The sequence below is a fragment of the Megalobrama amblycephala genome, linkage group LG24 (genome assembly GCF_018812025.1).
Source record: "Megalobrama amblycephala isolate DHTTF-2021 linkage group LG24, ASM1881202v1, whole genome shotgun sequence".
In the NCBI taxonomy this organism is placed as follows: Eukaryota; Metazoa; Chordata; class Actinopteri; order Cypriniformes; family Xenocyprididae; genus Megalobrama; species Megalobrama amblycephala.
Window position 1 is genome coordinate 26681722 of NC_063067.1, and position 72089 is coordinate 26753810.

The window sequence follows — 72089 nt, forward strand, 5'->3', positions numbered from 1 at the left end:
AATTTAGTAAATAGAGGGAACGAATTAGTAAATCGTGCGCACGATTTAGTAAATCGAGGGAATGAAATAGTAAAAAAAAACGATTTAATTTTTTTTTCTTGCGTGTCATATGCGGGGCTCTGTATTTTCTATTGCCGTTTGACATTCCTACCATATGCAGAAACTACTGAAACTACTGTTTATACATCGCACGGTGTTTCCGTGACTTCCCAAAGCGCATGAATATACGGCACACCATTGGTTGTCGGTTTCCAAGCGTCTAGTTGTAACATTCTAACACAGCATCGTTTCACACTGTACAAGTTTGGCGTACAAAAGCAGTGCTAACCCCGGTTAAAAAGCGGTGCTAAAATTACAAGTGTGAAATGTTCCTTTACCCCGGGTTAAAAGCGATGTTTAGAACGACGATGACTCAGGGTTAAGCACAGTGTGAAAAGCCCTTGAGAGACGCGTAGGTCACGTGCGCACAGAAACATTCAGGAGCACAGGAACGTATCAACGCTGCCGCGCGACTTTTATTAATAAAATAGTTCGCTACTGAATCACTACATTATATTTCTCAGCAATGACAGGGGTAACATTGCTGGTTTTGAAGTAATTGAACTCACAGCTTCGTTGTTAATAGAGAGAGCTGAACAGACACAACACAGATTCAGACACGCATCTCTCTCTCTCTCTCTCTCTCTCTCTCGATAATGAATTAAAATAAATGCTATAATTCATTTTATTATAAATGTAATCTTACGCACTACTTTATCTCTGTGTCTAATTCCGCTTCATGTCGGGCGGTTCTTTGCCTCCACGTGCATTAGAATTGTTTTAATGCACATATTATCCCTTACATGTTACCACCACATGACGCACATTTTTAAGTTAACTGACAAAATATTTTGATTATACAGTGAAAAAAAAAAAAAAAAAAAAAAATTAAGAAAGATTCATATATTTTCTGTTATTCGTGTTATTCATATCTTATTCATATTCTTTAGTGTTATCATTTCATTAGGCCTTTATAAAAATATAATTTATTCTATATAGAGTTCCTAAACATTTGCTGCATGACAAAGATTTAATTAAAATAATTATTACCATAGAACAGGGGAGAGATGGTTTTATATATATATATATATATATATATATATATATATATATAATTTCTAAGCTATGAATGACTGATATCTGATATAAACACATTCATGAAAATATCCCCATACATACATATATATTACATATATGTATATATATGTATGTATGGGGATATTTTCATGAATGTGTTTATATCAGATATCAGTCATTCATAGCTTAGAAATTACCATCTATTATAGATCTTGATATTCACATTAAATTACCATATTCACAAATTACCATAACATATAAAGGGAGATTATAAACTGGTATTTATGTGAAATTTGCTGAAATTATTTCCAGTATCAAATTGTTAAGATACAATTATTCATAAATGCAGTCAAGTCATGTTGGTACATGAATGGGGTCACCTGAAACAAAATGCAAGATGTTTTTCTAATTAGCAATTCCACCGAACACTTGTTGTTACATCAGGAGATGTTGGAGCGGGGCCGTGCGTGGCCATCCTCGCTGGTGTCACGTTGATTTGTGGAGGATCAACCTGAAGACCCTCCCTCCCTGCACAGCCAGATAAGAGGCACACGCAACATTTGGGATTAGTGTGAGTCTAAAAGCAAGCGAGGAACTCTGATTTAATCAAAATTTGGGTGAAAGGAGGACTTTTTTTTTACCCTTATTATATGAAGGATTCTCAACAGCATTGATCAGAACATTAGCCAGAGTAACATTTTGTGCTGGTTCTGGAGTTTGGACAGGTGCTGGATGAAGATGAGGATGTTGTTTTTTTGCACTCTGCTTTTCCTGATGGGAGGAGATGTTCTCCTGGCCTGCTCTCTGAAGAACTACACGCTGTTCGTGGAGAGACACGAGTGCGGTCACTGCATGGCCATCAACACCACCATGTGCAGCGGAATGTGCTTCACGCAGGTAAGAGCCTTAAAGTTTACCACGCAAATTCATGGAGATAAAAGAAAGAAAACCGACCAAATCAATCCCAGAGGTTTCATGACGAATGATGTTTTCTGTTTCATTTTGTGTGAGGCATTTATGACAATGAAGAGCTCTTAAGTGAAGTCTCAAAATATTAAGAAATCATTATTATATTGAATTTAATATTGAATATATTAAAAGTATTGACTCATGAACAACTATTATCTTATTCAAAGAATATATTATAAGAGCATAGTTCTGTCTAGTATATGCTTTTTGTGTATGCTGTGTGTGTGTTTCTGTGTAAGAGAGATAAAACAGAGTAAGTGAAACAAGAAATAAGAGAATATTATTCATAAATGACTTGTTTTGCTGTCATAACACACAGGGCATATGGCCTACATTATGTGAAATGCCAATAATAAGAACAATTGTCTCTCATTAGTCTGTTATATTTTTAAATGTTGCTTGTGAATCAAACCAGGCCTCCCCAATTTCATTTTGACCCTGAGAAATATAAAAGCATACCATATAAAATATATGGGCCGGAATCAAACTCTCAGCAGACTACAAATAACATGTGAATCAAGGTAATAATAATGGGTCACACTTTAGATTACTAACTATTAACTACGACTTTTGCCTCAAATTACTGCTTATTAATAGTTAGTAAGGTTGTTAAGTTTAGGTTTTGGGTAGGATTATGGGATGTAGAATATGGTCATGCAGAATAAGACATTAATATGTGCTAATAAACAGCCAATATCCTAGTAATATACATGCTAAAAAGATTTTAAATAAAGTATTACCTAATACTGTCATGCGTATTCTTTATTGTGTATGTGACAGGACACGAATGTGAGAGGATTTGTGGGCAAGCGTTTCCTGATTCAGAGAGGATGCATGCATCGTTCTGTGGTCTATCTTTCTGCCAGGATGCCTGGCTGTCCCGTCCACATTGACCCACTATTCTTTTACCCGGTGGCACACCGGTGCCGCTGCATGAAATGCAACACTGTCAAGAACGAGTGTGTCTACAAGCCAAGTCACATTCCCAGCAAATGCTCCGATCACCTGCATGCAGTCTGAGAATAAAGAACGAGGACCTTCCCTCCTCACTATAAGATTTTTTTCTGATAACCTTTATTTTCTAATGTTCTGAGTATTCTGTTAGAAAGTGTTTTTGAATTCAGGTATAAACAAAACGGTTGGTTTTAAAACAATGCTATATATATAAATTTTATATAGTGTCTAGATGAATAAATGAATATTGCAGGTGACAGAAAGTCTTTGTTCTGGTTCTTCTGCCTGTATCTTTTTCACTATACATTTCTGCATTAACCTCTCAAGTCTCATTTACTGTAAATCATAATATCATTCACTACTTTTTTTTTTTTTCTTTTTTTTTTAACAACCAAAGGCTTCCTTTTTACTTGGCATAGAAAAACACCATCAGAGCAGCAAAATACATATTTAACAAAAATTATTAAAATTCTCCACAATAGTGATAAAACATTGATCCATGAGAACAATTTAAAAATTGCTTGATTACTTTTTACGTTATATCAGAAGGGCTCGTGGAATATATTAACTTATTAATTGCACAGCTTATCAACTACATTATGTTTACATGTGTGTCAGAAAAAAATCTGCAAAAATGTATTTTAAAACTGTTACGGATTGCTAACAATGAAATCAACGAATATAAATAAGGGTTGCGAAAACTGAAAAATAAACAAATGATAAAATTTGGTTGAAAATTGCAAGCAAATTTTTGATTTGTGTGATTTTTGTTTTTAATATAACTATCCGTATCACTTTTGACAGTCAACATTCATTCAATAGGCTATAACTATAAAATAGAAAAGATGATATAAAAAAAAAATCAAATTAAATGTATGGTCATAACATAGTATGAAACATATCAATTGAAGTTTATTTTCAGTTGAGAGTTTTTCCAGTGACAACAAAAATAAAATTATATTCATTAACTGATTATACTATCCCTTTTTTGTTGTTGTCATTTTTGCACATATTTATTTATATTTATATTCATCTAGAGTTGGTAAACATCCTCTTTCTTTTTTTGCCACATTAAAAATTCTTTGGTGAATTCATTGAAAAATCCTCACCTGAATGTGAAGCGAAAAAAGCAACTGATAACCAGAGGACCATGCAAGCAAAACTTTCTATTGTCGTTTTTTGAATAGCGGTCAACAAAATATATAATACAATTAAACTAATATTATAATTTGGTTAAAGTTAATATGATACTTCAGTCAACATTTATGAAAGTAAAAAAAACAAGTTTAAATTGTATTGTATTGTAAAATTGTATTGTATATATTGTCTCATTTTACCCACAATTAGACATTTCACATTTTAGCCAAACCTAAAAATGGCACAAGCACAAAACAAATGTGTATCTCCACTGTACATTAAAAGATATTGTACCGTGGAGGGCAATGATATATAATTTACATTCATTATTTTGTTGACGCTTTCACCTACAGCGACTCAAGGAATGTTTATTACAGGTGCAGCTATAATTAGGTTAAGTGAGGTTAAGGGTCTTGAAATTGGTTGATAAAGGACACAATGATATTTGATTCTTGGAAAGAACCTTTACAGATTTCAATCTACAGTCTTTCAATGGTCAACTAGTCAGTAACCTTCTACTGAGATCAGTACTATTTATATTTATATATACTATTATAATTATATTCTATTTATGCACCATTTATAAAGTTACCTTTTGCTGGTTCAAGTATTTTATATTTACCGTTCCTTTAACAACTTAACTGAAACAAAAATGTTACCATTGTGAAAAAGAAGTGCACTTTAGCATACTTTTATAAAGTGTACTTATTACGCAAATAATATAACATAATTAAATGTAATGTTTTCAAAAACAAATGCAAATGTATTATAGTTTAAATTTATATTAAGTGCAATTAGTTGAACTTATAAGTGAATTTTTAATACATTAACCAATGTTTCCAAATTATTGTAAAAGTGTTACCAAACTTTGTGATTTATTAGCTCTCAAAACTTTACCAGCACAAACATTAAACAGGACCAAAAGGGAGTTCAACAAACAAAACATTTTAGCACAAACTCTTCTTACAAACATGAGATAAGTGCATGTTTACCATGTCAAACTGAAGAACTCCAAAGGAGCAAAAAAAAAGAAAACCAGAATTGCTTGTCATTGAAGACAATTGTTATAAAACAGAGAAATCCAGTCCATTATTAGAATTGACTAAAATGAATGAAAAGCAATAGATATGCAGTTGCGGTCCAAGTTTATATACATCTGAAAAACGTTAACAATTTTAGCAATAAGAGGGATCGTAAAAAATTGCATGTTGTTTTTTATTTAGCACTGCCCTGATTAAGCAATTTCACATAACCGATGTTTGCATATACTCCACAAGACAAAATTATAGCTGAATTAAAAAAATTCAAAATCCATTCAAAAATGTGCCTACACTTGGTTCTTAATACTGTGTGTCGGTACCCGGATGATTTTTTATTTTGTGGACTCATTTACAGCTATTAAACAAAAGTGAAAGCATTCACTGCTCAGGGTGGCAATGCAATGCATCAGGAGTGCGGAGGTGTAAACTTTATAATAGTGGTGTAAGAGTCCATCAGTTTAACCCAGTGTGAAAAGATGCATCTCAAAATCATACAGTCACTGTGAAAAGTATGCAGAAGATGCTGGAAAAGCAAAGACTGTGAAGGATCTGGAGGATTTATCTGAAGAACAGAGGACAGTTAAACTGCTCAGGATGAACAAAGGACTTATCACAAAACAAGTATCCAGGTAATGACACACAATATTAAGAATCAAATGTATGTAAACTTCTGAACTGGGACACCTTTTACATTTTTTTTTTTTATTATTCAGATTTTATTAAAAAAAAAAAAAAAAGAACTGGCAATTTTAATGTTCTCTCTTATTTTGTTAAAATTATCAACATTTTGCAGATTCTGCAAGGTGTACGTAAACTTTTGAACACCAACTGTGTCACCTAAGTGATGAATTACCTCAATCATCAGGGCAAAATCGAAGTAGAAAGCTGGGAGAAGATCCTTCACATTTTCCACAAATACCAGGATTTCCCTCTATCAAATCGTCTTCACTGACACTTTACTATGTTTCAGTAAAACTTAATTAGACAATAAGGGTCCAATTCTTACTATTAACTAGTTACTTATTATCATGCATATTACTCGGTTATTGGCTGTTTGTTAGTACTTATAAAGTACATATTAATGCCTTATTCTGCATGACCATATTCTACATCCCTTAATCCTACCCTAATACCTAACATTTAACAACCTTACTAACTATTAACAAGCACTAATTAGGAGTTTATTGAGGCAAAAGTTGTACTTAACTACCTATACCCTAAACTAAAGTGAGACTAATTAAACATTATTACAAAGTACATTTTTTAAAAAGTGTACTTAAGTGTGTTAGGAAATATAGTCATGAAAGTGTACTCTCTTTAAGTACACTTAAGTGGGCCTTTATTTTTAAATATACTATATTGTCTGCAAGTACACTTTTTAAAAAAGTATACTTTTAAGACTTTTAAGAAGTACTAAAAGTACACAGTCAATACAATTAAGCACACTTATTTTTCACAAGGGTATCTTTCAATGCTTTAAGATGAGGCAACAACACTGGAAAAAAACGATGTATAAACAAATTTCACTCAGAAACTGTCACAGTCACCAGCTCAGTCACCCTCAACACTACACTTCCCAGAATCCCTCCTGCTCACCACCTGCACGCTCTCCTCAATCACCTGCACCTGCAATCCGCCACCCTCCTTATCACTCATCAGCACTCCCTATATCAGCAGTCACCATCCTCACCACAGTGGTCTGGTCTTGTTTATACTAATGGACACTTACCTGAACACCTACCTGATTTACTTACCTGCTACCGCCATCGTCCTGTTTCTTCTGTCACCAGTCTTCAGTCATCTGTCTCCATCTACCAGCTCATCAAAGATTTGTTCTGCAACACAAGATCTCTGTTATCATCCATCTAAGTCATCCTCAAACATTCTGACTGCAGTTATACTCACCATTAACTCAGTCCTGCTATTGATTCCGGTTTCTGCAAATAAATACGAATGATTCACTACTTATCTGTGTTGTCTCCTTCTGTGTTATGACAGAAACTGCACATTGAATTAAATGTGAAATTCAAGAAAAGAAAAAAAAATCACAATCTGAACTATTAAAAATGAATTTGATGTTAATCAATTTTACATAAATTGAAGTGAAAATACAAAAATAAATCCTGCCATATATTAACATTTTTACATTTCAGCACAATAAAAGTTGAAGTATATAAAATATTGTATCAATACGATTATTCTTCATGTAACTAGCACTTCTTATAAATTGTTTAATAGTTTAATAGTATAAATACTGAGTACTATTAAATAACTACATGTACTTACTATAGAGACATGATTGTGGTTTGGTTTAGGGTAAGTTACTTGTAATTCTGCATAATTTACTGTTATTACTAGTAAGTACATGTAGTAACGTGTAACTATGGCACTGTAAAATAAAGTGTTACCAATAAAATTAAAAACAAAGAATTTGTACTATGAAAGTTTTCTGATAGTGAAGGAAATATTCCAAAAAAAAACAAACAAAAAAAAAACAATTTGGAGTCATTCAGGTATAGACATGTTAGAGCATGTTTTGGATGAAATCCCAAACATTCTTATTTTTTTTTTAAACCATTACGCCCCCCCCCCCCATTGCAGATTTACTCTAAAACCTCCGAATGCACTCTAATGTACTCACCTAAAATCCTTAAATATGTATGCAAGTGTGTGTGCAGTAGTATAAGTGTCTGTTTGCATGCTTACTGTAAGAAGATCCTGCTTCTCTGATTGGCCGTGCAGTCAGTCCTAGTGGAGACACACAGTGAGGGAGTGAACACCAGTGTTGCCTGAAGCTCCTGGGAGGGGTTGCTGTATATAACCCCTCTCTGCTGCTTTGCACAGTGACTGCTCCTCTGTCTACCTCAGTCCTCAGATCACAAACCTCTCACCATGTCTCAACAACCAATCAGGTATGGAAACAGAACCACTGTATGTTGTGTACTGTATTCAGTAAAAAGACTTTTGGTGCTGCAGTGTTAATGTAATTAGTCTGAACCTGTTGATTTGAACTCTTATATACAAGTGTCAACCTGTCATTGCCTCTTTTGTCATTTATCTTTACCTTCGAAGCAGTGCCTTGATTTTGTACAAATGTGAAATGGAAGAATGGGTTAGGACCAACTGAAAGGGTTAGGAATACAATGACTATATTGTTGGTGGGTACTGATTCATTTATTTGCTCTTTTCTATTCCTCACAAGCCTCCCTGCCAAGCTCATCAATGGTGGAGTTGCTGGACTGGTGGGTGTTACCTGTGTGTTTCCCATAGATCTTGCCAAGACAAGACTCCAGAACCAAAGAGGAAGCCAACGGGTCTACAAAAATATGTATGTTTGCATTCCACATTTGTAATATTTAGTTTATTTTAATTAATTTAGGATCTTTGTTTTGTCTATTCTAATCCACTTTCAAAACTTGACACCGAACACTTATTGCAAGTTTACTAAAGCCTAAACAAAGAAAGCAGTTTCTTTGAAAGAGAGTTCCTGGGAGAAAGTGAGATAATTACCTGTTATGGAGGCCCGAAAACTAGTTTTTCCTTTCTCAGAACACTATGTATGAGTGAAAAAGGTGTGGCTTATTCAGGCTTCATTGTATTGATTTAGAATGCTGATATAGCTCAGTAGACAACAATAACATATTCTTATTATTGTGCTTAGGATGGACTGTCTGATAAAGACTGTTCGATCTGAGGGATACTTTGGAATGTACAGAGGTAAGTAGTTTTAAATTGATACAATTTTTAAAAGAAAAAAATCACTCGACCTTCATCTTTTCCTAAAATCTAAAGCCCCTAAGGACATCTTCATAAAGCAATATAATTTGCATGTCAGCACTTTATACCATTTACATGAACTGGAGTGAGGCACTGATCCAAAATGATTGGACTGAAATGGGTGTTGGTCTGGGAAGCTGTGTTTATATACCTTTAACTGTGACTTACTTTTAGATATTTGATATAGTTTGCAAAGTTCTACATTCGCAAACAAAATATTTTATAAGAGGATCCAAAGCAAGAATTTCCCCCACAAAACTTGAAAACAACAAAATTAAAGTATTCTTTGTAGTGGTAAATATTTGTCATAGATGGACTGATAAGTTTTCTTCCTACAGGTGCAGCAGTCAACCTGACACTGGTGACTCCTGAAAAGGCCATCAAACTGGCCGCCAATGATTTCTTCCGTCAGCGACTCAGTAGGGGAGAGTATGTTCCCTCTGCTTCTATCAAAAAATTGTGCTGTGCTCAAGAATAGTCAAGAATAGTACATGAAAAGAGGGTGAATGATACACACCTGTGTTTCAGACTCAAGCTGAGCGTGTTTCAGGAAATGCTGGCTGGTTGCGGGGCAGGGATGTGTCAGGTTATTGTAACAACCCCCATGGAAATGCTCAAGATCCAACTTCAGGATGCAGGACGACTTGGTGAGTCATAAATTACTGACCCAAGTTCACCTTCTATCATGATGAATCTACAGTTTTCAATGCCCTTAACGTTTATGATGTAAACAATCATCACATCTGAGGATATGTCTTTCTTGTAACCAACACGCTTTTCTTGTTTCCCCAACACACTTTGTATGAATTAGTAGACTTGTAAGGTTTTCTTTGGGAAGAAAGATATTTGACAGGCTGTACCATTTTTCACATCCAGTGGCTCAGCAGAGGCACATGCTCCACACTGTGAAACTTGGAACGGCCAGTCCAGTCCTGAACTGCTCGTACAGTGTGGGTCCTGTGTCTTCAACCAGGAAAGTGTCAGCCATTCAGATTACCCAGGAACTGCTTCGCACAAAGGGCATCCAGGGACTTTACAAAGGACTAGGTGCAACCCTCATGAGGTAAGACTACATCCTGTAATGTAAATGATGAGGCAATGCATCCTATTGCTTAAACTGTGGTTGGGGCAAACAGAATATGAACAAATCTAATACCACAGGCCTAAATAAGAGGTAACACTAGCCTAAATATCACAATCAAATATTGGTGTAAAGTTGGGGTGTCCAATCCTACTCCTAGAGGGCCCCTTTCCTACCAAGTTTAGCTCCAACACATCTACCTGGAAGTTTCTAGTGATCCTGAAGTCCTTGATTAGCCAGTTGAGGTGTGTTTAATTAGGGCTGGAGCTAAACTCTGCTGAAAGGTGGCCCTCCAAAATCAGGATTGGACACCCATGGTTAAGTTGGACTTGCCCCTGGAGCAACATACTTGTTTATCCTAGAACATTGCCATCAAACAACTGTATTATAGAGTCAGGTTATGGCAGAGTGAGGACACATTCAGACTGTCAGCAAAAAGATTTTTTGCATATCCAGATTTTATCCAGATGGGTTTTTGGAAGTCTGGACAGCAAAAAACAAAAACAAAAACACACACATGAAATCAGATTTTTTCACATCTGATTCAAACCATGTATGGAGGTGGTTTGAAATGCGATTCCAATCAGATTTTTACAGATGCATCTCAGTCTAGGCGCTCTGGCTGCTCAAATTGGTTTCAAATTGTCTTTTGCATCACTCTTAACACGACACACAACAATAACGTCAAAACATGAAAATGTCAGAAGTATTTAAAAGGTTTTTAAATGGATATGTCCAAAGAGGAGTTCTGCACTGCGACTCGACAGGGCACTAATTTGGAGAGCGAGATGATGCACATCCATTTTGAAAGCCTTATCACAAATATGGGTACGCCTACGTCGTTACCAAAGCAACCCATGTAGGTTATGTCTGGACACACAAATCTTATTTGATCACTAGCAATTAATAGTGCAGACAGTCTGCCTGAAAAGATCTGATTTGCCTGCAGTCTGAACATAGCCTTAGAGCCTTCAACAACTTTCTTAGTAGCCTGTCATTGCACTCAAATTTTAGGGGTTGGTTGGGGTTAGGGCTGTAATTGTTTGGTAGGTATGTCGGACAAAAGACGCTGATCCACGAACGTCCAACAAGTTATCTCTCTAAAACAGACCTTGGGTCTTCTTCTTACAGGGATATCCCCTTCTCTGTGATTTACTTTCCACTGTTTGCCCACATCAACCAGCTGGGCAAGACATCTGAGGAAGACGACGTGCCTTTTTACTGGTCTTTTATTTCGGGCTGTGTGGCTGGATGTACAGCGGCTGTGGCAGTCAGTCCTTGTGATGGTGAGTGTTCAAGATTGGCTGAACAACATGTATTTGAATAGATGTTAGTGTATGTGCAAAGAATAAGGCTGTTCCATCTCTATCCAGTGGTGAAAACCCGGCTGCAGTCACTCAATAAAAGTGCCAATGAAGACACCTATAATGGCGTGTTAGACTGCATCAGGTATAGTATCCAGTAACTTGGATAACGGACATTCTGGGAAAGAGAAATAGTAACCACTTTTGGTTCCTCTTCCTGTTGTATTAATGATAATGCTGCTCTTTCTTCCTACAGAAAGATAATGCGTAAAGAAGGGCCAACTGCTTTTCTGAAGGGTGCCGGCTGCAGGGCGCTAGTCATTGCTCCACTCTTTGGAATTGCTCAAGTAGTTTACTTTATCGGTGTTGGAGAGTTCCTCTTAGGACAAACCCCATTCAACCTTTACTCTGTCTAAACATCTTCACACTATGAAACCACCTGAATTAAACTTTAAAGACCAACGCAGCTACGATGCGACTAAATATTTGAGAACAAACCAACCTGGTCGAATTTGTGATAATTTATATGAGATGGTAAAATTGTTCAAATCTGGGTCATACAAAAACATACAACCAAAACCTACTTCACCATGACTGTAACCTGGAAGGTTATATATGATCCAAGTTATAGGACATCCCACGATTTCGCCATCTTGTGCAAATTATTATGTCTTTCCATGAGTGTGTGTTGAAACAAATGTTTTTTGGAGAAGACTGATAGTGTCTTTACATGCTACCTTTAGCATATTCAAATGGCTTACTGAAGAAGCTATATCATTGAACATGATTAGGTTTCTTTTTCTTTTGGAAATGTATGGTCAGAGACAGTCAGATTTATCCTCAGTGAGGGTTGATTTGAAAGCATACAGTCATGATTCATGCACTCAATGAGCCAGACAATCTTGTAATGTCTGTTTTTTCTATACACATGTCCTTCTTTATCAGTTCCTTCCTACCTGTCTTGTGATGTTTGTATATGCACAATATTATGCAGGCGCTGCTGATTAATGTGGACATTAGTATGGAGACATATCTATGAAGACATTGTTATACAATATACATGACTCTAAAGAGACACACAGAGACAGGATGTTTGATTCCTGCTGAAGTGAGGAAAAGGTTTTACATTAACAGAATTAAAAGATATTCTGTTCAACCTAACCTTATTAAATTGTCATACTTAGAGCTTTAAACATGTCTGTACACGTCCTGAACCTTTCTAAGTAGTTCAAATGTTCAGAAATCGGTGATTGGAGTGGGATTCACATATTGAAATGTACCAAATAGAAGAAATATGGAACTGAACAGTGGATTGACATTAGGACCATGACAAACTAAACTCAATGTTAATTTCACAATGTTCCTGATTTTGCAGTTAGTATGTGCAAATACATTTTTATACAAAAAGTTTCTTGATTATTTTCAGCTGTTTTTAAATGTGAAATGCCACAAAATTGTTTGGCATGTTTGGCTAATCTATTTGCTACTAACACTGGTAATTAATTTAGAAACTGTTGAACACAATAACACAATACATCAACCAACCATTTTTAAGATGTAGTGAAGTATTTGAAATTTCAATTTTGAAATACTTCCAACTATATTTTTTTATCAATATTTTTCAAAATGATTGATCTGCTTTATAAGATGGTGTTAAGAGATGGTGAAAGACACTAAAAAACTAAATCTAACAAAACTAACTCAGAACAGGTGATAATTTGTAAAAACAACAAGAAAAAAAAAACCATGCAATTAATTAGTAGTGAAATAGTAGTAATCAAGCCTTTAAAAAACTGTATCCTTAAATCTTAGCAGTATTGAAATATAACACTTATTTATTTTTAGCCCAAAACGGAATAAAGGTTTTGCACAGTAGCCTATGCATTAGATATGTGTTCTTCAGTGAAAATGACAAGTTAAAGATTCAAATAGCACGTGTCGCAGTAGTGTAAAGAAAAATCACAAATATACAAACATCTAAAGTGCTTGGCGAGTGTTAACTAAGAACACATCTATGTTGGTGAAAAGTGCACACTGTGCACTGCAGCTGAAACTTTAGCCTGTGTGATTCTGTCCAAGAGCTTACTGCATAGTATTCACTTGCAGCTGACGTGCAGTTCATGTCAGAAAGACAAGACAAAGTCTTGACTGTGTGTACGTGATCAACTGTAGTTAGCAGTGTAATTTACTATAAATTTGGTTTTATTTTCTAACTTCTGTATTTAAAGGCACAATTTTTTTATTTTTTATTATTTAAAATAAATCTAAGTTAATCTTAATAATTAACCAGCATTTGTGTTTGACTCCGGAGCTCATGTGGCAAGAAATATAAATAGTAACACAAAATCATTAAAAAAATTATACATTTCTGAGCTTTCCCTAGTAAGTTTAGGCACTTTTAAATCATTTTAAAATGTTAATTTTTCTGTTTATATATTTCTATATTTTATATTTTGTACATAAACAGTTTCATATCCAAAGCATTTGTATTTTTTTATGCCAATATTTTGTCAGAAATTACAATTCAATGAGACATTGGCAAACTACTTGGTGGGACTAAATAATGTGTAAAACTATTATATATATTGAAGCATTACTTTTCACCTTATGACTGCAAGCCAGTGCCAAATTCACACTGCAGGGGTGTACACACACACACACACACACACACACACACACACACACACACACACACACACACACACACACACACACTATATAAGACTCAAGCCCATGATATCATGTGATACAACATGGATTCAAGATTGTGCTACTAATATATCACACACATCCAGTGCCTTCGATTGCAATCAGTAGGCTACTAAGGTCCTGTGGTACATCCTACTCAGTTTACTTGGGAAAGCAGGGCCCATGCACCCATAAAAATCTGAATTTAACAGATGGTTCTGATAAGATTGTATGTCTTATCGGCAACATGTCGCTGGTGATATGAAAATCTGAAAAAAAAAAAAACAAGACTCAGAAACTTCAAACAAGTTTATTTGTTCTCGTGCTGCAATGTTCCTGAGAAACCCGAATGCTATTTTGAATTGATTTTTTGAACTCCAGAAAATAAATTAAACACACAAATTATGAACACTAACATCAAAAAAATTTCAGTGTTGTGTTTACAGTACAAAAAAAAATAAAAACAAAAAAAAATTCTCTACATCGTTTACACAAATTGTATGAATGACACACCAAAAATAGTTTACAACAGAGCCTCTACTTGAAGCTACACGCTCCATACTAGTTGTTTTACAGTCTGAACAACCACAAATGTGTTGGATAACAGATCTACATCAACATTGAATGTGAACGGAACACTTGTTTCATGTGTTACTCTCTGTTAGCATCGACTACGACGTATCCTAATCGCTACTCTAATGCCACTTCAACTTGAGGAACTTCAGCAGTGATGCACCAGCAGAAATATATCTGACCAACCAATGGCTGTCCCATTATAAATAACAAAAAAGAGAGATTTTGTCCCTTTTCCAATCTTTTCATGAAAAAAGTGTTAATATTAAGTTGTCTTTTCAGATAAATTAAAAAAAGGCACCTTAATATTCAAATGCTACAAAATCATGAAGCAAAAGTTACTGTACACTGGCTAAAGCTGCCTTCTATACACATCAACCACACAACACAGATCTTCATGATTGCTACAACTACAATAAGAACCTATGAAACTCTCACAGATATGTACACAGAAATGTAAGTCTGTTTAAGTTCAGTTAAGTGGAAATTGCGGTTCGTTACAATTTGTAGATACTTCAGTGTTCATTCCAAAATTTTGAATTTGATCATTTAAAGTTGAAGGGTAGTTGACAATATATATATTGTTCAACATCTAAATTTTAGGGTAAAAATGTATGGGTTCAAAAGTGTGAGACGTTATTGGAAATCCAGGAAACAAAATCTAATTAAAACCTCAAAATACGACATATGGTGCAGATGTACCTTGAGTGACCTGAGTTCGTGCCTTGGCTCGAGGTCCTTTCCTGATCCTGTTTCCCTCTCTCATTACTTCCTGTCTCAACTTCACGGTCCTATTTGATAACTGGCAAAATCACAAAAACAAAAAACAAAAAAAAAACTGACTAATTATATAATGAATGTGTGATATTGTAGAAAGGAATCTACATTGTCAATCTCATATTAATATGAGATCACCGAATACATGTCTGATTTATTCATGCATTTTATATAAATGCATGGTGAAAAAAAAATGTTTAAAATAGTTTTAGATGTAGCATGTCACAATTAAGGACACTGCTTAGACTACAGATGGTGAATGAATCAAACAAATGATTCAAATGCTTTTCATGTCTGATCCGCTTCGTTTTCACAGAACAGATGTTTGGATGCAACCACAGACAGACGGTAGAAGGCACAAGATAGTATCAGCCTTGAGTCTTTACTTATAGCTACATGCACAAAATAACCAGGCAACTCCACAACATAAGATCCACATAAATGAGTAGATTTGGCTCCATCGAGCCAGAGAACACCATGCTGTACCGTCATCAGTGGGGGCTGCAGCTGTTGCATAACAGAAACCCAATCATCTCGACAGTGTTAGCATGAGTTCAAAAGCAAGAAAGCAGAGTAGGAAATGTGTGTTAGTGTGTTTTTGCTGAAGTTGAAAGAACATGGAGAAATTCCGAAGCAAGACTTAAGAAGGCTTACTGAACGATATGGTCTTCAATAATACAAGGATACCTCTAAAGATCTACATCATGTGAGTTTAGAGTTCTGTGTGGATCCTTCATAAATTTGCGTTTGCAATCTCTTGATGACAAAGAAGACTACTTTCTTTGTGTACTAACATAAAGTGAAAGGCATCTGTGGGTCTTATCGCCGTTCCCACCCGGCCGTGGGATTGCCACAGAACCCCTGGCATCACATTACACAATATTTTTATCTGACATGTGAAGCCACACAGCAACAGCCAAGAATAGCATAAAAACACAAATCAGTGTGCACTAAAACTGAAGTCAATATCTAAATTATATTAACACAATTTAAAGAAATAATGGAAAGGCATCTTGTTTTTGTCGCATTTGGAAAATCCAGCTCAGCACCTAACCAGTAGGCATTAAATAATGACAACCCAGCAATCTGAAACAGTTAAAACAACCAGGCTGGAATAAGCTTCGGGAGGTGTACACAGTTATGAACATGGAGTTTGTTTTCAGCTCCTGAGATTACAGGGTGGCAGAAGAACACCTTGAACTTGGTTGGAATGTTATTGTTGTATATGCAAGTCCAGTGAAGGTTAAGTGTCAAAGGAGAAAGGTCATTTCAGGGCGAGGAAGACTGTGTTAGATCATCTCCCTGCTGTTCCGGATTGCACAGCATAGGACCATACTGAAGATCATGCCAATAATCTGTAAAAAGAGAAGATGTTACACATATACAAAGATGACATGAAATTTAAATTGACACTGTTTGCTTTCTTAATAATTAGCCCTAATATTACTGTATACAGTAGGTGCACATTATTCTAAATGAATCACACAAATTTGGCTGAGAAATTAACCCCAAAAGATAAAGTCATTATTGTGCTAAATGAGAAAAGCATCAAACAGACATTACAAAAAATAGCTTCAAGAAAGAAATATTTAATTTGATTCAACATAGAATGTATTACATGTTTAGGCTACAACTGTCATGGATCCCTTGTCCCCGGAACTCCATTTCCCATGATCCTCGTGTTTCTTCACCTGCACTCACTTCCCTCGTCAGCTCCTCATCATCACTCATCACCTGCACCTGGACTCTATCATCATCACTCCCTATATATTGGACTCACTCCCTTCACTCCTTGTCCGTTCTAAATGTTATATCGTATGTGTTGGTTGTGTTATGCTCCTTCTATCATTAAATGCCTGTTGATTGTGGATGTCCGTATCCGTCTCGTCTCTTGCAACCAGCACCCGTAACAGAAGAACGGACCAAAACCGTTGGACCTCCACATCACAAAATGGGTATCTTCCTGGTCCCTGTACCCACAACGGCTCATATCGGGGCTACCACTCCTTCACCACCTCTCTCTGCGGCGGAACGGCTCATTGGACTTTTCCAGGTTGGTCGTTCACTGGAGAGGTATGTGGAGGAGTTCGTAGAGCTCGCTTATTTGACAGATTGGTCAGATGCTCATTTGATCACCCTGTTTTTGGATGGACTGGACGAGGACACCATCCGCTTTTATGAACCTAACGATTACGTTTCCTTAGCTGATGCTATAAATTTAGTTTTGTATTTAAATTGCTCCAAATTCTTTGTCCAAGAGGTTCAGGATGTTAAGTGTTCCTCTCGTCCAGTCCTTCCAAAAACACGGGCAGCCTGGCCAGTCTGCCAAGCTCCGTCTTCCTCCTCATACCCCTCCAGTGAACTTCCTTCCTGTGTCACACCGGACCCTCACTCCTCCACTGGGTCCAGGAAGAGGAAGAAACCTGCTCCAGCCGCCGCCGCCGAGCAATCCGCTCCAGCCGCCGCCGCCGAGCAACCCGCTCCAGCCTTTCACGGGCCGCCAGAGGATGCTGGCTGGTTGATAGACTTTGTCACAGAGCCCATCGCTCCAGCCCTCAACGAGCCCTCAGCTCCAATAGCGGCCAACGAGTCCTCATCTCCGGTCTCCGCCGCCGAGCCTGCATCTCCGGTCTCCGCCGCCGAGCAATCCGCTCGAGCCGCCGCCGCCGAGCAATCCGCTCCAGCCTTTCACGGGCCGCCAGAGGATGCTGGCTGGTTGATAGACTTTGTCACAGAGCCCATCGCTCCAGCCCTCAACGAGCCCTCAGCTCCAATAGCGGCCAACGAGTCCTCATCTCCGGTCTCCGCCGCCGAGCCTGCATCTCCGGTCTCCGCCGCCGAGCCTGCATCTCCGGTCTCCGCCGCCGAGCCTGCATCTCCGGTCTCCGCCGCCGAGCCTGCATCTCCGGTCTCCGCCGCCGAGCCAGCCGCTTCGGTCTCCGCCGCCGAGCCAGCCGCTTCGGTCTCCGCCGCCGAGCCAGCCGCTCCAGCCTTTCACGGGCCGCCAGAGGATGCTGGCTGGTTGATAGACTTTGTCACAGAGCCCATCGCTCCAGCCCTCAACGAGTCCTCATCTCCGGTCTCCGCCGCCGAGCCTGCATCTCCGGTCTCCGCCGCCGAGCCAGCCGCTCCAGCCTCTCACGAGCCAGCTCCTATTACAAACTTTGTTATGGAATTCTCCAGCCCAAAGACTGTTTTCCCTCCCTGCCTCCCTCTCCCACCTTCCTCCCATTTGTGTCTGCACTGCACCTCCGCCTCAAGCCTCCTCACCCAGATCTCCACCTCGGCCCTCTGGTCGATTACCGTCACCCTGGCTCCTACCTCCCTCATCTCCACCATGGCCCATCAGTCCACCAGTCTCACCAGTCTCCACCCTGCCTCCGGTCACACATTGGTCCCTCGTCAGCCTGCCCTCACCTCGGGACTGCACTCCTCCGCCTTCGCTCCGTCCCTCCGTCCCTCAGTCTCTGTTGGCCTCCTCACTCCCTCTTGTGTTCCCTTTGTTGTGTGTCTACTGCGGCCTTCTGGAGCCCTGCCTTCGCTTCGGTCGGCGGAGCCGCTGGTTCCGCCATCTCCCGCCGGTCCTTCAGCGCCGCCTGGGCTCGACGGCTTTAGGGCTTCGCTAAAGGCACCTGACCCTCCATGGCTGCCCGCTGCACCTGACCCGCCATGGCTGCCCGCTGCACCTGACCCGCCATGGCTGCCCACTACACCTGACCCGCCATGGCAGCCCACTGCACCTGACCCGCCATGGCTCATGGACCCGCCCTGGAGACCTCCACTCCTACCCATGCCTCTCCCTGCACCGGCATGAGGTCTCCAGGGCGCCCCCCCCCCTCCCCGGGAGGTACTGTCACGGATCCCTTGTCCCCGGAACTCCATTTCCCATGATCCTCATGTTTCTTCACCTGCACTCACTTCCCTCGTCAGCTCCTCATCATCATTCATCACCTGCACCTGGACTCTATCATCATCACTCCCTATATATTGGACTCACTCCCTTCACTCCTTGTCCGTTCTAAATGTTATATCGTATGTGTTGTTATGCTCCTTCTATCATTAAATGCCTGTTGATTGTGGATGTCCGTATCCGTCTCGTCTCTTGCAACCAGCAGCCGTAACAACAACAGCAATGTTTTTTTTTTTTTTTTTTTTTTATAAGCTGCATCTGAATTAGTATTTAGATATATTTACAGACCAAAAGAGTTTGGTTACCAACATTCTTCATAATTATCTTATTTTACGCTCTGCAAAAAGAAAGTCATACAGGTTTGAAACAAGAGGATGAGTAAATGTAAATAAACAGAATTTTCATTTTTGGGCAAACTATCCCCAAAATGTGAAATTATTAATATTATTATTATTATTTTTTTTTTTAATGAAGTGATACTCTAAATAAGAAAATAAAACTGCCAGTAGGTGGTAGTAAATGTCTGAGTAAGTCATTGAGTCATTCAATTATAAATTCGTTCAAACGGCTGATTCATTCAGAATTAAGTAAATGGCTCTCTTTATGAATGGGCCATTGAATCATTAGTTCACTGAATCATTGAATCAATCACTTGAAACGTGGATTCAATCAGATACTAAACACTGCTGTGTGTTTCTTGGAGATGCACAAAAGTTCTGCTGTGGCTTTCTAAGTAATATTTTTGTTGGCAAAATTAAAACAATAATAAAACATAACATCTTATTTGTTGAACTGTTGTGTTTCTGTCACAAAGATGAAGAAGATGAAGATAAGGGTACACAGGATGAAATGTCTTTAATGACAAAATAAACTCAAAATAATAATAATAATAATAATAATTTAATTTGCCCTGCCGGGCCGTTATGCCACTGTGAAGGGCTAAACGGCGTCCACCAGGCACGGTATCAAAGTGATTAACTGTTTTATCCAAATCCACATGCATGGACCGTTCAATGTTCAGTTGCCTACTGCAATGTCCGAGAGTGTCTCCTGTCTCATGGTGTTTTTCATGTTTGTTTTCAGTTGACACAAGCAAGAAAAAAATTTCTTTCATATGATGCAATGTTCATCGGAACAGTCAACAACAACTTAAAGAGGTTGCCAGTGTTTACTAAACCGTGGACTAGCTTTGACTCTCTGAACAGTGAGCTTTTCTTGCTTGTGGCCTGAACAAACCATTCATGTGGACTTCACTCAGGACACGCGCTGTCTGTGGAGGCCTCAGTATACTCAAGCCCAAAGTATACAGTAATTCAGCCATCTGCATTCTGCGACTGTTCGTGCACTGTCCGTGTCACATAATTTTCCAAATCAAGAGGGTCTGTGGACATCTGCACACCCTGTCCATGTGCAGACAAATTTTTGTGACTGCACGGACGGTGCGCGTACAACAGCGCATGTGCGAGTGACTTGAAAAGTCCTCTAGATAGTGTGCATGCGCCGAACGCGTTTTTTCATTTCAAAGTATGAGTATACTTTGAAAGGCTTGCACGCTCAACTGTGTGTGAGATGGAGCAGAACGTGGAAAATGTAGTATACCCAGGCCTTAACCGCTACAAATTCTAGCGGAGCTCACATCGGGAAACTCCATGACTACAATAAATATGAGGGACTAATGTTGCCCATGTGTGTGAAAGAACGCCCCCTCCCGGAAGGCGTGACCTTGTGGCATGGAGAGGAGAAGGCTTAGGAGGAGGGCATGGAGATGTTGCAGGGATGGTGAAAGGAGATGGTGAAGGCATGGTGATAGTGGGCAGAAACAGAGGAATGGTAACATCCGGACGACGCCGAGACCCTTGCGGCGATGATGACGGAAAGCCGATGGCACAGACCCAGAGCACAGTGACAACAGCCCATGGCGAAGTTGGGGAGGGGGGAGCCAAGGTGGTGTAGAGGCTGACAACAACTCGGCGGACGTCCAACTGATGCGGAGCCGATGGATCCCAGGGCACAGACGGAGAACCGATGGAGCTGAGCGACATTGCTTTCACAGGAGGCCTAGGCAATGCCACAGGGAAGGAGGAGCTCGCTGCAGCTGTAGGGGTAGAGGAACAGAGCGCAGCGGACTGCCCACAAGTCTGTGGTGGTAGTAGAGTGACGACTGACCAATGGGGAGCTGGTGGGACGAGGGAACCCGGTGGAGCGTCAAGGCCGAAGATGGAAAGAGCCAAGGCGGAGACTAGAGTTTGACGGGCTGAGACAGAGCGAAGTGATCAGAGGCTGAAGGCGGAGCCACAGGTTCCACTCGCTCAGGCACTGATGGTGGTTACTCGACCTGAGGCTCGACATCATAGCAGGGCATCCCCAGAGACGGCGAAGGGCTGCAAACCTTCAGCAGAGGCTGGGCTGGAGGACTGGATGAGCTCTGCAGTGACGGAGGAAGATGGAGACTTGATAAGATCAAAGGTAATAATTTATATACCATGCAGGTCTTAGTGGTGTCCTGAAACAACGATGAAGATTCAGAGCAAACTGACACATCAAGTCCAAACAGTTCTTAGTGCTATCTAGAAACAGCATTGAGGAACACAAAACAGGGTGGGATAGGGTGGGAGTCAAAACCTCCGCACTGAAGTCCATTAGCCAGTCCTCAGTCACTATTTCCACCAGTATACCCTCAGCCACAGGTGTCGTGGGCTCACACCCCTGGTCAGACTCACTGTGTGGCTCCTCTTCCGGGTCAAGGGTCAGCGCTGTCCTCTTCTCCTTGGGCTCTGGCTGACATGTTGTGGTGAGCAGTAGCTTTCCATCTGCAGGGGGTTCACATGATTTCTCTGTGGTCGAAGGTAGTGAAACAGGCTCTGGGTCCGGCTGTGTTCTGGACCGGAGGTAGACACTCTCCAGACACCGGATGATGGTGTCACTCTAGTTTAGTCAAGAGGTGTCTGGGAGGTCTACAGGGTGGTAATAATTAGCCCCGATCCAGAACAATGACTTTAGGGTCTCGTTGTTCAAGGGTATGGTGATGGCAAGACGACAAAACCACTCAGTGTAGCTTAAAAAGTCTACACTCCCTCGAGCAATAACTGCAAATTTTGCAGCGTAATCATACTTGGGTCAGTCGTTCTGTCACAAAGATGAAGATGAGGGTACACAGGATCCAATACGAAATGTCTTTAATGACAAAATAAACTGACAGACAGAAGTTGTAACAGTGTGTGCGTTAGGGCTGGACGATTAATCGAAAAGTAATTGAAACCGAAATTCAGAACCTCTAACCGACGTAATTTTCCCATGTCGGTTATTTCGGTTTTTTAATCCTGTTAATACTTCCCCCTTAAAAACATAACTGCGTGTGTAGCCACGTGACTCCGCCCCGTCCAGTCAGTGGCATAAAAGCAAAACACGGAGGTGAACGCCGGTTCAATACATAGTGATGACGCGCGAGCGGTGAGCTTTGCGTCTTGCGTCTTCACTAAACTTGGTCAGTTGTATTTGTTTTATGGTTTGGACATTCAAGAGATTAGACGATCGGATGTGTATTATTATATCGAGCTACCGCGCTCGCATAGATATATACATATATCTATGCCGTGCTCACGCAGCTGCATGTGGCACGAACACTCATACAAACAGCTGCGCAAAACGTGAAGATCGCGCGCACACAGAGGAACGCAGAAACTTGTCAGCGCTGTCCTGTGATTTATCACTAAAATAGCTAAGAAACTTAAAAGTTATAGCATCTATGTTTTCTATTTTTGAAGGAACTATTTACAACCCACAGCTTCACAATTAATAGAGAGACGGTATGACTAATTCACACACGCAATCACTACCGGTAACGTTACTGTGCTAATTTATCTTTATCTGATTTACAACAAGCAGAAACCTGTAAGAAATGTTACAAACCATAGATATAATAACTGCTAATAGTGAGCTATGATGTCAGATCACTCTTTCAACAGGAAAAAAAATATCCCACCTTAATAGTCAATCATAGGCTATTTACAGTACAAACCTTGTCAGTGAACTATGAGGGCAAAAAAAAAAAAAAAATCAGACATAAAATAATCGTTCATTAATCGTAATCGAGGTAAAATGTTCAATTAATCGAGGTTTTGATTTTAGGCCATAATCGTCCAGCCCTAGTGTGCGTGCAACAAAGCTAACATGAACACACACACAAACAACGACCAACAGCTAAGAGTGAACAGGAAGGAACTTAAATACTTGGTGGTGACGAACTAAATGATGAGCAACTGAGATGAATGGTTAGTGTCCATGGAAACAGATGAGTGGTGGTAAACAAAGACAAAGAACACATGTGACAGATGAATACAAACTAAAAGTCCATGACAATGAAACTAAGAACAAACAAAACTTAACACGTGTGACAGTATCACATTTGCACTCGTGTTATTCGGGACAAAAACAGCACTTGTGTGATATTTCTTAACTATGTCATATGATATAAATATGAGACAAAAACTCATACAGGGATATTGTTGCCCTGATATCTTGAATTTTAGGGGCATTCTAACTGCATTCTATAGGCTACATCACGCAGTGAGTTGTTGCCCTGCATCATGTTCGTCACCAATCAACTGTATGAAATGTAAGATGACCTACGTTGCGTTAAATCATTTTATGTGTTATTTTTACATAAATAATTAATTAAATTAATGCATTAAATTGACACCCCTAATATATATACTGTACATATATACTGAAGACAGAGATGGAAATAAAAATTTACTAAATTGACTACATTTATTGACATATGGGAATTTACCATGACTCCTGCGATTCCAATTCCCACATAACCCACGATGAAGAGCTTACTGTTGAAAAACTCTTCAATGGCCACATGACATGTCTGCAGACAGTGAAACAGATTTATAATATTTATCTTAATACCATATCCTTCTACACCAGTGGTTTCCAAACTTTTTCTGCCAGGCCCCCCTTTTTGTGAATATATTATTTTCAAGTGCCAGAGTGCTGGAGTACGTCAGAAATACAACAGGGCATCAGTTTATTGTCAGGGATTTTGTCTTGTCATGCCACATCCAGTGTAGACAGCATCACTGAATGTAATGGGTTCTATTTGCTGTGTTCTATTTGACGCATAGCTTGTGTCATGTGTAGACACGTTGTTTTGGTAGTTGTGATGTTTGAAGTAGATTTATTGTCTGCTTTACGTTTACCTAGCACTAGCAGTCCTTTCGCAAACTTGTCCATGCTAAGTGCAGAACCATTTATCATTCATTTATATTTTTGCAAGGAGGGAGCCATGATTAATATGTTGTGTTCAATTATTTACTATGTGGCAAGTAGCTGCATAATAAGCTGGATAATTTCGCAGTGGGGTCTTGTATCATCCTGAAGAGGTTTCTTTTGTATAACAATCTGCTGACTGTCAGGGACAGATTAATGCCCAGAGCACTAGACCAGAGAGGCTGCCCACCCCCCAGCACCCCTGCTCAACAAGAAATCAGTGTGGTGTGATGCATCGCTAAACCCATACACAACGTCATAGCACGTCCCTGCGGACTGTACACTATCCCTTAGCCTTGCCGAGCCCCCCTTTACATTACTCCATGCCCCCCAGTTTGGGAACCACTGTTCTACACGAATCAGTTTCAATGCATGTTGAACAGGCATCACACTAACTGAAGTGTTTACAATTTTAAATTCTAAACATACTGGTATTTACCAAACAAATTTTTCTACTTATTGCATAAATAACAATTAATTTAGGACCAGATATCCTTACCTTGTTTGAACTGATGTCTTGACACAAAGTGGACTTCGTAGAAGGTGAGCCACAGCAGTTCAACTGTAGATGTGAAGAGTTACAAAATTTTCTTAGACAAATATACAACCATTATATTATATTTAGTATATCAGTGGTGTTAGTGTGTACTAAAACTGAAACTATTTAGAACCGATAATTTAAATGAAACTGAAAAAATGCAGTAAAATAAATATTAGATGAAATACGAATTCAAAATATTAATAAATACTGTATATAATAATAATAATATTATTATTATAATAATTATAATAATAACAATAATAATAATAATACAAAAATAGCAGTGATTTATATTTCAACTTATGACTCTAATAAAAGCATATGACATTACTAAATAAGTGTTGTATTCAGTAAATATTGGTTCCCTTTTGAGGGAACTCGACACTGATGTTATGGGAATGCCTTTGGTGTGCACCGGTGTCTCAAGCACATGTAAAAATATGTCAATCATTGGCCAGCATGACTATAAATACACGTCATCAGCTTTTTTGACTTCAGGAAGTGTTCTGTTTCTTGTGATTCTTATTTATTGTTGTCTTTCTATCAACGATTATAAGATGGAAGCAAGATTATAAGATGGAAGCCTATACATTTAGGAAGTGTTAGGAAGAGAAAACCATGCACACAATCTATGTGTGTTTTGTTTAGGAGCACATGTGGTAAGCTCTTGAGGGAGCTGGGTGTGTTCACTGTGATCATTTCCCAGTAAAGAAGATCCTCTCCTGTCTGGCTCTTTTTAAGGGGCAGTGAGAAGACTCAGATTGTGTGGATCACAGATGAATTTTGCGGAGGTATTTGAGATAGGTTCTTCCCTTTCTCAGATTTCCTCAGCTAACTCTGAGGCTCTCAAATTTGATCCGTAAGCCCACACTGCAGCCTCTTCCGATCCAGTTGAGAGCATGATGTTGCCCAGATCTAATGTTGCATCTACCACCTCCTCCCATAGCCCCAGGTTTGAGGAGTTGTTGGAAATTATGACCCATGCCACGGCTATACTCTGTCTAGACTGGTCGGTGGAGAAGCAGGAGGTTGTTCAGGGCAGACTAGATGAAAAATTCCTGCTGGGTCATCAACATTCACCCCCATGCAAGCCTTCCGTTTCTCCCTGATGTCCACAATGAGTTGTTGAGATCATGAGTGAAACAGTATTTGTCTTGTGTAGTCACTAGTTCACCATTGAATTATTCAAATGTGTAAGAGCTATGCGAGCACGGATATGTGAGGATGACCCAGGTAGATCTTCATTGAATGCTCCGTTTTGCCATCCAAGCTGCGTCAAACCATGTTGCAGCTGGTGGGCAAGGCATATGAGGCCCATGTAGGTCTATGCAGCCCTGCACACCATGGTGGTGTTGCATTTGTACTAGGCCTACCTTCTGAAGGACCTGGATCAGGGTGAGGGACTGAGACCTGAGACAATCCTGGAACTCCACAGGGCCACAGACCTGGCCCTTCATGCAACAAAGCAGACAGCCTGTGCCATCGACCGATCTATAGCTGCTAACATTGCCACGGAGCAACATCTATGGCTGCACTTTGTTGAGGATTAAGGAGAAAACTTTTCTCCTTGGTGCCCCTGATGCCAGTCTCTTTGGTAATAGTGGTCGAGTTGTGAAAGTTCAGTCTGCGGTGTTCCAGAGATTCATCCCTTGCTGCATCCATGGTTGATCATCCCCCGTAGCTCCCTCAGACCGTGAGGGTCAGAAGGTGAGTGTGGCAGTCTGTGCTCCCCCTCCAAGGAGTCGGGGATCAAGGCAGTGCACATTTTGACTATCAGGTCTCTTCAAAGTCAGGGTGTTGGAGCACAAAAGGTTTTTGGAGTGGATTTTTCTTGAGCCTCCAGTAGAGGAAAAAAATGATAATAGAAGAGAGCAAAATAGCTCACTCAATGCGAGCTCAAGCTGGTGTGGACCTTCCATGAGATCAATCTTGAGCAGACATTTTACTAGTAGGAGTCAAGTGGCAGATTAACAGACAGTTTGGTGCCATATTAAATGTGATCTGTAGTTTATCGCCCTCTTCAGCTTAGAAAGTGTGGAGACAAGAAATAGTCATGGACTATGACTGTTCACTCCTCTTGGCGAATGCTGCTTATTAAAGACATTCTACTGAGACAGGGGCTTAAGCCTGGGGAATGGGTATTTCTTAAGAAGTAAGGCCCACTCCATTATTCATTTGGAGGTGATGTGAACATTCTTCTCTGATTCAAGGAAGCGACGTCAGCAGTATTTTTAGAGCAGAATATGGAGTGTATCAAAATTGACATCTCACACTCTCATATGTCGCCCTCTCCAGTACATTATCAATGGAGGTTTAAGTACATCAATCCACTTTCCTAAAAAGGTCTGCTAGGTAGGAGACAGCGTTCATAGTGAACTGTATCACTATTGTGTCCTACTTTTCATCAGTTTCCCCTCCAGCATTTTCTCAAGAGTCCGGTAAGGGATCAAGCAAGCTCTCCTGAGGATATAAGAGCTCAGGGATATTTCACAGACCAGTGGCAAGTAGCAACAATCAGACTAAGATTAAGAGCTTTACAGAGGGGAAGGTGGACAAGGTCATTTTATGTGACCCACTCTCTCTGTGGCTCCTTCTGATTTACGCAATCAAAGGTAGAAGCGAGCAATGCGCTTCCCTTTCAATCAGTGGTACAAGGACAACTCTTCCAAGAAAAAAAAAAGAAGACTAGAGAAAGACTGTCACCTCAGTCCCAGGTTGGAGGCTTTTGGGAATAACCTCTTCTACTAGTACAGAGGCCAGGCACAGCTCATTCGCGGCGGCAGGAGTATGGGTGAGGCTCCAATCCATCCCCTCGTACTCCACGAGGACACCCACTGAAATGGACGATGTTGCCGGCTCACGCACCTGGTCAGACTTTCCATCAGGCTTGGCAGATTGGCTCAGGCGTTGGCTCTGGTGCTAACATCGCAGAAGCTCTGTGTCTGTGGTGGGCTCAGGCATCCTATCCTTGGGGGGCTTGGCTGGGCTCCAGATCCGGAGTGGGGCTGGCATTAGGGCTGTCGCGATAATCGCAATTTCGTAATATCGCGCTTTTGACGAGCCAACCGCAGAACACTGCAAAAACCGCAGCGACCGCGATATTTGCATGTTTTCTATTTTTTTGAAAGGCTATGTCCTTCTCGTTTTACACTTCATACACGTGTACTAAATATTAAATAAGGTAATAATGATAGCATAATGAGTACCATGGTGGTACACATTTGTACAGAGGCTCCGTAGATTTGCACTAAACAAGCCTAAACAGACAGTGAATGTGAGAGAGATCGACTGAGCGCGTGCGATTACCTGCGTCTGTCCTTCAGGCCGAGACCGAGACATATATTCGTGAAAAAAAGTTGCCGTGTCCAAGGATAGCGAAATCTCTGCATTAGCATCGAAGCATTACTGGTCAGCTGAGCCTTATAAAGTGGCGCTCAACGTTAAAATGATTTCAATAGCTTGTTTCATTTCATCTCTCTGAATGAATCTCGTTTATGAAGGCGCAGTTGAATGAACGGTTTAAAGACTCAAAGACAGTCCCTTGCCGCCACCTTGTGTCACAACAATGTAACTGCACTGAGTGACAGCCCGTCTAGAACGCGCAGAGATGAGTAACGTTAGTTCTGCTTATACTCGTGAAATATCAGCAGAAAGTCTTGTTTAGTCAGATTCGAGGATCGGAACTAACTATTATACATACAACAATAGCTCTACCATCTTATTGTCAGGTTTATGTTCTGTTTTGGAGACCCTTATTTTGACATTCTCTTTACTTCAATGCTCTATTTAGTTTCGTTATTGAATATGATCTCTCTCTCTCTCTCTCTCTCTATATATATATATATGGCGGTAATACCGCATATCGCGCTATTGAGCCACTCAAAAATACCGCAAGGGAAATTCCTTAACCGCGACAGCCCTAGCTGGCATTGGCCTTGTCCGTGACGCTGATGGTACAGATCCCTTATTTGCCAGCACCTACTTCATGAAAGCAGCAAAATTTCCCCAAGGACCGTTCACAGGCATGCGTGCGTTAGACCACTCGTTGAGGCTTGTTTGGAAAAATACACAGAGTGAGCAGTCCAGATAGTGGGTGAGGGATGTCAGATCTAAAATGTCCCTCATGTAGTCCTCGAGGGAGCGATCTCCTTGCTCCAACAACAGCAGGCATACTGTATGTAAATCCATGTTATTTCATGTCACAAATCTTGTCTAGGTCTAGTGTTCTGCTACAGTGAGCAACACTAAATCTCTTACAGATGGTCACTCATTAAGGGCCTTGGGAACTGGGAAATTCAATCCTGGACTTGGATCCCTGGGTTTCTGTATGCTTGAGTGCAGGCATTTTTCAGCAGGTATTAACATTCCCATAGTGACACAGCATCGAGTTCCCTCGAAAGGGAACACCTTGGGGTTATGTATGTAACTCGGTTCCCTGTGAAGGGAACGAGATGCTGCATAGCGTTGCCATACTTCAGGCATGCCTGTGCATCTTCCTTGATGATGTCTATCGCAGTCTTTATAGTCATGCCGGCGTGCAGAGTGACATCACATGACTGCCTTGGAAAATGATTGGTGTGTTTTCTACATGTGCTACTGGCGCACGCCAAAGGCATTCTCATAGCCACAGCAACTGATGCAGCATCTCAATCATTCGGTTTACATATGTAACCCCAAGACGTTATCTCTATTGGGCAATTTACACTTATATTTATTCTTCCTGATTAAATCAACAGAGAGACAAAAAAATATATAATAAAAGTGTAAACTCACAATGATGTGGTAGGACTGGACAGTTGTATTATTGTTCGTTGTTTCCTGCTGCTTCGTCATAGAAATGTTTTATTTCCTCAATGATCTAAATGACGAATTAAAACGTGTCAGAAAGGTCAGACTAATATCATTCCAAATGAACTCTGAATCAACATACCTCACATCATTTTCAGTTTAGTAGTACCTTATCTTTGTTGAGAAACCCAAACACTCCTGCTGCAACTTCTGCTCCAAAGATGACCAGAAGACAGGCGAAAAACTGCCATGCAAGATAGACACAGCACCTGGGTTACTTCTACTTTATATTCCATGTTTTATTATAGATTCTAGTTGTTTCTTTTTATTCTTTTCTCGAATTGAAATGTTTCAAACAAAACAACAGCACAAGCATCAGTATGATAGCAATGTATTTGATGAATTATGTCATGTTTTGTGGTATTCATTGATTTGTCTCAATCTAAAACATTCTCTCCTGTTTGAAAAGATTAAAAAATTAGTACGGTACACTACAATATTATCAAGAAAATTATCAAGAAGTTGACAACCTTGTAAGCTTACTGTCAGCTTCTCACTGAGCATTTGATTTGAGAAATATTGTTTTGTTAAACCCAAAACAGAAGAATGAATACTATCTCACTCACCAATCCCAGTAGGCACTGAGACTCCCTCACGGCACCACAGCAGCCGAAGAAGCCCACCAGCATCACCAGACCCCCGGCCGCAATGAGGATATAAACCCCTGCGCAGGACACAAGAATAAAGCAACAGTCAACATATCACATATTGAAATATTAGCAATAATACAGATTTCAAATCGTGAACTTCCAGCTGAGCAACTGCCACTGATGTGAACGCTAAAGAATAACTTTCTCCAGGTATTAGACCTCTGTCTTGACAATTAGTTTCAGCAGGATGTAATATAACCCTATCACCAGCAGAGGGAAGCACAAGCATTATGTGAATCTTTTTATGAGATGACAGCATGTTTTTGAGAACAGCGAGACCGCACACAACATTTAAAGATGATGTCATTAGCTTTCACTCCAGCCTCTTCCATCAACTTATTATCCTCATTAGAGCAAAATAGAAAGAGGCAAGGGGTGCATGAATAATCTAGAGACATAAGCTCTTTAGTTCATGAGGAGTTCTTCCTGAGCTGTTGTAATTATGCCACAGGAGACCTGGGATATGTGGGAAGTCTGGAAATGTGATCTAATAGAGAGAGAGAGAGAGAGAGAGAGAGAGAGAGAGAGAGAGGGATATTGCATCCCTTTGTCTAGCATTATTATTTAGGATTAAAAAATATAATAGAAAATTTTGAGTAATTATTGCAGTGCTTTCAAAGTCACGCTGTAGTGTATATGATATTCCTCAAACATTCAGGTCAGGGTATTAAATGTCTTCAAGATGTATAACATTTTTTAGAGAAGTCGTCTGCTCACCAAAGCTACATTTCTTTAATCAAGCATACAGCAAAACAGTAATACTGTGAAATATAACTTCAATTTAAAATACTGTTTTCTATTTGAATATATTTTCAAATGTAATTTATTCCTGTGATCAAGGCTGAAATTTTCAGCATCATTACTCCAGTCTTCAGTGTCACATGATCCTTCAGAAATCATTCTAATATGCTGATTTGGTGCTAAAGAATCATTTCTGATTAACACCAATGTGTAAACCATGATACTTTTTTTCAGGATTCTTTGATAAATAAAAAGTTCAAAAGAACAGCATTTATTTGAAATAGAAATCTTAGGTAACCTTGTAAATGTAAATATAGAACCACACAAGAAAAAGAAAAAAAAAAAGAAGAAAAGAAGAAAGAAGAAAAAAAAAAACACTTTGCATTTTCCCAGAACATATACTTCCTCTGAGCTGAGAGTGTTACTTAATCAAGTTCAAAAGCCTCTCACCAGTAATTCAAGGAAACAAAAGGAGTGCAAATTATGGATTAAACTAAAATAAAGTGTGACAGAAATAGTGAACACGACCTTTATCTTGCACCTTGACTAAACACAATCTTGGTAATACGCTGGTAATATTTACACTGTTGCCACAGTAGCTGTGAAGAAGACAATCCTTTGTCATTGCTGACTCAATAATCTAAAGTCATGTAAAACGTGTGTGTGTGTGTGTGTGTGTGTGTGTGTGTGTGTGTGTGTGTGTTTATAAACAGAGAAGACTAAGCCTGAACTGGTCACTGTCAGCATTGTCAGATGGTTTATTCCAAGCGATTATGGTTTGGCAGGTTAGCATGGTCCAGTTAACCCCTGCTGCTAGATGCTGAAACAACATCATTCTGGAAGCAAAAAGCATCTTTCTTCATTGATGGCCATTACAAATTATTTAACTATTCTGACAAAATATAATTAAAGTACCGTGTATACTACAACAGTACAATGCAAATATTACATTATACTTAAAGGGTTAGTTCACCCAAAAATGAAATTTCTGTCACCCTCATGTCGTCCCAAATCCACAAGACTTTCGTTCATCTTCAGAACACAAATTACAATATTTTTGATGAAATCCAAGGGTATCTGAACCACACATAGGCAGCAACATCATTGCACCTTTTGAGGGCCAGAAAGGTATTAAAGACATTGTTAAAATAGTCGATGTGACTGCAGTGGTTCAACCTTAATGTTATGAAGTGATGCGAACACTCTCTGTGCACAAAAAAACGAAACAAAAATAACAACTTTATTCAACAGTTTGAACTGTTGTCATATGCAGTTGATGTAGTGAACGCAGTGTAGTGCTTCCGTCTTCTACGTCCGAACTCCGCCAATAATGAGTCGGCGTTCTCACGTAGAACACAGAAGCTCTGTCACTACGTCAACAGTGAACAACAGTTTAAATAGTTAAATAAAGTCTCTATTTTTGTTTTGTTTTTGCGCGCACAAGTATTCTCGTCGCTTCATAACATTAAGGTTGAACCACTGCAGTCACGTCGACTATTTTATCGATGTCTTTACTACCTTTCTGGACCTCAAAAAGTGCAATGACGTTGCTGCCTATGTGTGGACCCCCAGATTTCATCAAAAATGTCTTAATTTGAAGATAAAAGAAGGTCTTGTGGGTGTGGAACGACATGAGGGTGAGTAATTAATGACAGAAATTTCCTTTTTGGGTGAACTAATCCTTTAATACAACCTTCAATATAAAAGTCTTTAATTCAATAAAACCTTCAATATTCAATTTAAAATAATAATAATAATAATAAAAACAGTTGAATAAGATAACAGACTGAAATTTAAGTCATTATTTACTAATTGTCATGTTTGGTTTTAGTTTCAATTTCTGTTCCTTGAACTCTTAGTTTGTATGTTCTTGTTTTCCTTTATTTAGTTCCTGTTTCCTTTGTTGCTAGTTTGCTTCCTGGGTTACTCATTATCATCACCTGTGTCTTGTTTAGGTCCTTGTTTAACTGCGTATTTATGTCAATAGTTGTTTTCAGCTCAGTGTCCAGTATCCACCTTATTTTTCACGTTAGAGCGGGCACAACCATTTGTAAATTGAATGCGTCTGGCTTCCGGTGTCATCCGCTCCCAATTATTTAAGTTTGTTTTTATTTAAGTTTGTTATGCTTATTGATTTTGCAAACTGGTATTTCTTAACGTTTTATTTTAATGTATTGTTGTAATTATAAAACACACTAGTTTGTAGTACAAATAGTTTTACCATTTAGTGCACTTTGTTATTCTTAGTTATTTCCCTTTAGCAGCTAATGAATCGGAAGTCTTGCACACTCACAGAAAATAGCTAACTTCTGCATTGCAAAGTAAGGTGGATTGCATGTAAAGCTGCTGCATTCTCTTTTTCCTGTTTACCCATTCTAGTTTATGGATGTTATTTTGGTTAATAAATGTAAAGTGCTATATTTAGATCCGCACCGCTGCTCTCCTCTCCTTGCCGTGACACTAATATTCTTCACCTCCACTGCACTCTAAAATCAAATGTGGTATTTGAAAATGTCTGAGTTAAAACTATATATTTAGGTTTAGGTGTAGGTTCAGGGTTAGTACCTAGCTATTACCGAGTCATTGTAATTATTGTAATAAGTACATAGTATATATATATATGGGGAACAGGACTGTAAAATAAAGTGCTACCATATATGTTATATATATATATATATATATATATATATATATATATATATATATATATATATATAGTAAGTCTATAAATATAATTGTATGTGGGTTATATTTGTATCTAAATGTGACAAAAAGTATGTGATGCCTTAAAATGAGCATGCAGTATTTGGACTGTGCGGGCTGCAACTCTTCAACTGAGCTGATGAAAAATTGAATATGTGACTTTGTCACTGGAATATTGCTGAGACTTTGAGTCACACTCTTTCACACTGGATTCTCTTCACAGCTTTAACTACTAAAAGCCACAAATGAGGGTGGTGTCACTGACTAAACCAAGCTGGAGGAGGCTGTCAGAGGGTAAGTATATTTTCTGACATCATGGAAGTAGTGCCCTCCTCTGCATCTAGATATAGCATTGCATGACCTCTCTCTCTCTTTCTCTCTCTCCTCCCAGGTTGAACTGTTGCTATAGCAAACCTGAAGTCTTGTGGTTTCCTCCATGTATGAACAATTTGAAATGTCACTTCCTGTTTTCAGAAACACCCAACCTCTGAATGTACAAAAACTTACGGTGTCTCACAAGGGCTGGGCAGAAGATTGTGGAAACTTTGCCCTGAGTGGCCTCAGATGTTTCCATCCAGTACCAATAAACACTAGCTCTGTCTGTATGTACATTTATTTGTTTTATGAGCCACAGTGGGGTCCAAAACTCTTAAACAACTAAATAAAATACTTTTAAAAATACTTTGCAGAACTGTATATATACTATAAGTATGATGTTTTGTATCAATTAATTATAATTATTATTTAAATATTATCATTTCATTAATTTTGTCAACATTTTCTAACATAATATTTTGTTCATAACTTTTATCCCCCCAAGTGTAGGTTTTGAAGCACATCATTTCAATGTGGTCTCAGCTCCACTGTATATTTAAATAAGCGACAGAACTCAATCAGTCAATCAGGTATTTGTTTGGAGAACTGGACATTGCTCTTTGTAAAGAGACATCTGGATATTTGTATGGCCATGGAGAATTAGTCATGAAAAATTATCAACTGACTACTTACCAATAAAGAAAGTCTCAGGTCCGTCTTCTCCTAAAAGTGACACAGTATTTGGATCTAGTCTCAGCCAGAGTCCCACAGCCAGAACCAGCGAGCCCATCAGCTGCAAGAACAAGACCAAAAAATCTTTAGAAGATGGCGCTTAAAATCCAAAGCTGCAATTTTGTTTGTGGAACACAAAAAGAGACATTTTTGAAGAATCAATCATCAAATAAAATTACTGAGCAAATGTTGATATGTCCTAAACAGGGGTGGTTGTTGGATTTTATCCTCAGGGGAATCTGTAGCAAGAGACCATTGGCTAAGTGGTGCACCTTTAAATCGACACTACTGTATAAGTAGCCTACTGGTACTTAAATTGGTACTTAAGTCAATGTCAAAATTTTTTAAATGATATAATGATACCAGTCTTTCTGCAGTCAGTTAAAATCAGTACACATGTAGGCTACTGTGCACAAATAATGCTGCTGTTTGAGCATAAACAACATCTGCAAAGTTACGACGTTCAAAGTTCAATGCAAAGGGAGATATTTTCTTTTAAAGAATTCTCTGATTAAGGACTACAACAAACGGCAAGTAGGGACTACAACGGGCTTCTTCCCAGGTTAGTGACATCACTAACCCTAAAATTGACAAACTCTGCCCCCGAGAACACACAACAAAGAGGGTGAGGCCATGTTGGGCTGATTTAGAGAGTTGTTGAAGTAGAGTGTTGTTGCCATGCCATCATTTTACACCAGACTGCTTCACAAACGAGGATCAATTCAATGTTGTATTTGCACAAAAGATTAACATGACAGCACATGCTAGTTAATGAGTTGAAACAACTGCACAGCAACTACATAAATTTATCTACTAACCATTCAGAAAAGTCCAGTTGCATTCTAAAAGTTGTAACTTCTTCCTGAGTCTCTCCATCAGTGTCAGACTCCGGTTTGAACAATGTAAGGCTGAACACCATTACTGACAATCATCATTTTGGCTGTATGAGATTCTCCAGTTTCGTTGTTGTAAGCTATAATAAATGATCTGTGGGGTATTTTGAGCTGAAACTTCAGACACATTCTCGGGACACCAGAGACTTATATTGCATCTTGTAAAAGGGGCATTATATGTCCCCTTTAAACTGACAAGACCTAAAAACATGTGAAAATGATAAACTTTTCTGGAGGAAGCATCACTGACCCAATCATTCAAATAGGTGATTACATTTTAGGGCCTAGAATCGCTCCTGGTGCTAAATGACTTCGGCCCAACTAAAGTTAAAATCCTCTAAATAAATTAATTTGTCAATAAATAAATAAATAAAAAATGGTCAGACCTATAACTAAGGCCTAAAAATTCTGTACTCTCTGTCTTATTTTTTTCTGAAGTTCAGTTTTCTGAAGTCTGGAGAAGTGGCACAGATATTTTTCCACTCTGGCAGGATCCTTCAGGTCTTAAATCTTGTAAGAAATGATGACTGAAGGCCAAACCATGAAAGGAAAAGCAGACCGTAGAATTCAGCCACCATCACTCTTTAATGAACTCTAATTATTGCTGACAAAGAAAACAGACACTCCTCTGTCTAAGCACATTTAAAAGACCATGCATTTGAGTAGAGTTTGATTAAATTTAATTTGTCCCTCCTAGTTTTATGCTCTTGGACTCCTGCCACCACTGGGGGCAATTTTCCATTTGTTGGGCTCCATAAAAGGGTAAAACATGTTAAAATGGGCTTTTGAGTAAAATCAACACCTCTGAGATGTCTCAGGTCTGAATGGCAAAGACTATCTAAAGCTGTGATCATAAGTCACACTACATATCTGTTTAAATAGAAATCCACAAGGATGATGCAAGATAAGCAGCAATTACTTCACCCTGTCCTGTGTCCTCCAGCTGTCATATAGCACAACCCCCTTTGGGAGACGCCACCCCTCAAACACTCAGTAACCCCACTACAGTGTAACATTATCCGGTTGACATCAGTGCACTGCCCCACCCTGAGACACCCCCTCCCCTCCCCTCCCCCCTCAGGGCATCAGGGTTTATCTGTAGGACAAAAGATCAACTGTCTGTTACAAACTCCGCTACACAAGACAATGAGCGAGTGTGTCTGTGCTCTACTTCAATAATATTCCCTAAAATCTAGTCATTATAAAATAATTATAAGATATTATCTTATAATGATAATAAATCTTAATGATAATATAAGTTCCTAACTAAACCTAATAATATAATATAAACCTAACTAAAATATAATCCTAACTAAATGTATTTTATTATTGTCACGGTTTGTTGAAAGAATACAGAAGAAGGCAGATGAATAAAGTTCCACAAGGCAAAGTTTAATGATAATCCAGAACAGGCAGGCAGGCAAACACACCATAACGTGAACGAGACAGAAAAGAGACTGAATGTGAAGATACAACTTCAGTGGCAACACAAACAAGACTAATTAATCAAACACAGCTGAACATAATGATGTGACCATGGTAACAAATGCAGAGAGGAAATAAAAAAAAGATATACACGTGACTAAAGAATGCAAACTGAAAGTTCATGAACCACAAGCAAACAGAACATAATAGTGACATCATGCCCCCCTCCGACAAGGCGCGGCTTCATGCCGTAACAGAAGATATTATCATTGGAGGGATGGAGGAGGTTTGGGAGGGGGACGAGGAGATGGCAAAGGGATGGTGAAATTCTGCAGTGAGGGGATGGTGGCAGGATGAGGTAAAGGGATGGTGACCCATGGCGCTGGAGTACTGGAGACAGGTGGACAGCGACGAAACCCCGGCAGCACAGATGATAAATGTCCTATAGCACAGACCCAAAGCTTCCCGGAGCCCACAGCAGAGTCGATGAAGGGAGGATCCAAGATGTTTCTGGCAAGGCTGTCAACTTCTAGGTGACGACCATTGGAGACTGAGCTGGTGGATCTAATGGCGCAGACAGAAGGCTGATGGTACTGAGGGGAGTCGCTGGCACTGGAGACGATGTCGCAGCGACAAGCGTTGGAGGTGGACCCAGAGTATCCGAGGGTTGAGGTGAAGCTGATGTGATGGAGGACTGAGGCGATGCCGAGGGGAAGGAGGAACCTGCTGCAACCATAGGGGTGGAGAGACGGAGTGCAGCAGATGGCCCGCAATTCTGTGGTGGACGTGGTGTGACCACTGGCCAAGGGGGAGCCGGCAGGACGAAGGAGCCTGGTTGAGCCTCAAGTCTGAGTGTCTCTGGTGGAGCCGAAGACAGAGCCGAGAGGTCGACGATGTAGTGAAGGGATCAGAAGCGGGAGACGGAACAACAGAATACTCATTGGCAGGTGCTGCTTGTGTTTGCATAACCTGCAGCTCGACTTCATAAAGGTTTCCACGGAAACAGTGCAGGGCTGCAAACCAGTGATTGAGCTGGAGGTCTGACTGACTTCTGAGGTGGCATAGAGAGGAGACTTGACAAGGCCACGGTCAGGATGACACAGTCAATACAGGTTAGTGAAAAAGTTAATTCTCAGTCTGTAATATCCTCCATGCTGTCTTTAAACAGCTTTAAGTCCATACAAACTGACAATTCAGAGTCCATAGTGTCCTATGGACTCTGGCGTACACCCCTGGTGAGATACTCCAGGGTGATGGTGGGCTCTATCCTCCCTTCTTCAAGTACTGGATCACTCGTTGCCGCAAAAAACTTCTCCCTCTCTGCGGGGGGCTCAAGTGACTCAATCGCGGTCGTCATAGGTGGAACTTGCTCTGGGTCTGGCTTGGGTCTTGATCGGGACACAATACTCTCCAGACACCAAATTAAGGTTTTCCACTAATCCAGTCCTGTGGCATCTGGGAGGTCGATGGGGTGGTTGAATGTTGCCCCAATCCGGAACAAGGTCCACGGAGTCTAGTCGTCGAGGGAGCTGGTGATGGCAAGCCGGAAAAACTCCCTTGAATAATCTAAAAAATCATGGCTCAGGATGAACTTTACCCATTCATCCACTTGGGTGGTTCGGTCTTGGGTGCTTCCGTCACAGTTTGTTGCAGGAATACAGATGAAGGCAGATGAATAAAGCTCCACAAGGCAAAGTTTAATGATAATCCACGGCAGGCAGGCAAACACACGCACCATAACTTGAACAAGAGTGAACAGAGACTCAATGTGAAGGTACAACTTCAGTAGCAACAAAAATGAGAACTGAACATAATGACGTGACCACGGTAACAAATGCAGAGCGGGAACTAAAACAAAGATATACATTTCACGAGTTCACACTTACAAATAATCAGATAATAAATAGTATGCGTAATAGTATGCATATTTGGCGTGCTGTCCGAGGATAGGGCTCCGAGCTCGGTATTTGGCCGGAACCTAGAGTACTCCCCCCGTATTTCTGATTAGGAAGTAACCAGGTGAGTGTGAGGAGACGGGGTGGTGGAGGGATGCTGGAAAACACTGTTGAGGAATATAGGTGAGTCGGCTGTGTTCCCTTTCAGTCGGTCACGTTCAGTACGTCAGTAGTGACCGACGAATTGGGATATCGCTAGAGAGCCCTATCAGCTTCGAGTGAACTAAAACAAGCCAATGGAATTGGCGTGCGATATTTGCATAATGCGCACCGCCTCTGACAGGTGTATATAAATAGGAAGCAGAAGCAATCGCACTCTGTCTTTCGCTTCGGAGCCAACAGTTGGTGTCCAGCTTTCAGACTTCACAAGAGTGAAACTAAACAGCCTTGGAGATTCAGCGTCTGTTTGTGTTGGCGTTAAGGCACAACAGCGAGGTCGCGAGCTTCCCGGGGACCCTGAGCTTAAGCTCTCAACTGCTGTTTTAACAGCAACTGAATTCCCATATAAAACGCAGTTGTCTGTTGCGATTTGGGCCGGTTCCTCCCGGTGTGTTCAGGGAGTGGTGTACCCGAACTCATCGCGTCACTCCCTGTGTGCTTCAGCACGAGAGAGCTGACTCTTCCCTTTCTAAAAGAGCTTCACAGACAGACACTGCGTCTTTTTCAAGATGTCATTCTGTCTGTGCGTTTCTGGAGGCGGTCGTTTCCTATCCTCACTGACGGCCACAATCACTTTCTCTCATGTCTGCTTAGCGTGCTGAGACTGTGTTTGTGGGTGGTTCATATTCTCTTATGAGAATATACCCACGTCGGCGCGTTGTTTGTCTCGCCTTTCTCGTAAGGGCTTGAGCGTTCAGCGCACCGTGTGCCGTCGAGCTGCCGGCTGACAGCGCGCGTTGCCATGGCAACCCAGCACGTTGTCTGGCGTTCTAGATGCACGGTCGAGACTCGAGCGCCTTTAATGAGGTGGAGTCCCCTCACTTATTCCCCGATCTAGTTTATTTTTCTGAATCAGAAAAATACTACTTTGGTTAATAAGCCTGGGTGACCAGAGGATCACAGTGGGGCAATACCCGCCGAGCCATTCTCCGTGGGCCCCCCACTCCTCTAGTGCATCGCAAACATGTTGTGACTATGTCCGTGGGTGGTTCATGTTTAGTACAACATGGCCACGTCGGCGCCCAGTGCGCCATGTGTCGTCCAGTTGGACGGCCACGTTCACTGTCCAACATGGCTGGTAGCTTCTGCTTGGATTGCTGGTCCTTCTCATGAGGGACCTAGCATCTTAGTCTGGGCTCCAGCAGAGGATCAGATGTCGACTGCTACATTGGAGAGAGTATTGTTGGGCTCTGAACATGAAGATGATGCTGAGCGTCCCACAGTCGTGATGTTCTCATGCTGAATCAGATTCAGACTTGACAACCATGCTTTCCCGGGCCCCTGGGGGCGTTGTGCGATGCGTACTTGCCTTGCCCTGCCCCCTGTCTTTAGCCCGGACGTGCATGGAAAAACTTGGCAGTTTGTAGCCTCTTTGGTGTCAAATATGGAACGCCAAGGGGGCCATAATCTGCATTACAAGTTTTTTCTCTCTCACTACTCTTTAGGGTGGGGTGGCAGTGCTACGGGCACACCACCTCTGCCCTGCATGGGTCTTGGCCCCTGGCAAGTCCGTGGTAGGCCAGAGCACTCATTGCATGTGGGTAGTTCTGAGTCAGGGTTGAGCTACGCATGATCCAGGTCATAGCGCAGGCCCCTGGCCAGACAATGTCCACCGTGGTGGTGGTCCGGAAACACCCCTGGCTAGTCTTGCTGGGATGTGTTGTCGTCAAAGTACACTTTCTCGATGCGCTCATCTCACAAGCTGGCCTAAAACCCAGCCCGCTCCCCCCACAGCCAACCAAGTTGGTTAGCGGGAGGAGGTCCTGGGGATATGGCGACCTGAAGCTGAAGTAAACAGTTCTTTCCCCGGAGGAGGGCCGGGTGGAGAATTCTGGTCTGTTCCCCTGCTGGCTCTCCGGAGTCCAGCGGTACCCACGAATAGAACTGTTATCTGATCCTCCAGGTCCCAAGAGGGTGTGGCTGGTAGTGTGCAAGGCCCCGCCTTGCCACTCTCAGCCCTCTCTCACTTCACCAGCAGGTGGCAGTGTGATGGTGCAGGCCGCGGCCCGTGCGCCGTCTCCCATACGCACTGCTGCCTCGCAGAGTCTGACCACACTCCGGGCCGCTCCCATGCCGTCCGAGTCGGGTCCCCGTACTCTGCCTCGCTGCCCCACCCCAGTGCGTCTGTGGTGCCTTTGGTCCTGCTGGCTCGGTGTCTGAAAGCGTGGATCGCGCTCTCCAGCCCATCCAGCTGGCTCATTCGTACCATCAGACTCGGCTATGCGATTCAGTTCGCCCGGCGTCCCCCGGTTTTCAGGGGTGTCCATTACACTCAGGTGTCACTGGACAACGCTCCTGTTCTCCGGGCGGAGATTGCTGTCCTCCTGGCAAAGGATGCAACGAGCCGGTCCCTCCAGCCGATATGAAGTCGGGGTTTTACAGCCCCTACTTCATTGTACCAAAAAGGGCGGTGGGCTACGGCCAATCCTGGATCTGCGCGTCCTGACCCGGTACCTTCACAAGTTGCCGTTCAAGATGCTCACGCAGAAGCGCATTTTCGAATGCGTCCGTCCCCAGGATTTGTTTGCAGCGATCGACCTGAAGGACGCGTACTTTCATGTCTCGATTCTGCCTCGCCTCAGACCCTTCCTACGGGTTGCGTTCGAGGGTCGAGCATATCAGTACAAAGTCCTACCCTTCGGGCTGGTCCTGTCACCCCGCGTCTTCACGAACGTTGCGGAGGCAGCCATTGTTCCCCTCAAGGAACAAGGCGTTCGTATTCTCAACTATCTCGACGACTGGTTGATCCTGGCCAGCTCGCGAGAGCAGTTGTGCGAACACAGGGACATGGTTCTAGCTCACCTCAGCCGGTTGGGTCTTCGGGTCAACTGGGTCAAGAGCAAACTCACCCCCAGGCAGAGGATCTCTTATCTCTGTCTCGAGCTAGACTCGGTCGCCCGGACTGCGCGCCTCACCGAGGAGCGCGTCCAGTCGGTGTTGACCTGCCTGAGTACGCTCAAGCGCAGGACAGCGGCCCCACTGAAACTTCTTCAGAGGCTCCTGGGGCATATGGCATCTGCAGCCGCGGTCACGCCGCTCGGATTGCTCCATATGAGGCCGCTTCAACACTGGCTCCGCGGCCGGGTCCCGAGATGGGCGTGGCAGCGCGGTACGCTCCGTGTCCCCGTGACACCAAGCTGCCGTCGCACCCTCATCCGGTGGTCGGATCCCTCGTTCCTGCAGGCAGGAGCGCTCCCGTCGCATGTCGCAACTCGCCCGCCATCTCTTGTTATGGAGTCAGAAGCATCTGAGGTCGCTTCGTGCCATTCATGTCCCAGGTGTGCTCAACCGTGCAGCCGACGAGCTGTCACGGCAGCCTCCACTTGCGGGCGAGCGGCGGCTCCATCCCCAGGTGGTCCAGCTGATCTGGCAGCACTTCGGCAAGGCCCAGGTAGTCCTGTTTGCCTCCCCAGAAACTGCCCACTGCCAGTGGTTCTATTCCCTGACCGGCGGCACGCTCGGCACGGATGCCCTGGCACACAGCTAGCCCCGGGGTCTGCGCAAATATGCGTTTCCCCCAGTGAGCCTTCTCGCACAGCTCCTGTGCAAGTTCAGGGAGGACGAGGAGCAGGTCTTGTTAGTGGCTCCGTATTGGCCCACTCGGACCTGGTTTTCGGACCTGATGCTCCTCACGACAGCCCCTCCTTGGCCGATTCCTCTGAGGAAGGACCTCCTGACTCAGAGGCGGGGCACCCTATGGCACTCGCGTCCCGACCTGTGGAACCTCCACGTGTGGTCCCTGGACGGGATGCGGAGGTTCTGAGTGATCTCCCGCAAGCGGTTGTAGACACCATCACTTCCGCTAGAGCTCCTTCCACAAGGAGCCTCTACGCGCTGAAGTGGAATCTATTAGTTGAATGGTGCTCCTCTCGCCGAGAGGACCCCCGATCATGCTCGGTCAGATCTGTGCTTTCCTCCCTGCAAGAGGGCTTGGAGCGAAGGCTGTCTCCCTCCACCCTCAAGGTGTATGTTGCCGGTATCGCTGCACATCGCCATGCAGTTGAGGGTAAGTCCCTGGGGAAACACGATCTGATCGTCAGAGGGGGGCGAGGAGACTCTTTCTCGCCCTTCCTCCATACCCTCTTGGGATCTGACCCTGGTTCTTACATCTCTCCGGGGTCATCCCTTCGAGCCTCTGCAGTCAGTTGAGTTAAAAGTACTGTCTCTCAAGACCGTCCTCCTGGTTGCATTGGCTTCGCTTAAGAGGGTAGGGGATCTGCACGCATTTTCGGTCGATGAATCGTGCCTAGAGTTCGGGCCCGGTGACTCTCACGTCATCCTGAGACCCCGGCCCGGATATGTGCCCAAGGTTCCTACCACTCCCTTCAGAGATCAGGTAGTGAACCTGCAAGCGCTGCCCTTCGGAGGAGGCAGACCCAGCCCTAGCTTTGCTCTGTCCCGTCCGCGCTCTGCGTGTGTACGTGGACAGAACGCGAAGCTTCAGGACCTCAGATCAGCTCTTCGTCTGTTACGGAGGCCAGCAGAAGGGAAAAGCTGTCTCCAAGCAGAGGATTGCCCACTGGATAGTGGAATGCCATCGCCTTGGCGTACGAATCCCAAGGCGTGCCTTGTCCGCTTGGGTTGAGAGCCCACTCCACCAGAGGAGTGGCCTCTTCCTGGGCTCATGGCGCCTCGCTGATAGATATCTGTAGAGCTGCGGGCTGGGCGACACCTAACACGTTCGCTAGATTCTATAGCCTACGTGTAGAGCCGGTATCTTCCCGTGTACTCGCTTCCACTAGCCGGTAGACGTGTTGAACCCGCTCTAAGTGTCGGCTTGCAATGCCATTCCCGCCCCCTGGGCCGGATACGTGCATCTATTGACTCCAGTCGTGTTCCCCACTTGGCGAACCCTGTCGAGTTCCTCCGCCTCCCCCTTCGGCTCGGACATTGTGGAGCGTCTGATGCCAGGCCAACATCCATCCCTTACGTTGTCTGTTGGCTGGGTTCCATATGTCGTGACTCCTCTACGTGAGTGGTCCCATATGTGTAATTGTCCACGGTCTAAAACTCCCTACGGTGAGTCCGTGTCTTTCCCTTAGCAGAGCCAGCTCTGCTGTCACCTGTCAGATGAGTCTCCCCCTACCCAGGTGGAGCCATCCCAGGGACTCCATATGCGTACTGCCCCACAGGCCAGTCCATATGTGTATTCTCCACGTAAACTCCTCCCCCATTGGGTAGGTAGTGGCCTCCGCAGCGTCCCCTACGGGTTCGCTTCCCCAGTGTAGTCTAGTTTCGTTAGTGGGTATGTCGGAACAGCAGTAGACTCTCTCGGCGTAAGCTTGCCCCCTTCACCGTCCCAATTGGTGCGACGGGTGGCTAGAGCTTGCGCTGGGCACCAATGTTCCCTCTAATTTTTTTTCTTGCTGAGCAATAACTTTTCTCTGTTGAGCGCACATTTTGGCCACCTGAGCAAAAACATACTTTATATCGGACCTGTACAATGAACGTAAAAAAACCCCCCACAAAAACATGGTTTTATCATGCAACTGTAACATTTAACTTTAATGTGCCGTTTCTATTTTATTTGACCCTTGATGTAACTTAGTGATTTATTAAATAATATGTTTGAAAATGAGCAGTTCAGTCACTAAATTAAGCACATTTTAGGTTACTTGAGATTTTTTCACATTGCTGTATTAACTGTACCAGTCTTTACCAAGAAATTCTATTAAAAATAATTTCTGTCCTCCTGCAGGACAGTTCAATTCTTTATAATAATATAATATGAGCAGTTACAATGATGGTTTGGGACAACCATAATGTGTTTTTTTACAGTCAATTATTAACAACAGACAGTGTTAAACCATCAAAATTACATGTTTATTGCTTATGAATTTCCCAGATTTTATATACCAGGAGGTTAAGATTTTTCGTGGCAGCCCTAAACAATCCCCTTGTGAGATCAATTTTTTATTAGGCTTACATTATAATATAATAAAATATAATATAATATTTAAGTATTTAAACTGATATACAGTATTATATCAGTTTAAATGCTTCCATTTCTTTTAAATATATTATATAGTGAAAACAAACTGAAGCATTTAAACTGATAAATATTTTTAAGAAATGTGAACATTAACTCGTTTATAGTTATCTAAACATCCCTGAAACCCATAGCACCACACACACAAAAATCTATTTAAACTGAGGTATATCACTTATGTATTTTGAGTTTGCAAGCTACACATGTGGTGGGAGTGTTTGTAAATGTCTCAGAGTTTTGTTAGCATGCTGTGCCCATCATCCGTTTTTTCCATCACTTTTCATTAAAACATGATGTTTTATTTCACATTTCTTTTTGCGTTGCCTCTCGTATTGAGGTATTTAGTCCGCAAACATTACAGTATTCTTACCACGACTGATTTGGCTCAGGGCCAGCCAGCTCATACGCGCTCAATCGTTGTCTTTCCTATGAAACCTGTAAACCGCATTCACCGGTTCCAACTCTATAGCGACAATAACTCTATAGCGGTTGTCCAGAGCACTGCAATTATTTCTCATTTAAACTACTACAATCATTTTCATGTCTGTTCTCTGCGCGGCAATGGACTACTTGCACTGAGCCTCGTGACGCACATCCGGTTTGAAATATTACGGCACAGTTGTTTCCGGTTATATATATTTTCAATGCGCCGTTATCACATAGATAACTAAACCCCTCTTAAAACGAGAGTCCTCGGGATGATTTTAAATTCCAGACATATTCAGAGACAAGAGAAGAGATTCTGATGATTACCGTGTACAGACCTTTCCAAACTCAACGGAACTTTAAGTTTTAATCCAACATAAGCTGTGATTCTTTCACCACAGGGTGTCAGCGCTCTAATAGTGATTGCGACGCTGCAGTGTGAGACTTGATAAATAAGATCAGAATGAACATAATATTTTAGTCTCTATTCTGTGCCATTTTTTCTGACAACTATTTATGTAATTCACACATTTATGCCAAAAATCCTAATAGTCAAGGTAGTTGCGCTGTCATTGCGTTATTCTTTAAGATTAATTAATAACACCGTTAAAGCAGTTATCACATTCATTCAACTATTTCAAACACTGGAATAAAAGAGCAGTTTTCACTTTTTTTTGTTTGTTTGTTTTGCCATTGTGATAATGCGTTGTCACCCATCGTTACACTTACCATAGTAAAACAATGCACTTCCTGTGTTTATCAGTCAAATTCATTTAAATGTAAATTTAACAGGTATGAAATATGATGATTAAGAGAAAAACACTGCTAATGAGAAGACGAGCACTTGACGGCGGAAGGTTAGTGGGGAAATATATTTATTTATTATTCAGAATGCGCATTTGGAAGGGAAATATATTAATAAACATTTCAGCAGGTTGAAGATAATTAATGTTAATGCAGAGAATATGATTAATTGTTTAATTAAAAAACATTTCACAGCCCTAAAATGTAGTAATAATATGCGTTTTCACAAGAAGCTCTCTGTATATAAGTGCGCTGAACGCTGACCAGAAACGCTCGAGCCGTAATAAGTAGAAAGCGGAAGTAGCTGTGCAAGTAGTCCATTGCTTCTGTGGCGCTTTATTTGGGATCCCAATTCGTCGGTCACTACTGACGTACGTCGAACGTGACCGACTGAAAGGGAACGTCTCGGCCAGCTTTCAACATTCAGTAATCAGCATATCTACCCAATCAGCATGAGTGAAGGCCTATATATATTTACGTCTCGGTTACGTATGTAACCCTCGTTCCCTGAAGGAGGGAACGGAGACGTACGTCCCGTCGCCACAGTTTCTGTACCCTCGCTGTTGTGCGGACACGAGTTGTCTCCTCAGCGAAAAACAGAGTGCGATTGCATCTGCTTCCTATTTATATACACCTGTCGGAGGCGGTGCGCATTATGCAAATATCGCACGCCAATTCCATTGGCTTGTTTTAGTTCACTCGAAGCTGATAGGGCTCTCTAGCGATATCCCAATTCGTCGGTCACTACTGACGTACGTCTCCGTTTCCCTCCTTCAGGGAACGAGGGTTACATACGTAACCGAGACGTAAATATATATAGGCCTTCACTCATGCTGATTGGGTAGATATGCTGATTACTGAATGTTGAAAGCTGGCTGAAATGAAGTGGTGATTAGTTTGATTATTTGAACGTTGCTCCTCCTGAATTTTGTCAATAAAACATCATGTGATTAATGAACGCAAACTGAAAGTCCATGAAACAAACAAACAGAACATAAAGGTGACAATTATATTTTATAATGTAATTAAATATGTGATGGCAAAGCTTGATTTTATACTCAAAAAATCTTATCTTATTATGAAAGTTGGAAACAGTTTTGCTGCCTGCTTCACATTTTTGTGGAAATGTGTTTTTTCAGGATATTTTGATGATTAGAACACCATTTATTTGGAATATATATCTTTAGTAACATTGTAAATGTCTTGACTGTCACTTTTGATGCAGTTTTGATGCACTTTTGTCAATTGAATGCATCCTTGCTGAATAAAAATATTAATTTCTTAGACTGTAGAGTAAAACAATAATGTTATACAAATAATATAATAAAAAAATAATAGACAATAATTACAAGTAATACCCATTGATTTTGCTTTAAATGTAAATGCTATTATAATCCAAGAATAACAAACAAAACAATCATAAAGACAATTAAAATACTGGAAATATTTTTTACACAAGTGAGTGTATTTTATGCCAGAATACTAATGTGAGTCAGCTTTAGGCCATGCATTTTCCAATCTTAAAATGGTTTATTGGGTCACTTTTTTCTTTGGTTATTTTACATTTTTGGAAACAAGATTTGGCTTTTTCAAGTTTATTGGGAGTTTTATGGTGTCTTTAAACAGACAATTTCTGAGTACATTTTTATGTAATTTCCATAATTTCTGCAACAAATAGAGTTTCCATTTGTAGCAAAGAAAACACAGGCCATGATTAAACTACCAGACATTTCTTTGATGTTTAATGTTCCAGATGAACACAATATAAACTGGAGATCATGAGATCATGTGTCTATATTCTCTAATGAAGAACCTTTAGCAAACACAAAAACATCAGTTATATGCTAGAAAAGAAAGTGGAATATTTCAAACTGAGACATTATGAAACAAGAAAAACAAAAAGACGGGGGGAAAAAGAATGAAAGAATTGGTCAACCCAAACCCAGGAAAAGCTGATTAGATCTCCTGGTGGAAAACAGAATCCAGTCAGCTCAGAGAAGTTTCCATCTCAGTGTAGTGCACTAAACCACCTTCTGTACTGGTATTAGAACACCCTGATTGACCAGTTACTAATGCTATCTTTAATAAATAAATAAAATTTTAATAAATTACACAATAAAATTGTTTGCCAGATAACAAACAATGTGCTTTATTTGGCAAAACTGTTTTTATTCAAGTCAAAAATATTATTAAATACGACTTCGGGTGTGTTCACAGGCAGGTTTGGTTCGACTCTGGGTTCGGGCCAAATACCGAGCTCAGAGCCCTCTCCTCGGACAGCACGCCAAATACGCATACTATTACTATCTGATGTGCATACTATTAACTATCTCATTATTTGTAAGTGTGAACTCATGAAATAGTAGGTAACAAACAGTATGTGACAAAAGTAGTATGTCCGAATTCACAGCACTCATAAAAAGAAGGCAAAAAGAATCTGGATGACCTACTTCTTCCGTCGAGACTCTAAAGTGTACATACGATGGACAATTTACTATCCCATGAGGCCACAGGTGAGGAGCTGTGAATGGGATTGAAGTGATGCAACTGATGCTGGTATGTCATGTGATAATGACAACATGGCGAGCTGGTCAAAATTAGTTACCATCATATGTACGCACATACCATGAGTGTATTTAGACCATCAGCACACAGTTTTGTTTTGGACGTTTGGCAAGTTCTGTCGCAAAATATACATCATAAAAGCTGTTGTTTTGTTTGTTTGTTTGTTTTGTATCTTTAGGTTTAGTGTTAAAATGATGGTGTGAATGCTAAGTGAACCAGGACTAAATGTATAATTTTTTTTTTTTTTGGTTCAAACCAAAAGAACCAAGAGAACCGAGCTATACACCCTAAATCAACCTGAAAACCTAAAATGAGATTTAAAGGTCTGTTCAGGTAGAAAATAACTGCACATTTTCCAATTTGGGAAATGAGGTTCTTGCAAAGTTATTATGACAAATTAGGCTATAATGACATGAGGGTCATATTATTAAGGCGTGTCAGTGGAAAGGGAGAGCGCGCTATTGTCTCACTGATGAGGGGTGTGGTCAGAGAACATCAGGGGACGCTCTACACACACACTATGCTGTACTCCACCACCTGCTGTTGCTTCTTTGTGTAATTGTGGCCTTATATTACCTCAAGCTGAAGTCTGATTCAGCAAAACCTCTCAATGCCTAGTTTTTCACTCATTTTCCTTCCCCTTGTATCTGCCAGCCTGAGGCACACACACACAGACACACACCCACAAACACAGGGGTGTTTCGGCAACTATGGGCATTTCTGACCCTTTAATTTGACTTTTGACTTTTAATTTGTCCACTAACAAAGTTCATCAGTGGACATACATTAATCACAGAAGATTTATGTCATTCTGTGACATTTTTGTCATGTCATTTCCACCATTTTCCATCAACATTCATTCTCTGGTATAAATTCTAAAATTAAAAAAAAGTCTGTATCACTGTGTATCAAGTACTGAGGAAGATCCGGAGCTGAAATTCAGGGCTGCGTTCAGCCCCAAAAAAATGCTGCAAAAAGTTTTTTAAATATAAACGGTGGTGCGTTGAACACCCTGTTCTGGAGACGCAAGAGTTGCAGCTATGGCAACTAAGGCCATTGTTCGTGTTCTTTTTGAAGAATTGATATGCTATATTTTAACTATAAAACTCTTATGCTGCGTTCACACCGAACGTGTCTGGGGCGTCTGATTTACATGTTAAGTCAATGTAAACGCGGGTCTAGTCATCCTGCGGCGCGAATCAAGCGTATAGCGAGGCGCGAATCGGCCAGTTGACACTCGAATGGCGCGGCGCGAATTGAGCTTTCACGCGCCTGATGCGTCTGACGCGCGAATTGAGCGTCTGACGCCCAAGTTGAAAAATCTGAACTTTGGCGTAAATTCGCGCCGCGTTAACCAATCAGGGACTCTGCTTTGGTAACGTGTTTATGACGTGATCAGCGGTGGAGACCAGAACAAAGATAATAGTCGCTGTGTGTGGCCACCCCGATAAACATGTCTTCTAATATCTTCAATTGTTGCATATACCAAGCTGCAGCGGACACATTTGTAAACGACTTTACTTGGACCCATTGTGCGAGCTGTTTCTTTAATACCGCGTGCTTTATATACATGTTGCTGCTGATTGGGCTGACATTTTTGACACACCCACCAAACAAGAAAAAACTTATCTCAAATCCCATTGCACACCGTTGAAGGAAACATGTTGGAAACATGTCGTTCAACCGTAACAAAATGTTGCACACCGTTTTGAGCTTGAACGTTCCCCAGATATGTTAATGGCCATTTCATTTCCGACATGCGCTTTAAGGGTAGACCAATCACAACAGACTGGGCCATCTGACCAATCAGAGCCAAACAGACCAATCACAACAGACTGGGCCATCTGACCAATCAGAGCCAAACAGACTGGGGCGTTTGACCAATCCCAACAGACTGAACCATCGGACCAATTAGAACAGAGTAGACCAATCATAACAGACTGGACCACCTGACCAATCAGAGCAGAGTAGACCAATCCCAACAGACTGGGCCATCTGACCAATCAGAGCAGAGTAGACCAATGACAGCAAACTGGGCTGTCTGACCAACTTAAGTCATTTCTTTTGAAACTTATATGCCATATTTAAATATATTTGTAATGATGAGTAATTTAGTACATTTAAAACATATTTAATATATGTAAATATATAACTTATTAATGCAATATCAATATGTCGGTCTTAGTACACGATGTAACTACAGAAGAGTCGAGTTTTAAATAGGAAAAATATCGAAACTCATTTTTGAGTGGGATGTTAATGGTCTAATCAGATTCAATTATCTACGCTAAGCTGCAGCTAAAAGTGGTACCGCCAGACCCGGAGATCGGCTGAATGGATTCGAAAGCGGTAAAACTCAACTGTTTAACTCTAGGGGAGTTGGAAAATTAGCCTATTTTCAAAAATAGTGGCCGTGTTCCTGAAACACTCATATGCACAAAACGCTTAGAGACAGCAACACACTAAGTGCACATTACACACACAGCCACAACTATCCCTACAGGCATGAAGTCTTTAAAACGCCTAATGGTGTTCACCACAAAGCCACTCCTGTCCTGTTAGCATCAATTACAGCAGCATTATCATAACTCATGTGCCTCTTCCTCTCCTAATGTGCTGTTCTTGTTCGGACCAAGTCTGTATGTCAATAGAACAACTGATGATTAAAAAATAACCACACCTGAGTCCAGTCAAGTCAAGTTTTCATTCATAAAGCACATATAAAAACCATATGCTGTACAACTATAGCAACACTTGTAAATTGTTCTGTGTTTGTGTACTTCCAGTAGTGTCCTTGTTTATCTCAACACATCATCTCTGGCAACATTTTAACATTATTGTGCAAATTAGTCATAAGGCATCAAAATGTTAATAAAAAATAGCATGGAACCAACAGAACCAAAAATAATACACTCTGTTTCCTTTTACCTAAGGCTCAATAACCACATTATTGCTGTCACAGCAAGGGACATCATAGTTTGTTTTCCTCTGTGTCACTTTATATGTCTTTAGAGACAGTTTGCAACTCTGACCTCACTCATTTATGTCTTCCTGTTCGCTGTGCCCCTGACAGTACAGTTCAATCTGAAAGTATTATTAATAATTAATCAGGCTCTCTGATTCAACACACATCAGGGGAATATGATTCACTTTTAGACCATCTACAACAGGGCAAATTCTGTTTGGATTTATGGGTATTGCCAACAAAACCAACCAACAAACAAACAAACAAACAAGCAAACAAACAATCAAACAAACAAATAAAATTGTAAAACATACTTAAGATAAATGTATTTACTTTAGAAGCTAAAATAATTCAAACAGAGAATATGTTTATTTTATATTTATTTTTCAAGTTTTCATACAACAGTCCATTCTGGTTCTCGAATCTGATTGGCTGAGAGCCTTATGTAATTTAGAATTTAAAATCACTGTGTATTTAAGCATTCATAAGCTGATTGACAAGTCTATACTATTTTCTGTTGGAAACTGACAGCATGTCACAGATATTGTCAATATATCTTCATTTTTATTGATTCCGGATCTTTCCTAACTGAAGATGATGATAATCACTGTATAATTTATGAGGCTTATGAGGAGAGAACAAGCTATTGTAAACAAACAGCCAATGGATGCTAAATGCTGTCAGTCAGACAACATGAATGATAATATCTGCAAGATTAATGTGGCTCTAAACAGGCCAGAGATCATTATCCTCTACAATTTCCTCTCTTTGTTCTATTCTGTCTAGTCCAAACTGTGCCCATTTTCCATGGCTGAGCTGCCAGGTTGTGAGCGAGAGGTTTTAGCTGGGGAAAAAAAAAAAGAGACTGTTCTGAGGCTATTTAGGTTTTTGTGTCAAACTGAACAAAACAGAGCTCCCATGCAGAGATTTTTCTCAAATTCACCCTTTTATTTATTGGCAATAACATTCCAGCTACATTTTTGAAGAGAAGCCGAGATTGTTAATCCAGGATTGATAATCCAAGATCTTCTCAAAACAGAACTATGGGGATTAAAGCTGGCCATCAACGTTTTCAGCACTTCAGTTTGATAAAATAGGGATGTTGATCAAATAACTGTTGTTCTACACAACATTTAACACAAATCTCTAAAAAGAAGAAGTTATTGAACAGGAAGCTGTGCATTTACATAATTTTACTAACAATACTCTTGCGTTCACTGGTTAACTAGGTCATGATCATACCAACTGTCTCTCTTTAGCTCTCTCTCTCTCTCTCTCACACACACACACACACACACACCAATCTCTAACCCTTTTCTATCCTATTTCCCTGTCGGCCTCTTAATCAGGCTTGATATTATCAAACTATTCAATCTATTCTTTAATTCTGTTTAACTACATTTCACTGTATTAAACTACATTTTTAAAAATAAAAAGGTTCCAAAGAGGTTTTTCTCAGTGTTGTCATAGAAGAGCCATTTTTGGTCTCCCAAAGAACCTTTCAGTGAACAGTTCTTATAGGGGACTTATACATGCCCTTTTACAGTCTTGATTTTGTTTTTGGGCTCTACTTGAATAGGTTTCCATACTTGAAATGTTCAAAAAACACATTATTTTCCCCATATCTGACATTGTTGCAGCACCTCTCTTTTCAGTGTGTCAGTAACACTTTGTTTAGTTTCCGTTTCTATGTCGCCTCTCCTTCTGAAAAGCACAATGTGCTCTGATTGGTCAGCTGGATTTGTGTGTTGTGATTGGTCAACCGCTTTGAGCGTGTTAGGGAAAAGTCCTGCTCCTTACCATAACCACGTTTCAACACATTACTAACTAACTGAACCAGGCCCCACCCCGTTATTTTGGCCTAAGAAAGCCTGGGGCTTGCAGTGCCACCAAAACCTCAGCAGCAGCAGAGACTGGAAGTTGTGCTATGGCTATTTGTTTCACAAGGCCTCTTTCGAAACACCCCCAACACTGATGTACATGGTGCGTTCAAGTCATGTCGAAAAGATTGTATATATGAGTTGATCGCACATGAACGCCACCACAAAGTCGTAAATACGAATGGGAAGCTCAGGATTTTCTTTAAGCCCCGATCTTTATGAGTTGGGGGCGTGTCAGTGTGAAATGTGGCGGAATACCACAATATTTAGCAGTGACATTGTCAGGCTTTTTTATCAAGTTAATTCCCTGCACAAAATATAATAGCATTGTAATATAACAATATAATATGTAACGATAAAGTTTACAGTGACTTTTAAATTAATTAAAAATATTAAAAAGCACCTTTGTTCTTCATTTTCTAGAAGTCGAGTTTAAAAACGTTGCTGTATTAATGTGTAGTTAAGAGAATGTACACCGCCATCTTGCTCTGATGAAAGTGGCTTGAACGCACCTGACGTCGTAAACACGATTTCCTAAATACGAACTTTCCAGGATCACTTGAATGTACCAACATTGCAGTGGAAAAAGCTACACTGAGTAATACAAGAGCTTCCTTTGACTAAAGTATGGATCTTTGGGATAACTGTTTGGATAAGCTCAGATATAAATGAATGTTCAAAATGAAATACTTGAGAACTGCTAACTGCAGTGAATTATTATTATTTTTTTTTTAAACAATTCTCAATTTTCACTCAGAAACTGCTAGTACATTTCATAAATAATTACATTGAAATGGTGAAATTTTGAAGTAGAAATATTAAAATACACTGTAAAAAAATCCATGAAATTTATAGCAACAAAACCGCAAGTAACACATTAAGTAGAAATATTAAAATACACTATAAAAAAAAAATCTGTGAAATTTACAGTAAAAACGGCAGCACTTTACGGTTTTACAGATTGAACTTAAATTTACAGTAAAAAAAGTTAGATTTCAATAACTGATTAATATACCAACCTGCTAAAGTACTAAAATCTGTTTTATGTTTTCTTGTAAAATGTACCCCAATAATCTTTGTTTTATTTACAACTTTGAAAAATATATATTTTTAGAGTGTGTATGCTGCTTATTATTTTTTACATGAAACTATGTGCAGTGTGTATTGTGCAGTAACAAACTTTTTCAAACTGGACTATTCTACAATGTTGTAATATAATATCATCTTTAGTTTAAGGAGTTAACAGTTATTTGTATTTATGATATGCAGTTTTGAGTATAAATGTTTTTTGACAGGCCCATAAATAAATATTCTTCATCAATAATTATTCATTTAATGTTTTTCAAATATATTTTTGCAGACTTAATATAATACATGTATGTCTTCTTAACTAAGCCCAAGCAAGAATATTAGCTCAACTTTGCTCAAATATTTTTGCTATTTCAACATTTTATTAATTGGCATTTTTTACAGTGAACTTAACATTTTTTTGCAAATGTAGTAAATCATTTATCTATTCTATGATTATATTTGTGATTAGAGTGATTATTTGTGAGAATAAAAAATTTGCCCCCAGTACTTACTGGTAGCTAAATGAAACTAAACCTCCCTTTGGCGACATTTAGCCTTCTATAAAAACAAGGCATGTATAGTATGTCCTCATTTAGACAGCCAAGTGTACGTTTGTGTGTGTCAAACTGAAGGTCCAAAGTGGAAATGTCACTTGTTTGAAAACTCAGTGGCAAAACCTGATGCTAAAATAGCTGAAAATGTGTGTGTGTGTTTGTGTGTGTGTATGTATGTGTGTATGTGTGTTTTTGGGGCGGAGTTGGGGGGGTGGGGGGTTCGGGGAGACATGGTAATGTAATACAAAATACTAATAAAGCTTTACGAGAGTTCTGTTATTGTGGAAAAAGAGAATGTTCCTAAAGTTCAGACTTGTTTAATGGGAATCTAGGCGTTTCTGTGAAATTCTTAGAAGTGCATAAACCACATTTATGTCAGTTAATGTTAACAGGTCTAAAAAGTTACACCAAACAGTATGATGCACCCAAAAACAGAGCTCTCAAACCTTTTGACCAATGAATTTTAATGACTTTGCCAGTTGTTCGTGATTTCTGGGGAAGGTTTTTTTCTCCTTTTTCATATTTTTTACAGAGTTGAGCTTAAACAAATTTACAAATAGAAACTGATTATAGAAATACTGTGACAGTGACATTTTAAGATTTTACTACTTTTAGTGATTTTTCCAGTCTGTAAATTAATATTTTAAAAGTCCTTAGTAAGTCCAGGTTTTTACCACGCATGCAGATTAAAAAAATTAACCAGGGCTTAAAGAAAAAAATACCACCAAAATATAAAATATAAATGCTGTTGTAAGATTGACCATGAACTATCATGTGCCTCTGAGAAGAATCAGGAGAGTCTGCTTCTGCTGTATGAAACATTTATGGTAAATCAGATAAAAGTGTCAACTCAATGAAAAATAGTCAGACCATTCATTAAACTGTTGTTCCCGTGCAGTAGTTAATGCCCATATAAGCAGAACTAGTGGTGATACATTCATGAATGAATCAGTGTTTTCACAATTTTTTTTTAAATGAAGAACCCATTCTCATGCATTTACTCAGTTCACTAAAGTCTTTTTACAGTGCTTGACTGAACTGCCATCAAAGACTGGCTATTTGCATGAAATATAATTTCAAGTGGAGTCTGTGAAGGAAAATGTTATTGGTTGTGCCAAACGAATGAATACACTGTTCACTTAACAGTCACTTTGTCTGAACGAGGTATTTCGTGATCAAACTGGGACTTGTCAATGTTAACTTTAAAGTCTAGCTTAATAATTTTAGAATTATTAAATTATAGTTTTACAATTGAATGAATAAATAAATAAATAATACATTGTTCATGGATGAACTGAATGAATAAGGCATCGTTCTTGAATTAACTGAATGATCCTGCTCCATGAACAAATTAAGTGAATCTCGTTCGAAAAACTAGGATTTACAGACCCATGGGCATTAAAGTCAGCATGAAAAGGAAGTCCTTTGTTCTCTATTGTTACATTTTAGACAACAAGAACAAATGTAGGGCGGGAATTGATTGGATGGTTGTGGTTTTCTATTGGTTGATCTCATGTGAGCGACAGGTTGTCCCGCCCTCAAGCCGTCATCAGAGAACAGACATTGCTGCAAGAGGCAGGGGAAGTTACTTTGATTGAAGATTAAAGGGCACATTAATTAAAATGATAATAATAATAATAATAATAATAATGTGCACGGATAAATCATTTGTAATAAATACTGCAATTTTTGATTAAAAAAAAAAAAAAAAGAACTGAGTGACTGATTCAATGATTCACTCATAGTAAACAATGCTAACTGCTCGCCACCTACTGGCATAACAATGTAATAACCTGCAGACGGGCTTCCTGAACTAATCAGTGAACGAATTTGAACAAGTCTATTCATTGAATGGATCCAAAAGATTCGAAGTCAGTTGGGTGAATCAACACCCAGCACTACAGTGCGCCAGTGTCCGACTGCTGCCCTCCAAACAAACACACGCTGAAGGAAAAAGGGGCGGATTTTCCTCAGTGGAAAATCTGATTTGAGTCGTACGAGCAGTGACTCTCAGCCTCCCCCCGAATCAAGCTTTAAATTCCTGCACAAAGTGTGTAAACACTAACACAGAGAACGAATATTTGACTTGAAAGTGCACGCAAAACTGGCTCCAGATAGCAAAATATAGCCTCCACACATTGATGGCATGTCAATACAACACTACTGCATTACTTACCCAGAATATAAAGTTGAACACGAAGAGGAGATATTTCACACATTTCATTCCGCCTTCAACTTTCCCCATGGTGACGGCACAATGTGAGCGGTTCCTCTTTCAATAACAGTGAAATGCGAAGATGCTGTTGCACTGCACGAGCCCTGTCAACATCTGCACGAGTAGCAGCGGGTGATTTCTTCAGTGTCTCTGTCCCGCCCCTTTGAATAATGTGTGTGGGGTGACTCGAGGGGGGTTTGGGACGGGCAACGGTCCATCCAGGCACTGCACAGTGGTTTCTTTCATAGGACTGTGCGATCCCAGACAAAACAGAGAAAACTTTTAAAGGCTTTTTGTTTAAATGGAGAACTACTGAGCACAAGCAAACAAACATTTAGTTTTCACTTTTAAAATAATCTCAAAATTAAAACGAATTTGAAAAAAAATGGAATCTATGGAACAACAAAATTATGAAATCTGAATTCTTTTTTTTCTGTTGTTGTTTAGGTTTTTGTCAATTAACCTAAAGTAGGCCTATTACATTACAGAATATATTGACCTTTTTTTTTCTTAAGTTGAAGAGTAATATCCCCCTGAGACCCAGCAATGGAGTTTTTTCCTCTGTAGAGGACATTATATTTTAGGCAATTCATACAAGCCACAGTTTTAAGTCAATGTCCCGTAAAGAGCACAATCAGGGCTTTTCCAAGATACTAAATGTTTGGAGATGTAACTCCTTCTCCTTGGTCTTTAAAAACTACCGAATGACTAAATTCAACACTCATATGATAATATTTTGTAATTATTTAAATCTGGCTAATGTTCATATTGTTTGTCGTAAATTAACACCTCAAGACAACTTTAGTGGGGTTTCAAATCAGAATATGACTTTCTGTTATGAGACATGCACCAGTTTCATGTCCTACTGTAGAGGACACCAGGATTTACAGCATGCTTATCAGACATTTTAGCGAAGACATAATACGTGGATAGGGAAGTAATTATCAATACTTCTATGAAATATGATATATTATGAAAAATTGCTACTTCTTTTTTATTGCATGTTGAACAAAGAACACATTAATATACAGGTGCTGGTCATATAATTAGAATATCATGAAAAAGTTCATTTTTTTATTGTAAATTATTTTTAAAAATGAAACTTTCATATATTCTAGATTCCCTACATGTAAAGTACAAAATTTCAAAAGTTTTTTTTTTTTACGTTTTGATGATTAGAGCGTACAGCTCATGAAATCCAAAATCCAGTATCTCAAAATATTAGAATATTTCCTAAGATCAATCAAAAAATTGATTTTCAAAACAGAAAAGTTAAAGTTCTTTAAAGTATGTTCACTTGTACACTCACTTGGTCAGCAGCACATATTACAGCAAATGACTTGCTCCTAGCACAAATTACAGCATCAGTGAAGTGTGGCATGGAAGTGATCAGCCTGTGGCACTGCTGAGGCACTATTGAACCTTCAGATCATCTGTATATTGTTGGATCGACTGTTTCTCATCTTTCTCTTGAAAATATCCCATAGATTCAGGGGTCAGACATGTTGGCTGGCCAATAAAACACAGTAATATCATGGTCAGCAAACCACTTGGAAGTGGTTTTTGCACTGTGGGCAGGTGCTAAAGTCCTGCTGGAACAGGAAATCAGCATCTCCATAAAGCTTGTCAGCAGATGGAAGCATAAAGTGCTCCAAAATCTCCTGGAAGATGGCTGTATTGACTTTGCACTTGATAAAACACAATGGACCAACACTAGCAGATGTCACGGTCCCCCAAATCATTACTAACTTCAGAAACTTCCCACTAGACTTCAAGCAGCTTGGATTCTGTGCCTCTCCTGTCTTCCTTCAGACTCTGGGACCATGATTTCAAAATGAAATGCAAAATTTACTTTTATCTGAAAAGAGGACTTTCGACCACTGTTTACTGTCCAGTTCTTTTTCTCCTTAGCCCAGGTAAGATGCTTCTGACGTTGTTTCTGTTTCAGAAGTGGCTTGGTAGTCCTTTTCCTAAAGATGTCTGAGTGTGGTGACTCTTGATGCGCTGACTCTGGCTTCATTTAACTCGTTGTGAAGCTCTCCCAAGTGTCTGAATCGGCTTTACTGGACAGTATTCTCAAGCTTGTGGTCATCCCTGTTGCTTGTGCACCTTTGCCTACCCAATTTCTTCCTTCTAGTCAACTTTGCATTTAATATGCTTTGATATTTCACTCTGTAAACAGCCACCACATTCAGTAATGACCATCTGTGACTTACTCTCTTTGTGGAGGGTGTCAATGATTGTCTCCTGGACCACTGCCAAGTCAGCAGTCTTCCCCTTTAGTGTGGTTTCAAAGAACAAGAGATACCCGGAATTTATACTGTAGGGATGGTCATTTAATGAAACTCAAATGTAAATATTCTAATATTTTGAGATACTGGATTTTGGACTTTCATTAGCTGTACGCTCTAATCAACAAATTAAAAAAAAAAAAAAAAAAAAAAACTTTTGAAATGTTTTACTTTACATGTAGGGAATCTAGTATAAATGAAAGTTTCATTTTTAAAAATAATTTACAATAAAAAAAAATGAACTTTTCACGATATTCTAATTATATGACCAGCACCTGTAATTAGAGACAATGAATAGATACATTGTACATGATGAGAAAACTCATTTTTGCCCATGTTTATTCACAATGGGCCCTATTTTAATGATCCTCTTTCGCTAGTTTAACGATGGAAAAAAATGGACCAAGAGGGTTGTAGCCTACCTAGTCTTTTAATGAGTCATGGGTGTGTTTTGGGCGTAACATGCAATAAACCAATCAGAGTGTCATCTCCCATTCCCTTTAAAAGCCATTTGCCCTTGCACCATGGCGGATTCGCTATTTACATGGTGGAATTTGCAAGCGGAAAGACTGAACGCTTCTCCAGAGAGGAATCCTTTTATTTTTAATATTTAAAAATGTTTGTGTGCTGTGCGTTTCCCTGTGTGTGTAATAAGCAGAGTGTACGCACATTGTGCACCCACCTATAGCTGCATATACTAACGCACCCTTTAAAAAAACAACTGCATTTCCAGTTGCCTCAAAATAGCAATGTGCCTGAACACACCTCATTTCAGACCACATTGCCGGTACTGACCACTCACACCAAAACACAGAATCACGCTATTAATTTGTTGTATACATCATGCGTTCGGTCCACTTTTATAAGCTGTACGAACTGAATGGAACAATTATCTGAGCAATGTGACTGAAGCCCAATTTTTTAATTTGGCATGAGTGGCGTGCCAATCACCTGTATGAGCGTTCACCATGTAGCGCGTTCCAAAAGAGTGATAAGATAATGATAAAATGTGCAACCCCTTTGAATCCCATTGAGAACGTAGGCTACCACTTTAAAACGCTATGGAGAAAGTCAAACATGATCTAAAACAGCCATGTAAACTGAAAAGAGGGGAAAACATCTCATTTGTAAACAGCATAGAAATGCAGTGCTGACACATACAAGACTTCACAAAGAGAGACTTAATAAGGCTTATATAGGCAGGGACTGACAATATAATGAGAAACAGCTGAGAACAATCAGGGATAACTAGTCTGGGCAAAGGATTCTGAGAAATGTAGTTCAAGATAAGATGGCAATGGACTAGGGTGGAGTGCCCTCTGGTGGATATCCAGGTAGTCTCGCGAAGCCAGACCTTCAGACTGGCAGCAGAAGGTCTGGACTCTATCGCAGCTTTCATTGGCCAAGGGACCGCCCAAGAGGATATTTAACGCAACCAATCACAGTTTGTTTTGTTCCGCATCATGTTTAAGGTTGTGAAAATGTAAAGTCAATGTCCCTACAATAACAGACTGGTGTGAATCTAATAAATTATTTATAACACAGTTCATAGATGTGGGAAGAAGGAGGCAGGAACCGGCGAACATTCAACAAAACTTTAATTCAAAATAAACAAAGAACAAAACGAAAGTAATGCCGGCAGACCCTCGCGGACGTCTGCCGGCCACACAAACATAATAAAACATAAAATAAAGTCCAGGCCTGGTCCTCTCTCGTCCTTCACGGTCGTCGCTCCTCCTTTTATGCCTCCGGAGCTCCTCCGTGAGAGACTCGAGGCCGGCGCGCCTCGCAGGTGATGCTCATTATCACTCGCGCCACCAGCCTCGCGCCGTTCCCTTACGGCTCTCGCCTGCCCTGCTCGTCACATTATTCATTCAAGAACATTGTGCAAGTTTACTGCAACAATAGAGCCACAAACTTCACATACTTTTGAAAACCCAGCATTTATTCAATCCAGGTAAGCGCTTATTGTCACAGTTGTACACGGCTGCATTCTTCTTCCACAAGGGGGTTTGGCATCACAACATTTGTTTCCAGACGGACCGTTAAAGAATGCAACACACACGTCTCCCGGACATCCTGTAGAATTCAACCAACAAGATGACAACTTCAAAAATCCTGAAATGTTTCCATTTAAGTGGTGCTTTACGCATCAGACGTTCAGCCAGCGGTCTGTGGGCATGACATCTGAGGCTGAGACTAATATCCAGGGCACTCCAACTGGTGATTGTGAGAGTAATGATGTAAAAAAAATAAAATGATGCACAGCTGTCAATTTCACATATTAAAGTTGGCATGAAACGGAACTTGCGATATCTTTTCTTCCCTATTGTGACATTTATATGAGTGAAACCTTTTTGAACAAGAAAAAATGACAATAACCATTATAATCGGTGTTATTGTCTACACTAGCCCTCCTATTATCCTCAAAATCCAGCGACGCCGGTTTGCCAGTGGGGTCAATTTGACCCCAACAATTAAAAACCTCCAGAATATGATTTTATTTTCAAAGGTTTATGTATCAGGTACTTTATGTTTCTTCATTGACTACTCAAATAGCTCTTTAAATAAAACAACACCAAAACAAAAAAATTCATTTTTTAATGACCTCAGTATTTTATAATAATATAATATAATATAATATAATATAATATAATATAATATAATATAATATAATATAATATAATATATTTTCTATCAAGGGTAATAACATGCAGTATGTTTGAAGGCAAATTTGACACTCCCTTGGGACCGCCCCATCATGGTAGCATTCACCTTTTATTTCCCTGGACTAATCATTTTCCAGATGTCTCAAACAGTCGGATGGGGGCTTCATCAGAAAACATTTTCTTCTGCTGTCCAATCCTTGCTGTACTTGCAGAATTCTAGTCTGTCCTTGATGTTTTTCTTGGAGAAAAGTGGCTTCTTTGCTACCTTTCTTCACCAAGCCACTGTCCAAAAGTCTTGACCTCACTGTGCCTACAGATGCACACCTGCTGCCAATATTGAGCTCTGCACATGGTTCAGGATTGACTCTTCAGGAGGTGACCGTCCTGCCGCTTGCTGGACACTCTGGGATGTTCTGAAGGTTTCTTCATTGCAGTTGAATTTCTCAACTTGAAGCTCTTGATGATCCAGTAAATGGTTCTTTCAGATGCTTTGCATCAAAATGGCCTCACATGCAAAGAAATTGCTGCAAAGTGATGATGGGTGCATGTCTTTCTTTAGAGGTAACCATTAAAGACGCAAGAACACTGGAACACTGACTGGAAGCACTTTTTGGAATGACTAGAACTTGTTTGCACTTTCCCATGTGCTGATGTGATTAGTGAAATTATGCTAGCTGATCACTTTTTACCAGGACCTCAAACAGGTCCTTTTTTTGTTTGTTTGTTTGTTTTTGACAATGAAGCGTTTTGCAAATACTGTATGTAAAATGCATCTGATCAACACCACAACTAAAGCAGCAAACTTTTATCAAGCAGTTCATCTAATGAGAGTTTCTGAGACTACAACCCACTGCAGAGAACCACCAAAACTTTTGGCCATGGCTTTACCCTATCATTCAAGTGGGGGGCGGGACCATAATAAATTGCCGTTTTTGAAAGGTAATGTACCTCCTTGTGGATTAGAGAGAAAACAGAAGAGAAAACACTAAGAATCTCATTCTGAGCAGGATGTCTCAAAATTAAGATTCTCCTCATCAATGTTTTTGTGAGAATTATGAGAATTAAGATAATACGAGGGCTAGATGTAGTGCAACGCAACGCAACAAATTCCCTACAGTAAACGGATTCCCCGTTCTATTTCTGACGTAGTCAAGTGCTTTGCAATGGTCGGTTTGTCGCGTTCAGTGTGGACAGCTTTTAGTAGAAAAGTTGCGTCTGGTGTAGACACGGTGTTAAGCCTGGAATGTAACTGGAAGACCACAGACGATTGCCTTTCACTGTATTGCATTAATAGAAAGCCAGTTGATATGAAAATTAATACAGTATTTTTCCAAAAATTAATTTTTAATAATTTTCCATGCCGTGACTGTGATGCTAAATAACTGCTAGAGGGCCAAACGTTACATGGTGTACCTTTAAATTGATTGTACCTCACTTCCAATGTATGTCCCTCATGATAACCTAAATGTTTGTTATTTTTTAAGAAAATTAAGGAACAAAAAATTATTCTTGGTAATCAACATTATGCCACAAATCAGCTGTTGGCTGAGCTTAACTTGTATTAAACCTGGAATATTCATTTAATCAGCATGCACATTACATTGCATAATTAGGCTAATCAAATTGCATATTGTATCATGAATTTGATTCAAATTTTGAATCAGCCCTAGTAATTTGTAACAAATAAAACAGCATGCATGTCCGTGTTACTGTATGTGCAATAAAAAAGTTCAGAGGTATACATGCTATTGTGCAAGGCATTTCTTAAATTCCAGTCACATCCTGTCAGCTGTAGCAATTGTCGTGTTCTTAGAAAGTGTGCATCCTTAATTTATGCTGATGTCATGGCTGGCTTTAAAAAAAAAAATATGGCCATGATATTTGCTATCTGTCACAAAATAGATTAGATCATGATATATCCAACAACTGGAAACCCATCTGTTGTTATCAGCATTGCTTTGGTTTCATTTACTCTTAACTGCACAAAAAGAAAATGATTTGAAATAGAATATAAATGCATAAACCGGTGTATACACTCAATGACCTTGAAATGGTTACTTATTAAACATGAATTTCACTAATAGGGTGACAGGACCAGGCTCGCTTATAATCATATAGCCCAGAACTAAATTAATATCAGAATTTTTGTTCAAATTAGCCATCTGTATTTTTCTGCCTTGACAGAGAAGGTGGGTAAAATTGTGTTTACAGTTTCAGTTACAGATTAATGGAGTTTATTCGATTATATCTCTCATTAGATTAGTGTGTGCACGTGACCCTTCCGAGACACATGTCCGTGCTATTTTGATCAAAGCATCCAGGGGTCTGCACAGTGTCTTGGTTAATTTACCTTCATTACCAAATGAGCCGGGCAGTGTCCTAATCCAATCACAGAGCAGCAGTAATTTATCTTTCAAAGCTCAGATGTCTCAGTCATTCAATTTAAAACAGCACAGCAGTGCTTACAATCCTCTACGGACACACTGAAGCTAGAGTCGCCATCATTGGCTAATACATTTTTTTTTAATTTTACTCGCTAGAGTTTTTACATGGAATGAAAGAACAACACAAATGAAAAAAATCTACATAATATAAAATATAAATATAAAATATACATTTCAAACACAGTTTAAGTAAGCAGTCTGTAATAAAATAAGAACAATTAATCAAACTACAAGCGATAGCAAAAATAAACAACAATAGAACAAAGATGCAAATGAAATTGTGCTTTTCTGGTAGATTAACAGTAGTTATATACAGATTAGGTACAGAATAAAATATAAAGTTACAAAAGTTATTCAGTCAAAAGCATTGAGTGATTTTTTTTGTAGTGAATCTTATGTTGTTTGATTAACATTAAAAACAGACAACAGAAGGTTTAATAGGCTGCTGTCACTTTAAGAGCTAATGCACTGATCCAGTATACTGATACTGTTACATGCGTTTTCTTTCTCGACTGTTTACATTCACAAGACAACTGACTATGTTTACTAGGATACTCGCCAATACAGGCATTTTGATATAATTTTGTGTGAAATAGTCCATTCAAGCAGAAGATGTGAAAAAGAGCTCAATTCAGTATTCATGTGCTGTCAGATGCGGCTTTCTGGGTGTGTGCTTCAGATGTGCTGCTATTCTTGCACTTGAATGTTTAAATCGGCAAGGCTTAAAAACGCGTGCAAATGATAAACTTTCATGACAACACAGCACTGGTCTGTTTGGGACAGTGACAATTCTGTCAACAAGCCCTGCATGTGCTCTCTATTTTCTCTCACGGTGAGTGCGCGAGTGAGAGAAAGCAACAGATGGCATTCTCAGCCTATAGCAACGGAGCGTAAAGCTCAGCAGGCAATAAAATTATATCTGCGCTAAACTTATTTTTTGGCTCTAACTCAATTACAGGTGAATGTAATCGTACAATTTACAAGCTATTTGCTAATTAAATAGATTTTTTTGTCGCCTCTCGTGAAATTTGGTGGCATATGTGAGTGATTTACTTGCATTGTAGAAGGGTTGGCTTCTATACCTTACAGCCTTGTTTTCATTCCTGCTGTCAAAAATTCAATATGCTGCTACCTTGAATAAAGTCTACGAGCAATAACTCGATAAGATATTTTCTGCAGGATACAATAAGGATACTACTTAATCCAGTAGGTGGCGAGGTGACTGTGAGTCATTTGAATCATTTAGGCTACTCAGAGATGCTGATTCATTCAGTACTAAATTTACTGGATTTGTGGTATGTAGCATGCTGCTCCAGCTTATTATTTTTTTTTACCATATTTTTCTATGGAAGGAATAACAAGAGTAGTATGCTATGCGGTTATGATTTCAGCCACGAGTCTTTAAAACGGAATCATTGAATCATTGACTCACGATTTGTTCAAAAACACAGAATCATTCTGGAACAAAACATCACACCTATGTGTTGCTCGGTGGTGAAACGGCTCTGCTATGGATGTGTTTTAATTGGCGGAACAAAAACGGACAGAGCTACGTCTTTATGTAAGTTATTATTTGTTTTTTGAACTGTTGTGTGAAAACATGCAATATCTCACAAAGGTGCTGCCTTCTTGTTGCTTCAGTAACTTCTCAGAAACGGCTCAGTCTGTCGTTGCTAGTTTTAACTGGACATTTTCGAAATAGAAATTTTTTATGCTGCCTTCACGTGCTATCGGAATTACTGAGTCTCCTAGTTAAAAACTGAACATAAACGCCCTCTCAAGTCGTATTTATTACTGGGAATCATTTTGCTCGTGGCGGCAGCATTATGCCGCGTTCCAGGCAACCCGTAACCCGTGTTTTTCCAACCTTCTACCCGTGAAAGTGCACCGAAACAGCAGTCAAACCCGTGACTTCCCACCCATGAACTCGTACTAGATCGATGTAGCCCGCGAAACAACAACTCCCAGTTGCAAGTGCAGGTAAAATAACGTAAAATACAAGGTATAACAGCTTCTCTTGCCTTATGCGCCGTTTTCCTCCTTCTCACATAGCCCGCGAAACAACAATGGCATCCCATTGAGTCGTGATTTGAAGTAGTGACTTACGGGCTCAAAAACTTGACTGGAACGCAGACACGAATGTTTAGTCCGTGGCGTGTTTTGTTTTTACCGAATTGTTATAAAGTCCAAATTGCTATTCCATAGCAGAAGCTCTATAGAAAATTCTGCAGCTTCAAGAAAGTGTTTTTCCTTTCCTGTTTACATACTTAGACACAGCCCTTCTGATAAAGAGCCACATAACGCACACGTGTAATATTACTTTATTAATATTAGGAGTGTCACGATTCTCCAAATCCTCGATTCGATTACATTTTCGATTCTAAGGTCACGGTTCGATTCGATTCTCGATTTTTACATTTATTTTTTTTTAAAGCACAGGTTGCTATGCCATTATTCAGACTAGACTTTTATGCAGTATAATATCTGATATCTAATATCTAATATCCAGCAATCTGTAGTCAAGCCAACTAAATGTGCGCTGCTCAGACCTTCAATAATTTTCTCTTTTACATTATTGTACATGGAGGGAATCACCGTAGCTGTGAGATTCATTCTACTTGTGATTTCGTAGTGCGGTTCTAGCACGCTAATTAAATGCCTAAAACCGGAGTTTTCCACCACCGAATAAGGTCACATGTCCGCGGCTTTAATTTTAAAGAAGTTTAAGAAGTTTAATTCCAAATGAAGATGGAAGAGTAGTTTGTGTAGTTGTTGGTTTAACAGATAAATCTATGTTTTTGTGGTGCCTGCGGAGATGCCCTGCCATGTTAGTCATGCTGCCAGTGAGAGAATATGATACACGCATATAGCATAGCTTGCAAACTCAAACTGTTGTTTTTTTTTTTGTCGACAATGCGAACGTTGTCAACATAACTCACTGGAAATCCAAAATACTTCCACACCAGCGACTTCAGTGAAAGAGGAGTGGGTTCGAGTTACTTGGGTAAAGTTGGTTTTATATTCACACATTCAGACATCCGTATTCAATAGCCTTGTTAATCACACTACATCAGTGGACATTCACAAGTAAATATGCCATTAAAACAATACTTGCCTATTTTGATCGACTGTGAAAAATGTTGTAAGTTGACAATATCATGTCGCTGCTTAAAATTCGCAAACATTAATTTATTGCACATTTATTGGAAAGTCTGAATTTATCAGAAGTCCGAATGTGCGAATATAAAACCAACTTTACCCAAGTGTTCGAGCTCTGTCGATGGGTCTCCTGCATCTGCAGTTGCCATGCTATCTTTTGAGTGGCTGTTAGAGGAGGTTGACTCGCAGCACTTCAACACAATTTTTTCCGCTTGGCAAGCAACTGGACGCAACATGGGGGCGTGGCAGCATCGACGATTCCATTTTTTAATTCGAAGTTTGAGATTGTGACTTAATTTCGGTCGATTTCGATTTAAAATCGAAATCGTGACACCCTTAATTAATATGTTGTTTTATTTAGAGGAAACTTATCATTCATTCTCACATGGCTCCTAGCCCTCAACCCAATAATCTGAAGGTCAGTGTGGCATCTGACTGTGATTCTAAGGTGTATAAAAACATTCAAAAACACATGATATATCCTAAAAATATTGACCACTCAAGGTCCCGCCATTAAACCACCACAGTTGTTCTGTTGGTCCTTCAGAAGTCTACTCTCTTTCTTTGAGAGCACTCATCCTAGAGTAGGATGGGGCCGTATCCTGGCAACAGAAAAGCCATATCCTGGCAACCACAGTGAGAGTGAGAGTGAGAGGGCAGCAGTTGAGATCCGTCCTTTGAGATTCACAGAAGAACAGACAATTAGGCATTAAGAGCTCTGCCTTTATTTCTGTAACGACTCCAGAATACATTGTAATGAGTGTAAATGGGGGTCATGGGAAGAAATGGGTGACTGTGAGGTGTTGTTGACAAATTGCATAATCTTAATGGACTCATTTGTGCACGATGAAGTGAATTTGAAGCCACAATGCTCAAAGTAAAGAACTTAATGCCCACTTCCTTCGCATTTCTTCCAACTGTGGGCCATCAAGTCCTGAGACAAATATAAGAACGTTTGCTTGTTTCTACAAGGAGGCACTTATCTCTTCTGGAACAACAGAATGATATGAGCAGATGTGCTGTTAACCCTTAGAGACTGGAAATAAGATAATCACATAATGATGTGGCGCTGTGTGTGTGTGTGTGTGTGTATATTTTGTACCAGCCTTTTTGTAGAGGACATTTCTCGGGGGCCTATGACTGTCTGCCACTGCTCCCTTCAGCATTAGCTTCAAACTAAATTTATCGCAGCAGATTTTCATTCCTAAAATTATTGGTAATGGAAGCCTAACTTAATTAAACATAAAACATTTTCAGTAACCAAATATTATCTGTCCTGTATGACTAATAATCTCTGAAAGATGACACAATGATAGTCTTATTTGGAGGCAGGCATGCTTTGAAAGTAAAGACCTTTATATTCTTACTTGAGAACTGAGTGTACAATTTTCATCTAACACTGGCTGTGTCCGAAATCTCCCCCATACCCTTAAATAGGACACTATTTGAGGGGACAGCCATTTGTAGTGGTGTCCGAAACTATAGTGGACATTACATAGTGGAATGCACTCATTCAATCCCATAATGCACAGCAATAATGAGTGTATAACTGATGTACACTCAATGGCCAGAGAATACCCATAATGCAATGTGAGAATCAATTCCCACATCTGACCAGAAGTTGGCGCCCACAGCTGAATCATCCATCGATCCGTTTTTCAAACCGCTGGTCCAGTGTGGCTACAGCATAATATCACAAAGGTGTAAAATGTTACTAAATTAATCTAAAGTTATCGCAGTATTGATGTTTTAATACTGATTGCACTAATATAACAATATTATGATATACACCGATGGGCCATTACATTATGACCACCTATCTAATAACCTGTAGAACCTCTGTTAGCCGCAAAACAGCGGCTACACAGCGAGGCATTGATTCGACGAGGAGGTGATAGGTCTCCTGGGGTATCTGGTACCAAAAAAGGCAATCAGCAGGTCCTCCAGTTCCCATACATTGAGGGGTGGCGGTGATGTCTTGTGCGAATGAACTCTGTGCTGTGACACATTGCCCTGGTCACCACTATTCTAGCTGCTGGTGATTTATCACACTGTGGCCCTGCTTCGCTGCAAACAATGCCTGACAGGCGACACACGGCTGGACGATGGTTGGCTATCCGTGCACCACTTTTGATACGTATTCACTACAGCGGCACATGAACAACCCACAAGGCGCATTGTTTCTGAGATCGAAGTTCCGGGGCGCCATAACATCACAATTTGTCCTTTATCAAACTTCGATAAATCTGCAGCTTTTCCCATTCTGACACCAAACACTCTGCTGATTGAAAGCCAGACCTCGTGTGGTGTATACTGCTCTGTGAACCATACCTGCAGCACCGTTTGGTTGCCAGGTGCTCGCATTGCTCTAGGCTGGGGGTGGTCATAATGTAATGGCTCATCGGTGTAAGTGAAGTAACAATTTTGAAATACGTTGATGGTTGAATTTTTTTTTTTTTTTTTTTTAATCTTTTGTCTTTTATCTCTGTATTCCTATCAGTGTTGTATAAGGGTTTTTATGATTAATAGTTAGGGCTGGGACAATACATCGATGCATGATTCTGGATCGATTCTGATGTTTTCCGTCTGTAGCTTGATTCTCTCTCAAATTCTGAGCTTAGTTTTTAACAGCAGATGGCACTGCGTGCTTTAGAAACAGATGTACTCTGCTTCCTTCCAACTCCTTACACACACCACTTGCTGCACTCAGGGCATGTCCAAATCCACTTTTGCTATTTTAACGACGGAAAAACGGTACGTGCGCCGGGGCGCATTTTTGAAATGGGTTGTCCCTATTCTCTTAATGAGTAATGGGCGTAACTTTCAATAAACCAATCAGAGTGTCATCTCCCATTCCCTTTAAGAGCGAGATGCGCTCGCGCCATGGCGGATTGCTATTTACATGGTGGAATTTGTTGGCGGAAAAGCTGAACGCTTTTCAAGCGAAGAAACCGATCTGCTCGTGCGCGAAGTTAAAGCGCGCAAGCATATCATCTACGGGACAAGCAGGAATCCACCAAAGCTTCCCGAGGTGAAGAAGGCGTGGGATGAATTAGCAGTGATTGTGTCCTCGTCTTCTGGCATCAGATGTTTTGCTGAAATTACCTGTTAAGTGGCCAGTCAATCTTTCAGTCGTCTGCGTTGGATGCAGGCTTTCAAATAGCTCCGCGCGATGAGTCAGTTAATATATATGTGTGTGTATTGGCACGATTGTTCAATTAATTAGCCAATTTCGTTCATCATTATAAGTAGTAATAGGCTGAATTGAAAATAGGTAGCCTAATTCTAATACACGCAATGACTATTCATCATTACATTTTTATATTTATGTAGCCTACACAATAATATTCTTTTACATTGTAATCCTTTTGTTTTTAATATTTGGCATGTTTGTGATGCGCATCCCTGTGTGTAATAAGCAAAGTCGACGTGCCCAGAGGCGCAGTTTCTACCAACACGCTCTAACAAAAAAATATGCGCATTGACTTTAGA

The 72089-nt window shown here is 40.2% G+C and overlaps 3 protein-coding genes across 4 annotated transcripts; 2 read left to right on the forward strand and 1 right to left on the reverse strand.

The window, feature by feature from the left end:
• The first annotated feature begins 1279 nt into the window (after positions 1-1279).
• On the forward strand, positions 1280-3216 carry LOC125260140 (thyrotropin subunit beta). Of its 2 annotated transcripts, XM_048178341.1 has the most exons (3): positions 1280-1687; positions 1833-2013; positions 2866-3216. In XM_048178341.1, exons 2-3 carry the CDS (start codon positions 1849-1851, stop codon positions 3103-3105), a joined length of 405 nt encoding a protein of 134 aa, XP_048034298.1. In that variant the 5' UTR covers positions 1280-1687; positions 1833-1848; the 3' UTR covers positions 3106-3216. The 2 variants fall into 2 exon arrangements, with proteins under 2 accessions (XP_048034298.1, XP_048034297.1); XM_048178340.1 differs by having other exon boundaries at positions 1281-2013.
• A 4752-nt stretch (positions 3217-7968) lies between these two features.
• On the forward strand, positions 7969-12785 carry slc25a55b (solute carrier family 25 member 55b). The gene is made up of 9 exons (XM_048177636.1): positions 7969-8128; positions 8419-8544; positions 8878-8933; positions 9332-9422; positions 9522-9640; positions 9870-10056; positions 11206-11360; positions 11448-11523; positions 11635-12785. Exons 1-9 carry the CDS (start codon positions 8109-8111, stop codon positions 11792-11794), a joined length of 990 nt encoding a protein of 329 aa, XP_048033593.1. The 5' UTR covers positions 7969-8108; the 3' UTR covers positions 11795-12785.
• Positions 12786-14362: 1577 nt separating this feature from the next.
• Positions 14363-58206, reverse strand: tspan2b (tetraspanin 2b). The gene is given in 9 exon segments (XM_048177637.1): positions 14363-16771; positions 24119-24202; positions 25103-25165; positions 29918-29953; positions 29955-30002; positions 30102-30176; positions 30559-30656; positions 35095-35194; positions 57996-58206. Coding segments are annotated over 9 exon segments (639 nt in total). The 5' UTR covers positions 58065-58206; the 3' UTR covers positions 14363-16705.
• Between the last annotated feature and the right edge of the window lie 13883 nt (positions 58207-72089).

What these genes read in the sequence shown, in the direction of transcription:
- LOC125260140 (XM_048178341.1), top strand. Translation starts at nt 1,849, where the DNA reads ATGAAGATGAGGATGTTGTTTTTTTGCACTCTGCTTTTCCTGATGGGA. An exon ending in GCGGAATGTGCTTCACGCAG is followed by an intron (nt 2,014 to 2,865) that starts GTAAGAGCCTTA and finishes TGTATGTGACAG; the next exon opens with GACACGAATGTGAGAGGATT.
- slc25a55b (XM_048177636.1), top strand. Translation starts at nt 8,109, where the DNA reads ATGTCTCAACAACCAATCAG. An exon ending in CAACGGGTCTACAAAAATAT is followed by an intron (nt 8,545 to 8,877) that starts GTATGTTTGCAT and finishes TATTGTGCTTAG; the next exon opens with GATGGACTGTCTGATAAAGA. An exon ending in GGCAGTCAGTCCTTGTGATG is followed by an intron (nt 11,361 to 11,447) that starts GTGAGTGTTCAA and finishes ATCTCTATCCAG; the next exon opens with TGGTGAAAACCCGGCTGCAG.